The sequence below is a fragment of the Anolis sagrei genome, chromosome 1, assembly GCF_037176765.1.
Source record: "Anolis sagrei isolate rAnoSag1 chromosome 1, rAnoSag1.mat, whole genome shotgun sequence".
In the NCBI taxonomy this organism is placed as follows: Eukaryota; Metazoa; Chordata; class Lepidosauria; order Squamata; family Dactyloidae; genus Anolis; species Anolis sagrei.
The window spans coordinates 41,529,688-41,590,635 of NC_090021.1; the positions used below are offsets into that span (position 1 = coordinate 41,529,688).

The window sequence follows — 60,948 nt, forward strand, 5'->3', positions numbered from 1 at the left end:
TTGTTGGCATGGCAATACAGCATTTTAATTATCTACAGTTTAATTCTTCCTGAAGATTCACAGGAGGAGTTTCTTATTTCTTTCACTGCGGTACTTGACCTACATTCACTGTACATTACTGAGTGCAAGAAAGATGTATACCATATCCCAGCAAAGGGTTCTACAATGTCCAAATATGTTGTGTCTCACTGAATATGTATTTCTGATTTCATGAACCCTTTGATAAATGAGCATGTCCAATATTTCATAGAATTAGAATGTGTCCTTTGTACTGTGAGTTTTTATGCTGTATTTCTGCTACTCTCCAGCAAAGGTACGGTGGCAATGATGTATGTGAAAAGTAGTTCTATACGTTATAGCCAGAGCAAAATCACTTAATGTCTGAAAGGTCCTTTTGATGGCACCCAACGGTTTTAGACTAGGAAAAATGGGGTTCATATAATCAGTTAGCTATTACACATGCTGAGTGGCCTTAGATTTGTTCTGAAGATACTGTGAGGATGGGAAAACTATGTAAGCAGATTTGAAGTCCTTAGAGGAAAAATGCTATATAAATATCAGAGATTTATTTGCTACATTCATATCCCACCCTTCTCACCCCAAAGGGGACTCAGAGTGGCCTTACAGATGGGGGAGCAATTTGATGCCTTTAACAAACAGACAATAAAATAAAAAAGTACTTTAAAACCAAAACGTTAAAACAGATCAATATTAAAACAGATTAATGTTGCTGCCTATATTCATACTGGCTGAGCACTTGTACTTAATAAATGACTGAAGATACAGTGAGTGAGACCATGTTATCACACCTATCTCCTAAAAAGGGTTCTCCTAGGGTAAATCCATCTTGGCTGAGACAAGAGGATCTCAGCCTAGTTTTATTCTTACCACACAAATCTCTTTACAGGTGCTTTGAGCTTTTACTATACAGTGAGAAAAAATGTGGATAAGCCACTGGGAGAGTTGTGATGTCTATTGTGTGCTATGCTTCCTTTTTCTGTTGATTGTTATAAGATTGCTTCCCAGCTACAAAGACAAAACTGGGACTTTTTTTCTTCCAAAGACTGTCAGGTTACATCTAGACTGTAGAATTCATGCAGTTTGACACCACTTTGGCTGAATACTATGGAATCTTGGGAGTTGTAGTTTGGTGAAGCAACAACACTCTTTGGTAGAGAAGGCTTGTTAAAACACTGCTCCCAGGATTCCATAGCACTGAGCCATGGCAGTTAAAGTGGCACCAAGCTGTATGAATTCTATGGGATAGATGCAGTCTAAAACTCTGGCTAAGAAGGCTAAAAACATAGTGAAACTACAACTCAAATTTGCAGTTTTCCCCCATTTAATTTGAGTTGTAGTGAAGGCAGGCCAGATTTCATGATAAATGTAATTATCACCTTCCTGGCCTCAAACCACTTCTAGCCATGGTGATCTGATCATCTGCGTAGCGAAACTGGTTCCTCTCAAATTGGCACAATATGCATAATACTTCCAGTATAGAAAATGCTTATGGAATCTCATTAGATGGATATTGGGCTGTGTTTCCATGCGCTGCAAAAATGGAGCCCCGTGGGAGTAACACAGAGGTCATCACATGACATAAGGCAAGCCCCTAACCTGGCAGTATTTAAGAAAGACCTAAAAACTTGGCTCTTCCAATGTGCCTTTGGTGAGTGAACACATATTACATATTTTGTCTATTCCAACTACAGTTCCAACCTCATGATGCACTTTCCCCCCACTCTTAATGAAGGTCTAACCCCATTGTTCGTTCCTTTTGAGCTGCTCCCTCAGAAACACATTCTCCCACTACTTCTCTCATGCAGGGTTTTATCAGTTTTATCTTAGCACATTTGGCCTGCCCACTGTGTTTTATTTCTCTATCATGTTATTTTGAAACTGTTTATTTTATTTTGTTATTTCATTTATTTTGATGGTATTTTTGCTTCTTTGTATTTTATTTTGCTGTACAGTAATTTTGTGCTTGGCCTCATATTAGCCACCACCAAGTCCCCTTTCGGGAGATGGTGGCAGGATACAAATAAAGATTGTTGTTGTTGTTGTTGTTGTTGTTGTTGTTGTTGTTGTACTTCTGATGGGACTCTCCTTGGCTCCATTTCCACAGCACATGGAAACAGAGCCCTACACCTGACTTCAGGAGTTGGATGCTACCCGACAGGAGAAAGTGGGGGGAAAGACTGGGAAAGACATGGAATGACCACCCTTCAAGATGTAGAAAGATGAGAGGGAATGGATCCCTCCGCTCCCTCCCCCATCTGATGAGAACCAAAGTCAACTCACGTCCCACTGAACAAACCTTGTCAAGAAAACCTCATGAAAGGGTCACAATGTGAAAGAACAACACAACAAACTGTTGCTACACTATATGCAATGCTGGCCTTCTGATTAGGGTGAGCATGTTGTGTCTAAGTGGGTAGGATGTAGAGAAAGATTCTGAAGGAGAGAGCTACATGGGCTATGGGGATGTGTCATACAACAAAATATCTCCATATGTCCTTGCATCCCAACCATGCTAACAAAATGAAAGAAAATTGAGGAGTTGCATCACAAGTTATCATGGGCTATAATGAAAGAATATAAGGGAAACAGGCTCCATGTGCTATGTTATGTGGAGTTTAGTCTATTTATATTTTCACTGTGATTAAGTGCTTTCCGGTTTTGAGGGCATTGTATTATGGGCTATAGCAATATAATCATTTTCAGCTACTCTCCTATGCCTCATTGTTCAACCAGTGTCCCATTGAATAAAAATAAACTGATAAGTATTTACACTATGATCCCTGTTTCTACAGGCTGGTATTTGTGGATTCAAAAAATATCCTCTCAATGCATTTTCTAGGTCTCTCAGCATAACTCTCTGGTATTCTTAAACCAGAAGTCTTTTATTTCTATAGATTTTGCTATTTTCTGTGGTTCCATGTATACATATGAAGTCCAAGAATTTAGCTGGCATAGATACAGGTATAAAGCATGCAATAGTAGCATAACACTTTGGTCCTATGTACAATACAATGCATTTACATGTCCTCGAACAAAGTGTAGGTCTGCTTAGGTTTTAGCAAGTGATTGTTCAACAGAAATTAATTATCTGAGTGTTCTGGTGCATAAGCACTGGCATTTTCCACAGAGAGAAAAGGGTTCATATTTAGGATCGGTTTCTCAGTGTGGAACCAAAGGAACACACTAAAGAACAACAAACAAAGAACACCTGTCCTCCTGTTTATATAAGTGGACTTAAGTATGCTAGATGGAAAATCTTTTAGCAGATCACTGTGTTCCATCCCTGTTTTGCTGCAGTTGATTTATTCAGGTAGGAAATTGAACACAACAGGGCATCTCAGTAGTTTACACTTCTTTAAAACACATAAAACACAGAGAAACGTATGTAAGATGAGTAATACACATTAATAGGTCGTTTGATTACAAGGGGAAGATTTTTAGCACTGGAAACCAAAAGGCACATAATATTTGGCACTTGTAGCATGCCTGATATTTGACAGCAGTGACAAAAACAAAGATCTTGACCCCATTTTAAAACCTTGTGAAATGAGACCAGCTCAGTTTGGATTGCATAATTTGAGCTATTTGACCCTGAAATTTCTCAGTGGAACATCTTGACACATATAAGAGTCATTCTTTGAAGTATCTAACCAGGACCAACATGATATACATGACCCTTCAGAACAGATTTCCTATTGCGAAAACAAACTAGGGCTGTCAATTCTTCTTGTACCAGTCTATGCTCCTGTGTCTGTAATTGCAGCCAATTTGGCAGCAATAGTATTTATTTATTTATTTATTTATTTACTATATTTGTATACCGCCTTCTTAGCCCTTAGGTGACTCAGGGCGGTAGTAGATGATGATGCATAATAATTATAAATAAATAAATAAATAAATAAATAAATAAATTTGTATCCCACCCCCTCCGCCCAAGAGGACTTGGGACAGTTTACAACAAGGAATCATGTTCTTTTGGTCATTTTATTTGTTTTTGTAACTGAACATAAGATGCTATAGGCTATATGTCAGAAGAAGGAACTGGCAAAGCCACCTTAAGGATTCCTTGTCTAAGAAGACCTTAAGAAATTCATAGGGTCACCATAAGTCAAGAGGGGCACATCCACCCACAAACACACACACGCACATACATAATGTTCAACTGTAAACCTGGCTTTGCATTTTCTTCCTTGACTTTTTTCAATAACCATTCCAAGTCTTCGTGCTTTTTGCTAGTAGTATGGTGTCCTTTGTGAGTGCTGGACCTTAGGGAAGGCTGAGCAAAGGAAGATAGATGCTTTTGAACTGTGGTGTTGGAGGAAAGTTCTGAGAGTGCCTTGGACTGCGAGAAGATCCAACCAGCCCATCCTCCCGGAAATAAAGCCCGACTGCTCATTGGAGGGAAGGATACTAGAGACAAAGTTGAAGTACTTTGGCCACATCAGGAGGAGACAGCAAAGCCTACAGAAGACAATTATGCTGGGGAAAATGGAAGGTAAAAGGAAGAGGGGCCGACCAAGGGCAAGATGGATGGATGGCATCCTTGAAGTGACTGGACTGACCTTGAAGGAGCTGGGGGTGGTGACGGCCGACAGGGAGCTCTGGTGTGGGCTGGTCCATGAGGTCACGAAGAGTCGGAGACGACTGAACGAATGAACAACAATGGTGTCCTTTGTCGACCATAAATTGTTTGTGTTTCTCCAATATTTGCCCCTCTTTCCTCCAAGTTTTTCATGATCTAATGTATTGGTTTTATTGTGAGTCCCTTTGGGTCTCTTGGAGAGAGAAAATGGGATACTACTACTACTACTACTAATAATAATAATAATAATGCAGTCAAGAAATCAAAAGAAGACTGGGATTTGGAAAGGTGAATATAAAAGAAAAACTCAAGATCCCAAAGTGTAAAAAAAATAATTGAACGCTAAAATTAGGACTGTTCATGCTATCTATGTATAGTTGTGAAAGCTGGACAGTAAAGTCAATCAATTTATTTGAAATGTGGTGCTGGAGGAGAGTTCTACAGATACCATGGACTGCTACAAGGACAAAGACATTAAATTATGTCTGCTCTTTCTATAGAAGCAAAGGCACGGTTCGTGGAGACAAGAGACAGGGCCTACTCAGTGGTGGCCCCTCGGCTCTGGAAGTCCCTCCCTAGTGAAATTAGGTCAGCACCCTCCCTCTTGGCCTTCAGAAAGAACACAATGACATGGCTATGGATCCAGGCCTTCGGGCAGTAAAGTAACACAGTACAAGAAATGAATAGGAAATAAGTGCAATTGACAATTGGAATGGCTTTGGATTACGATTTTGGATTATGTGTTTGTTGTGGTTGTCAAGATATTTTTAATTCTATCTATTAATTGTCTAAATGTTTAATATCTTGTTGAAGGCTTTCATGGCCAGAATCACTGGGTTGCTGTGAGTTTTCTGGGCTGTACAGCCACATTCCATAAGCATTTTCTCCTGACTTTTCAGATATATGAACCTCACTTGCATTGTTTCCAACATACCTCACAACTGAGGATGCCTGCCTAAGGATGCAGGCAAAACGTCAGGAGAAAATGCTTATGGAACATGGCTGTACAGCATGGAAAACTCACAGCAATATGATTTTAATGGTTTACTGTATAGTTGTATGTTATTTTTTTGGTTTTGTATATATGTTGGCACTAAATCTTGCCACTACTTAATGTACACTGCTTTGAGATCCCCCCAGGGGTGAGAAAAACAGTATATAAATGCAGCAAATAAATAATCGAGACTCTCATACTTTGAACACATCATGGGATGATATGACTCACTAGAAAAGACAATAATGTTGGGTAGGGAAAAAGGAAGTTTGCCTTACAGATGGATAGACCCTGAAAACCCTGAGCCTGAAAGGTCTGAGCAGGTACATTGATGGCATTTTGTCACTCATTCTCTAATTCATAGAGAAGCCATAAGTCAAGGTCAACTTGACTGATGCTAAAAACAAAATGTCATGTTTGGTTTGCCAGTGGATTTTAAATATTCATGCTTCTTTTAAAAAGGCACAAAAGTGGGCTGTGTGAGTTTTCTGGTTAGTTAGCAATCCTAGCTATGTTTTCATCTGTTCTTACAATGGTGCTTCTGCTCCAGATTGGTCCCAGATTATGCAGCCAATGTAGATGACCCCTGTGAAATTCTGTCTTAAATTATAACTTCAATACCAGGTGCCCTATAGCATTTTTCCTCTATGGCCTACAACAATTCTGTAGCAATAACTATCATCAGAAAGATTCGTAGTTGTAAATATCTATGTAAAGATCCATATCTCTTCCTGGGAAATGGAGATCTTAAAACTTCTATCATGCTAAAACCCCTTGCAATCTGAAGTTGAGAGCCATTGTTTCCATTATTCAGCATGACCCCTGAAGGCACTATGGAAACTTTAGATATTTCAGACCATTACTTAGCTGGAACTGGAATGCAAAACGGGTTCAGTCAAATCTAGCAGAGCTTGGGAAAGTAACTTTTTTGAACCTTGGTTCTCAAAATATTTGAGCCATCAGAGCCTGGGGATATGCTGCAATCTTGTACCTGTGCTCTCTTGTAGAGTAGCCAATGGGAATCATTTAAGATACTGTAAAATGTTTTTCCATTTCTGAAAGACTTCATGGTTTGGAAAATGTGTGTCAGACAGTATGTCTCCACCCAAGTTTGGCTACTTGTCAAAAATATCTGGAAATGAATTGCTCAGAGTACTATGCCCAAAAGAACTGGCATGGTCAGATTGAAAATGTACTTCAGATCATATTTTGCAAAATCTAATATTGTTGTATGCCTCCATTGTGATTCTGACTTACAATAAGCCTAAAGTAAAACTATCATGGAGTTTTCTTTGCAGGATTGATTCAGAGGGGATTTCCTGCTATTGATTGCCTCAGAGGCTGAGAGAGTGTGATTTCCCCAATATTGCCAACTCAGATTCATAACTATGACCCCATTTATAGTGCCATATAATCCAATTTGAATCTGCATTATATGCTCAGTGTAGACCACTTTGAGTCCCCTCAGGGGTTATTTATTGTAAATAAATAAATAAATGAACTCATATAATGATGTTTAACTGCACTGAACTGCATTATATAAGTCTACACTGCCCATATAATGCAGTTTCAAACTGTATGATAGTATAGATAGGACTTTAGCAAGGATCAAAAGAAACAGAATGTTTCCCAGAGTCTTAGTCCAATGCAACTCAATTCTTCATACTTAATTAATAATTTTAAAGACAATGGCTTAATTCCAGAAAAGGTCTCTAAATAAAACTTTGGATTTTCTGTTTATAAATAAATTTCCTTGCCTGACTTGGTAATTTTAGAACAACTTTTCAATTAAGAAAAACAAATACAGACTTTATGTTGATGGATACCAAGCAAGTGCTTTCCGTGGGAAAGTGGGTTTTCTTATCCATTTTCTGGTTTGGACAAATCCTACTGGGAAGAATCTTTCAGTGCAACTGCAAGTCATCACTTGATGCTGCTGTCATCACACAATGCATACGCACCTTCAGACCATCCCTGAGAGACACAAGTTAAAAGATTTGGCAGTTCAGCCTGAGTGTTTGAATCACTAGAAAAAATCTTTTAAAAACAGATCCTAATTCCCACGTCTGAAAGTAATTTTCTCTTCCTGGCATTCACTTGTCACAACTTTTACATCTGCAATAGTCTGGGCACGGATCTTTCTCCAGTGCTCTGAGCTCAGTTAACACATAAATCCGTTTCTTGCTCCGCTTTATTACTGATCCCCTCTGTTGCAAAGGGACCGTCACATTCTTCACTGTTTATTTTACAGTCAGAAGGCCAAGAAAGCTTAGTTTGAACAAAGTGAGCCAGAGGTTGAATATTTTCTCAATTATCTGCAGCAAAAGCAGGCTGAGTTGCTTTGGACCACAGCTCCCTTAAGTCCTTGTCAGCATAGCCATTACAGATGCATGATGGGCTCTACAGTACAGCAACATCGGGAGAACTCACAGCAACCCAATTTACAAATACTTTACAAGTAAAACAATAACAAAAAATATTTGCCCTTGTCAAAGACATGAAATCTAAATCATACATGTTCACACTCCAACAAATATACAGAAAAGGAGTTGTGAAAATATAAAACTATACAATTGTGGAACTAATTACTCAGATATGCTACAAAAGTGATAAATATATAAACTTGTAATCAAAATGTAGCCAGCACTCCATATCCACGGATTCTCTATCCACTGATTCAACCATTCTTGTCTTCAGAATACGCATCACATCCCCCTCCCCCACCAAAATATTAAAAACAAACCCTGATGTTGCCATTTTTTCTATGGGACACAATTTTTCAGGAAAAGAGGTTCTATCTAAACATTAGGAAGAACTTCCTGGTAGTAAGAGATGTTTGGCAATAGAATATTCTGTCTCAGAGCATGATGGAGTCACCTTCTCTGGAGGTTTTTGAGCAGAGGCTGGATGACCATCTCTCAGGAGTACTTTGACTGTGTTTCCGCATAGTAGTTGGTTGGATTGGGTGGACCTTGTGGTCTTGTCCAACTCTATTGTTCTATGATTACCCCATCTTGTATTTTAAAAAGTTCAGGGCTTCCTGGATTTTAACTGTGATTTTTTTTATTGCTGTTTGTGTTTAATTTTGTTTTAATGTTTGCATATTTGTATATTTCAAATTATATACTAATGCTTTTAGGTCAAGCTGTTTTGAGTCCCCTTTGGGAGAGATAAAGCAGGGTAGTAGAAGTAGAAGTAATAGTAGTTGTAGTAACAGGATAATCTCTGTTATATGTGAAGACAGCAAACTGGCTTAGTAGTGCAAACCTGCCTATGATTCTCTCCCCAACTCTTTTCTGTGGCTTCTTAGCACTGTCACCTGCTGATGCTAACACAACATATCGGTTATGGATTTCCTGCACAAGTCCTATAGGGAGAACAGAAACTGGGAAGGAAAGGATGAGAGCAATGTCCTCACATAGAGATAAAGCAGTATGAAGAAAGTGGTAGAGCTAGGCTTTTAGAAAACACACTATTTAATGGAAGACACACTCCCCCTTCTGGTTAGAGACACATTTGCAGATTATTTTGCACAGGAGTTAACAGGTTGTGTGGTTGCTTTTGTAGCCTTCAGTCTCAGATGTCACTTTTTGTGATTTTAAAAAAGAGTGAATTGCATCAACTCTGGGAATGTTTTAATCACTTTGACACCCAAAGAGATATCTATTTGTCACATTTTAACAAGAAGATCCAGGACAAAGTCTATATATTAATTCTACAGTCAACGGGAGCAATAAACATTCATATCTGTGCATCTGTTGATCCTTGCCTAAATCTGTCTGTTTCAATGAATGCAGGCCCACTGAATCATGTATAAATGTTGACTTATCATTCAGCAATTGATTCAATGGGATCTCCTTAGATTGAAAGTGGCAGTTAAATTTAAATAGATTTAAGGTGTCATGAAATGGCAGAAATTATTAGTTATTTAATTAATTAAGAGTGTGTGTATGTATCTCTCTCTCTCTCGCTCTCTCTCTCTCTCTATCTATCTATCTATCTATATATATATATATCTCACCAGGAAAAGTGAGAAGCACTTTCAGGATTTTCTGCCACTGGTACCAAAATTGCCTAACTCTATGAAGGTCCCAATAAGCCTTGATTTAGGCCAGTGGTTCTCAAAGTGTGCTCTGTGAACCATACTGAGGGGCTCTGCACTTCTCTCCTCCTCCTTCCTCCCCCCTTCAAGCTTTCCTTCCTCTTTCCTGCTCCTCCCCTCCCCCCTTGCCACCAAAAGCCATTTTCTTTTGCTTTCCTTCCCGCCCAAATCTTTTTTCCTTACACCTTCTTTGTTTCCAAAACCCTATTTCCCGACCACCACTTAAGGGGTGCTTTGATTGTGCTTTTCTGCATGGCAAAAGGGAGTTGAACTGGATGGCCTTTGAGGTTTCTACTGTTGTTATTATTACCCCTACAAAAGCTGGATGGCCATCTGTTGGGGTTGCTTTGATTGTGCGTTTTCTGCATGGCAGAAGGGAGTTGGACTGGATGGTCCCTGAGATCTTCCACTGAAATACTGTTAAAGTTTATTGAAATTGTTCTTCATTTTAAATATTGTATTGCTATTTCTTTCTTGATTTTCCTGCACTACAGACAAGATGTGTGCAGTGTGCATAGGAATTTATTCATTTTTTTCCAATTAATTCACACAAAAACTCTCTGTCCATTTTCCACTGTCCCGGCCTATCAAATTTTAAAACACAATGTGTCAAAAAGTTTGCCCATGCCTGATATATACCTGATATATAATATAATATAATATAATATAATATAATATAATAATAATATATAAGAAAAGTCAGTGTTTGCATGTTTGCGGCAGTGTATGTATGTGGAGGCTTTCTGATTGGCTGCCACTTTCACAAGCCACTGTGACCCCCACGAATGACAGACCTGGACCAAACATGGCACACATAACCCCCATGACCCACTTTACGTCCTGGTGCTATTTGGGTGAGGATGGACCACGGATGATGGTATTTGCAGACTTTCAAACGCTTCAGTTCCCACAGACTACTGCGGCCCCCAACAATGACAGATCAAAACCAAACTTGGCACACAGAGGCCCCATGATTCACTCTACATCCTGGTGTGGTTTGAAGGAGGATGGACCATGGATGATGGGACTTGCAGAACCTTCATTCACTTCCAGAGACCACTGTGACACACATCAATGATGGACGCACCTGGAAAGACATGGGTCTTCTGAAAGATCTACCAAGGAAGGGCTTGGTATCATCAGCATATTGATGAGACCACATCCCAATACTCCAGATGTTTCATAGATATATTAAATAGAAAGAGGACCAAAATAGAACCCTGAGGGTGAACACAGGTAAGCAGCCATGGAATCAAGCAGCAGATCCCTAGCACCAGCTACTGAGAAGGACTTGAGCCACTGCATAGGAGTAGTCCCAAATTCCTTCCTGGAAAGGTGGCCCAGAATAATATCATGGACCTGGATCCCTCCAAACAGTTTCCTGTTTAGGTCATCATCCAAGGCAACCAAAGCAGTTTTGGTACCAAAACCAGACCTGAAGCCAGGTTGAAATGGCACTAGACAATTTTTCATCCAGAAATTCCTGAAGCTGAGAGGCTGCCACATTTTACAGAACATTGTCCCAAAATGGAATTTATGAGTCTGGCTGATAATTACTCAGAATTGGGGGGGGGGGGGGCTGTTCAGTAACCATTGGATAGAAATATGATAGTTGTCTCTGGCACATTAGGAGGAAAACAGCTGTGTAATAAATATGCCTGACCTATTGCGAGATGTCAGCCAACGTGTAGATGTATGTATGTGGATAGTGGAAAGAAAGAGGGAGGAAATCAGATTTCAAAGTTGTTCTCTCAAATATGAGGCTGAACAACAAGTACTGGGAATTAAGAACAAAACTGAATAAATGTTGGGTCTTAATTGTTCTTTTCGTCTTCACTCCCTTGCTTTATGCTGCTGTAGCACATCTGCAAAACAATAATGAGGAAAGGAACATATTGGTAAGTGGTCTCACAAGTTTAATTGGGATACCTTCTGAAAATTTATATTTCAAGGTATTCATACAGAGCTGTCAATTAAAAATTACCAATTGCAGTACAGAACACAATGTATTCTCTCTTTTTTCTACAGATAGCAGCCATGTATTACTGTCTCTACATATGCTAATTGGCCAGCTGTCTCACTGTTATATAATAACTAAAGGTTGTAAGGTCTAACTTTACTCGTTCCATCCCATTTATTTTTCATTTTTGGAAAACAGAGAAATGCACACCCCCTGAAGGAATATTAGTGCCTGGATGGGAATTATGTGGCTTTCCCAGTATTCACCATCTGTACTGGCTAGAGCTGCAAAGGGTTGCAGTGTTTAAAGGTCTGCATGATTCTCACCTCTGCTCTAAGGCACTTCTTTGGCACTTTTAGCTTGAAGCACTCCATCTGATCACTGACCTCATAAATGAGACCCACTGTTGGATGTCCTAGTTGCCCAAAGAAAGATGGATGACAGCCCAGGAGGGCTACCATCTAGCTTTGGGTGGTGACATCTCAAAATTGGAATGATCTCTCCAGGGAAGTCCCTCTGTTTGCTTACATTGTCCTTAGTTTGACATCAGGGCAAATGTTTTAGTTTGTGCCTCTCATTTATTTTCATTTTTGTTTGTTTTTATGTTACTTAATCTGCTGGTTATTTTGAAGTATTACAGTATATTCATTTTTGTATTGTTATAGCTAATCTCAGAGAATATGTACAGAAAAAGCATAAGGCAAATTTAATAACTAAAATAAAAATGATATACAGGCAGTCCCCAAGTCACAAAGTAGGTTCTGTAGGTTTGTCCTGAGGTTGAATTTGTGAGTCAGAACAAGTACATTTTTTTAAGTGCAACTCCAGCCGAAGATACATATATATTAACTCTGGATAGCATAGGAAATAATCAAGTGGCACTGTTCACTTGGGAATTGCTCTTTCCATTCCAGCCCCAATCGACTGTATTCTTCTTCTTCCCTCTGCAACCTGCCCCCTGCAAAATCTATTGTTAACTCTAACAGCAATAATATTCAGAGTTGTGCTATGGACTGGTGCAAATTCCCAAGCCATTGTCTCCTAGTTTCTGGTGACATTTCAGAAAAGAATGAAAAAAAAATGTCGCAATTCAACAAAAATATGGTACTAGTCCTTGGCACTTTGTGAGAGAAAGTTGTCACTCCCACATAGGAGATAGCTTAATGTACACTATCTTAGATTGCTTTCCTTCCAATTCAGAGTGATTTCAAGAGCAGTCCTGCTAGAAAATACCACCTAACTATTTTCCAAGCTGGGTACCGTTTCTTTGATTTAGTTTAAAAAGAGCTTGAAAAAGTATTTTCCCCCTAGACTGCAACTTTCCAAATCTCTCAGCTACAGACATACAGGGCCTGTCCAGCTGAAGCTTGCTGAGAGTTATAGTTCTCTAAAGTAAAATTTCCAAGCTCAACCAAGGAGTCTTGTGGTAACTTGAGAAATAACAAGATGTATTTGTTATGAACACCAGTATCCTTCACTGGAGACAAAGAGAAAAAGGAAGAACATAAGTTATTTTTTGAATCTAGTTCACATCCCATTAGGAGCTTTTCCATGAAGTGCCTAGGAGCCCATGGACCTCTGGTTATGAAATCCTGATATGAAGGATATATATTGAAATGGCCCAGATTGGAGGAAAATTTCCATTAGATCATGTGCTTTTTTTCTTCTGAGCAGCAGAGGGAGGCATTGAGCTAACTTAAAAATTGGTTTGAAACAAAATAGACCAGCTGTACATGGGGTACTACCCATTATACTTGGTTGTTGTGGTAGATGATATCAAATGACTGAATGAGCAGGAAGATTAAATTGCCTCTCAACAGTTGCTCTATTGGTTCTTCCTGTGCGGTATCATCTCCTGTGCACACACTTTATTGGCGATAATTTATTTTTGGTACTTTGATGATCCAGCAGTTTCTACGGCCAATTTCATTTTCCTCCAACTGACTATCCACAGATGACTCACAGCCTCCCTACCTAAACTTCTCCCACACTTACAGCATGATTTATTTTCCAAATACAGCAATCTGGGCCAAGGCTCTGAAAGGGAATTTATTTTATTTTTTTCTCCAAACACAAGTGTTTCAGGGGCAAAGCTCATTTAAGTTATTTTGCACAATATAATTTTTTTCATTTCCTTGTTTCTTTCTTAACCCAAGTAACTGGCTATCAGGGTGGGTAAAGTGGAAAAAGTTTCAGAGTAAAGCCAGGACCCTATTTATGACATACACAGGTATATGTTGAGTGATGTTTTTGGACAATGCAGGATGGACACATCCAGCTGATGGTGGCAGAAGTAGAGTCCTGCAAACTGAACAACTGCAGATGAATGAATGCAGAGTAGTGTGTCAATGTGCATCTGCATAGTATATTGCACACTACTCCTAGCATTGTGTACTGAGTTAGCAATGCACCATTTTATCACATGTTGTATTATGGCAGTGTCCCAGCATACTACCACTCCAGCATTGGATATTCATATTACACTGAGAAGATCCAAGATCTCAGTTGTAGTGTGAGAAGCAAAACTAAAGTCCTTTATTTCATAGTTTTAGAATTTGCAGAATCTGTGGAAGTTAGGTTGAACTTTCGGTTACAGTACAATTAATTATCACACGATGCACTGACACCATCTTGGATTTGCCAGAATTGTGTCCAATTCTGGGCACCACAATTGAAGAGAAATATTGACAAGTATGGAATGTGTCCAGAGGAGGGTGACTAAAACTATCAAGGGTCTGGAGATCAAGCCCTATGAAGAGCGGCTTAAAGAGCTGGGTATGTTTAGCCTGAAGAAGAGAAGGCTGAGAGGAGATGTGATAGCCATGTATAAATATGTGAGAGAAAGTCATAGGGAGGAGGGAGCAAGCTTGTTTTCTGCTGCCCTGCAGACTAGGATGTGGAACAATGGCTTCAAACTACAAGAGAGGAGATTCCATCTGAACATGAGGAAGAACTTCCTGACTGTGAGAGCCATTCAGCAGTGGAACTCTCTGCTCCGGAGTGTGGTGGAGGCTCCTTCTTTGGAAGCTTTTAAACAGAGGCTGGATAGCCATCTGTTGGGGGTGCTTTGAATGCAATTTTCCTGCTTCTTGGCAGGAGGTTGGACTGGATGACCTATGAGATCTCTTCCAATTCTATGATTCTATGATTTAAGGCAATGTGATAGAGAAAAAGACTAATCATGGCTATTAGTCATGAAGAATAGAAAATGCAGCCTCCAAAACTGTATTGTTCTTTTATTATCTCAATTTTTCCTGCATCTTCCCCATGTCTTATCTCCTATTATGTGCTTGATGAAGGAAAGGGTTTCAAAAGCTTCCACAAGCTCTAGAGAAGGGCAGGGAACATTTAGCCCTTTCCACTCGAATTTCAACTCCTTAAAACTTTGACCAACATAGCCAAAAGTAAGAGATCATGGGACTTGCAGTCCAAAACACATAGAGGACCAGCTCTTGTTCACTTGTATTCCAAACAGTAATATATATATGTGTGTGTGTGTGTGTGTGATCTGTTTTTGTAGTTGAACTTTTCCCCATGAACATGGGTAAGGAGAAAAAAATCCACTCAGCACCCCACAGTCCACTTGCTGGAGGGTTTCTTCCACATTTGTTCCTCACAGCATGAATTTAATCATAATTGAAGTCAAAGCAGAACTAAAAAGCAGTGGGATGCCTTCTTGGGGAGGAATCGTGACTTGCGCATGCTTCATCGTTTAAAGAAAGAGGAATATAATAGAAAACAATGAGGTGCCAAAATCACTTTCAAATAACCAGTGAGTGATACTTTGATACACATTCTTCAACATATTAAAATGTGCCTTTTAAAAGCTTTTTATTTTGTAGGCTGACAGAGGATCATGCATAATAATATGTGGGTTTAGGAGGACATAGCTTCAATCTGTATGTGTACATTTTTGCACCATACCATCTGTCCAGATACATTGTTATGGTCTTATCTTTCTGCTTATTACTGAACTCTGGTTTTCTCATAAGCCAGGTCTGAGTTTTTGATATACTATGTACATTCAGGTCATTCAGTCTCTTACATGACTGGCAAACAGCAAATAAATAAATAAATAAATCATTAGAGCTTACCCTATTTCAGCCCAGATCTTTTAGTACTGGGTTGTTGTACGTTTTTCGGGCTATATGGCCATGTTCTAGAAGCATTCTCTCCTGATGTTTTGCCTGCATCTATGGCAGGCATCCTCAGAGGTTTTGAGGACCTCACAACCTCTGAGGATGCCTGCCATAGATGCAAGCAAAATGTCAGGAGAGAATGCTTCTAGAACATAGCCATACAACTTGAAAACCTACAAAAACCCAGTGATTCCAGCCCGAAAGCCTTCAACAATTCATTCTTTCAGTACTACTTAGAAGGGACAAAATTATTTCAGTATTAAATCATCACATTAAAGTCTTGAAAATTAAATAAATGACTTGTCATTTTGGTTTCAAGACCCAATTACCTTCCTGCTTCAGTTTTTAAGAAGTGTGTCTTTAAGATTTTGTGCCAAATGGCTGGCCCTACACTGCCAAATGATGCAGTTTAAACTGCATTATATGGTCAGTGTAGATCTATATAATGCAGTTCAATGCAGTTCAAGCTGTATTATTTGATAGTGCAGATCTTGTCTAAAATCTATTACTGTCCTCAATGGTTCTTCTGAGCATTTATTATATTTGGGATTGAACTGGTATTGCTTTCTCTTGCTGCATTGCTCTTAAGTATGCCTTCAGACCCGAAAGACAGCCAATGCCCTGCCCCTTGTTTTCTGCTCATGTGCACCTATGAACAGTTGAGTCAAAATGACTCCAGATGTTGTTGGATTGCAACTCTTATCAGCCACTAACCAGCATGACCAACAATGAGGAAAATTGAGAGCTCTGATCCAACAAGATCAAGGGAGCAGTATGGTCCCAACCCCTGATGCAAATACATAGGAATCCTGATGATGATGTGGATGGGAAGAAGTAGGTTAGCAGTAACCTGGAATAGTCTGTTCCCAATATTTTACATTGTCCTGTTTTTTAGCTCTGGCTTCCTTAAAGTGGGTCAAAGAATAAGGAACAGACAACTGGTTTGAGAAGACCTAACTTTGGAAGAGCTCAAAAAACAATCAATTTTTGCTCTTTCCTGATCTCCAAAAACTTGTGAAATTCAAGAATCACTAACTTATGCTCCAAATCCCCACTTCAGACAGCCTTTTCAAAAATCTATCATACTAGATGGTTAAAAAGCACATGTCCTCAAACTCTCCTAATTTGGCAAACATGGTCCTATTTAATCCTGTCTTACTTTTCAGCTGCTTTTAAAATATTCTACCTATTTTCCCACTATCTTTCTTGGTTCTCAGCTTAGTTAATTCATCACACACTAAGCTATAAGTGTAAAAGCAATTTACATGCAATAAATTCTACAGTGGGGAGGGGACAGGAGGTGGCAAAATCTTGACCCTCTCTGAAAGCTCAGGCAAAAGCAACTGACTGCAAGATCCTCTACCTTTTCTGTTCTTCATTAATAACCATTACCATTTTGACCATATTCCAGCAATGCTTGTCCACATAGTTCCTGTTTTTCATCTGTGAAATGTTGGAGAGTTTAAAATATTGGATAATAAGATATTGAAGGCCCAGAAATACAAAGACCAGGCTACCAGGCTCCCATTCTTCCTGATCTGGCATACGTTGTCCATCAAGATGACCAACGCCATTTCCATATGGAAACCAGAGCAGAGACAGACAGATAGGTGTGCAAGTAAGTGAGCTGGCATTAAAAATATTTATTATTTTCCTTTTCAGTCAAGCAGAACACCCAGAGAAAGGGCACTAAAATAGGACTTCATCAGACAGGTGGGAGGGAAGTGGGGGGAAGTGTTGGGAAGAGTGGGGATTCATCTTATTCTGTTTTCTCCAGGCAAGGTCTGTCTTCCCACGTCTTTTCTCTGTCTTCTTCCTGCTCCCCCCCCCCCCACTTCTCTCCTCTCCCACCTCCACTTCTTGAAAAGAGTCTTCTATCCGTTTTAACATGCTGGCAAGACAGATTCCCACTGGTGGCCACTGGAAGTAGCCGTGCATTATGGCATGGCCTCCATGGGACTCCATTTTACCAGCATGCTAAAACAGAAAGAAAATGGAAGAAAACTTCCATATGATGACATCTATAAATGGGGAAAACAAATAGGACTTCATCAGACAGGTCGGGGGAGAGTGGGAAAAAGTGAGTGTACTGTCCTACACCATTCCCTCCCATCTTCCCCTGTCTTGAGAGATGGCCAACCACCCCACGTGCTTTCTATGCCTTTCTCCATCTTCTTCCCACTTTCCCCTGCATCGTACTGTTTGGAGTTGGGTAAGCTCCTGAAGATGGTCTTCAGGCTCCGTCCCTATGCTCTTAGAAAACAGACCATCACAGAGTCTCACTGGAAGTGGACTTATGTTGGGTGATGGCCTTTGTGGGACTCCTATGGGGTTCTGTTTCCTAAGAACATGGAAATGGAGCCCGAAGACCATCTGATGAAGTCACTTGAGCCAATATTTAAGGCAGTTTTAAAAATGAAAGGCAAAACAAAATATTATAGCCTGGCTAACTGTGAAAAGCTCGGGAAGGATGAGTGACATTCAATACTGTAATAGTTCCAACATCTTGAACGCAAGCCATTTGGGGCATTACAAACAAGTTGTTTATATGGTTTCTAAGTGAGGACATGATGCCATCTATTGGGAGTGCTTGTATTGCTGCATGGCAGAGAATAGGACTGGATGGTCCTTCTAATCTCTTTCAACTCTATGTTTCTAAGATTCTATAAAGTGTATGTCATACAACAGTCTATATTTGCATAAACTCCACATTTTTCATGGGAAACCCCATGAAATTATAGCCACCTCACCAGGCCCGTAGTCAGGATTTTGATTCGGGGGGGGGGGGGGGGGAGCTGAGTCAGAGTGAAAGAGGGTCTACCGTAGCAAACCTTTTGCATCGTTACCTAATACCCCCATGCATATGGGATATATTGAGCATGGTGATCAAATCATGATATGAATAAACATAACAGTTTAAATAATGTACCAGTAAGGCCTTCTCGTGGACCATCATGAGAATTTGGGGGGGGGGGGGGCTAAGCCCTTCAACCCCCCCCCCCCCCCCCAGCTACATGCCTGCACCTCACAAAAAGATTAGATAGAAAATGAATGTGTGAATGGCTAAAAGACAGCCAGTGTGGTAGAGCCAAACTATGGGAGATCGGGATTCAAATCCCTGCTCATCCATGGGAAGCCACTAGGTGACCTTGGGAAGTCACTCACTTGCAGACTTTTAAGAAAGCAATTGCAAAATAAATAAATATTGTCAAGAAATAAATATAGAGTCACCATAAGCCAGAATAAACTTGAGATAACAAATCATAATGTCACCTAAGTATTGAATACTGTAGTCAAGTCAACATTAGGAAGGGGAACAACTGATGCTCAATATGAATCTGGGAAAAACATACTTTGGACCTCATGACCTTCCAGGAACCATGGTAGACCCAACCATAATCTAGTTCTTCAAAGGGAATGCAGTCCCATCCAATCAGGTTGTAGTTCCAGTCCTATGTTAGCTACCTGGCTAACCAATGTAATTTGTGTGTTTTCCAGAGTGAATCTCAAGTTAAATCACTAGGTGATGCATCTGCAACGGAACTTGGGAACATTTCTTTTGTGGAATATCATGGCCAAAATCCTCCTCTGAACAGGTTTGTGGGACAGGAACCAATTTAAGCATATAATTTATGCCATTATATAGCTCTTAAAAGCAAAGAGCTCTGTCAGGGAAAAGTTGGTGACTTTGCTCAGTGTTTTCCTAAGAAAAGAGTATTCATAGTTTTTACTGTTATGTGAACAAAGCCATTGAGAGAAATTAATCTCAGCTCACAGTACTTTTAAAATCATTTTGATAAGTATGATTGTGGTATTTATAGGTAAGTAAGCCAAGAGAAAATTAATTACCTTTGGTGAGCTTACAATAGTTGCAACTTGCTATTATCAACAGGAAACTAACCTTAGAGTTTTGATGGCAGGAACAGAAAAATCTTGCTTATGAATAAGTGCCTAATTATCTATTGCAATTATGAGATTCCTCTCAGCGTTCTCTGTGCTATTTCAGTTTTTCCTTTCAGCAACGAACATATTGTTTTCATCAATATGTATGGAAGCCATACAAGAGGACACAGAGTCACTTCAGAGTCAGGCTTTTATAATGTATTCTGCTGATTGGGGCACAGTCTCAATATAGCACTGGCCTCCATCTGCCTACCATTCATGAAATTTGTATTTAAAGAGCAGCACAACATCCTGAGATCAGGGATATAAGTTAATTACAAGATATCTTTCAATAGTTAATATCCTTATAGAGAGTTAATGAAACATGTTTTCCAACTATCTCCCAGAAGAGATACACAAAGATAGCAAGGAGTAAATACAACAAGAAATGCGCAGCTCATCTGAAAGACTCTGCTCCCTACATGAGCTTGCCTGAGGTTTATGATCTTAGGGTGAGCTTTTTCTTTCTCACCTTGTCATAAACCCATCACAGGAAGATATGTGAGAAGGTATTTGATGTCTCTTCCCAGGCTATGGAATTCCCTTTTATCCAAGATTAGTCAAGTTTCTTCTTGACTCTCCTTCTGTTGGCAGTTTAAACAGACATTGGTGATTAACTGGTTATGTAAAATGATCTTTTAATGATGTATGCACTTTTTATATATTTAAAAACATTTTAATATTGTTTTTACCTAAGGGTGTTTTTTAAAGCTGTTTCTAATGGGGAATTTTAAGTCAAACATGTTGAAGGCATATATGTTTTTAAATTATCTGTTGACTTATGGTGACCCTATGAATTTCACAGATTTTTCTTAGGCAAGAAATACTCAAAGATAGTTTTGCCAGTTCCCTCCTCACATGGACAAACTCATTCATCACTCCTTCAGCCTCCAATATTCTGGAAATATATTGGAAAGAAGCATGCATTCAGCTCTAAAACATTTCAGGTGTAACAAAATCAAATTTATTTATTTATTTATTTACTTCACTAGTATACCGCTCTTCTCAGCTATCAGGCGACTCAGTGGTACAACTTGTAAATGCCAGTAAGGTTGTGCATTCAGGATAAACCTCAAACCATTTCATGTCCTGGCTTTTGGTGGAGGCCCCGATCCATTTTTTTTGGGAGCCTCTTGACATTGGGAGTGCAGATATCTGTTTTCACTCTGGGATGCTGAAAGATCCATTTTCTATTGGCCCATTATTGGGGGGGGGGGGCTTCCCAATCTCCCCATCCGATCATTTTAAGCATTTAAGCTGTTTTACTCTAGAGGAGACATGCTCAACTGCATGCAGGCACACACTTTACGAAGTCTTCTTACTTGTTTCTTCCTCTAGAGGAGGTGCTCAGTTGCAGGCAGGAAGGCACACTTTCTGGGCCTGCATGCCACACATGCACTCTTTTTCCAAGGCAAAGAGGCAAGTTCTCATTCTTACTGTAGATGAGGCACTTGGCTGTGGGCAGGCACACATACTTTCTGGGCCTGCACGCCACACATGCACTTTTTTCAAGGCAAGGAGGCATGGAGCAATATGTGCCCCTGAAAAGCAGGTGAGGAGCCGGTATTAGCCCCCATTTGCTTTCGTGACGAGCTGATTTTTGTACTGGGAAGGGACTTACCATTACGTGCTCCCAAAGGTAGCAAAAGTAATGAAATAATGGATGACACAAAGGAAAATGGTTCTGTGCACAACCCTAGAAGTCCCCTTAGCACCTCTCTTTTAACAGTGATGTGCCAGATATGGAGCTGTTAAATGCATAAAGGTTTTACCTGTGTTACGTATATAATGTGGTCCTGTTCACTTTTCTCTTTTCAAGATGCAGCTCCATCTTGAGCTGCAAGAAATAGCTGAAGAAAGAGATTGTTATTGTTGTTGTTGTCTACCTTGAAATAGTATCCAATCTGTGGTGGCCCTAAGTTGAATCTATCACAGAGGCAAGATTTGTTTATAAGAGGCTGTGAGGTGCCTAGGGCAAGACTACTCAAAAATGGTTTATAGGCTAGTATTGGTCCTTAAAGAGCTTCCAGGAAAGATACAATAGTGTAGCCCATGCGCAGAGTGGTGCCAGTCTCTGTTGATCTGTGTTGTTTTGGTTGTTATTATGACTATATATATTGCATTTTTGTTGTAAGCCACCCCAAGTCCATTTTGGGAGAGGGGGCAGGATACAAATTATTATTATTATTATTATTATTATTATTATTATTATTATTATTATTTACGTTGAGTCATTGAAAGGAGGGAGGAACTAAAAAGGATTCCATTGGTCATGTTGGACTTCTTCTTTTAGTTTAAACAGTGCTGCTCAATGTAGTGGTCTCTGGATTGGTAGAAGTTTGTGAGCCATTGACTACATTATGCAACAAAATTTGAAAAACATCTGTTCTTGGTGTGAAAATATTATTCCTGTTTAATTGTGTGGTACTTACTTTGAAAGCAGTTGTCATAGTCTGGAAACTTCATTTTTGTACCTGCCTCAAACTATGTTGAATCGGTTGAGACTCTATGAGATATTATTGAAAAATTACAGCAAAATGTGCTACAGGATGTCCCACAAAAACAATTTTTTGCAGTTTAATAAACCTTTTCCATTTTTCAATGATAGACTCAATTAGGAAATGACATTTATAACCCAGGAACAAAAGTTTGATTACACAGTGCTATGGCTATTGGCATAGCCATAGAATCAAAGAATCGCAAAATTGGAAAAGACCACAAGGGCCATCTAGTCCACTCCCTTCCAAGCAGGAATACAGAGTCAAAGCATCCTAACAGATGGCCATCCAGCCTCTGTTTAAAAACCTCCAGAGAGGGAGACTCCACCATGTTCCAAGGCAGCATATTCCACTGCTGAACAACTCTTACCATTAGGAAGTTCTTCCTGACATTTAGAATATTTTTCTGCAATTCGAATCCATTGCTCAATATCCTAGTCTCCAGAGCAGCAGAAAGCAAACTTGCTCCCTTTTCAATGTGACATTCATTCAAATATTTAAACATGGCCATCAAGTTCCCTCTCAGCTTTCTTTTCTCCAAGTTAAATGTACATAGTAGGCATGTGCAATCAATTAAAAAAGTCTTCAGTGAGTAAACATCAGGGTTGGATGTTTGGTCCATTTTGAAAGTGTAGAGCACTTTGCTCAGGTGTTGATGGAAATAAGGCAGAAAAAAAACATCTCATCACCAGAAACAAAGATGTGAACAGCCTACAAGTAACCATCAGCTTCCTTTCTGGATGACTATGAGATGTCGCTTTCCTCTTCCCATGTCTGCATTAATTAGGACCAATATTTTGATGTCAGATGTAATTCTATTTGCACAAGTTGCAAGCATAATGGTACCATCACTACCATTATACTTGCTACTTGTGCCAATAGAATTATGTCTGCTATCACAATATTGGTCCTAAGTTTTAAAAGATTCCCTTCTTGCTCTGTGATTTGATTTTAACACAGGAAACTACTTTACTCTGCCAGACCATAGATTCACTGAGCTCATTTATTTCTACATTGACTGGCAGAAGCTCTTCAAGGCTTTAGGCAGAGACCTTTCCCAGGCCTTCTTGAAGATAACAGAAGTGAAAACAGAAATATCCACAGAGCTACAGCAATTCCCAATTCAATTAGCAATGAAAGGAAAGCATACATTTTCCCAGAACTCTCATAATATTAAAATAGAACTCCCATCTCTTTTGCTTCTTTTTGAGCATGGATACTTTTTGTATTGCCAATAAAAAGGGGTGAACAAGGACAGGCTAAAACAGTGGAGGAAACAATGAATGGCCCATGTAAAAATGTAGCGGATAGTAAAAGACAGAACCAGTTTGGTAGTGAGGATGCTTGCCATAGATACTAGGGCTGGGCGGTTTCGTTTCGTAATTTCGTAATTCGTTAAAAATTCGTTATTTTTTTTTATAACGAAGCGATATTGAACCATTCAGGAGCAACTAAAAAACGAAACGAATTTTTCCAATTCGTTTCGTAATTGTTTCGGAACTGTTTCGTTATTGATTCGTTATTATTTCCGCATGTCTGGTGCAAGTTTTAGGGTTGCTGTTTGTTTTCTCAGTGAAAAAATATATAATTATCACACCAACAGTCAATAACAGAGGGAGAGGGAAGCTTCAGAAGTTTTTTTAGCATATTGCGTGATCGCGGCCGCCATTAACGAATCGATTCGTAATTGATTCGTAATTGTTTCGTAATTGTTTTATGATTACCGAAATTTCGTAAATATCGAAACTTTTTTTAAGGAAAATTTCGGAATTCTTTTAAATAACGAAACGCAAAAAACCCCTAAAAACGAATCGAGTTTAGAAACAAATTTCTCCATGTTTGGACAGCCCTAATAGATACCTCTAAGGTACCTCTGAGGATGCTTGCCATAGATGCAGGCGAAACATCAGGAGAAATGCCTCTAGAACATGGCCCTATAGCCCGAAAAAACCCACAAGAACCTAGTGATTCCAGCCATGAAAGCCTTCGACAATACATTGTGTTTATTATTGCTTTTAATGACAATTTGCAAGCAAAACAAGTGCATGTTCGTAAAACCCTCTGAAATGCATTACTAGCCCAGTCTTCTGCCGCATTTTTTATAGACCTGCAATAGAATAAAAATCCACTACGTTAAATTCTTATCTTTGCACTGCTTTATCTCTCTGCTTGAAAAGCCTAAAACCTTTTTACTGCCAGATTATTACAGGACACCTTGGTTCCATTCATATTCCCTCTTTGATTATATAAAAAAACAAGGCCTGGAGTATAAAAGACCCTGTATGCTTTTAGAGAAATGGGAGAGAGGGAGGGTCTGGACGATGTAGGAGTTCAAGCTGGGCAGCTTGGGTGCAATGCCAGTGATCAGCCTGAAAATGCCTCTCCTGCTTAGGACACAGCTAAGTGAGGGGCAGGAGATACTCTGAGGACTCTGAGAGCCCCTCTGGAAATGGGAAAGTAATATTGGGAGAATGGAAGGCTGTTGTGCACCGCTGTATAGAAAAGGGCTTTCTATGGTAAATGGCTGGCATTTTGGGTTGTTGTAGGTTTTTTTGGGCTATATGGCCATGTTCTAGAGGCATTCTCTCCTGAAGTTTTGCCTGCATCTATGGCAAGCATCCTCAGAGGTAGTGTAAAAATAAAATACCCCCATAGTCCTCATGTCTGCTAGCATCAACACAAGCTTATGGTCAGGGACAGCCTGGTAGAACATATAATGAACATACAATGCCTGCTTTAGGTGCCCTGCAAGGTGGCCTATTTGCTATTGGCCGTGTCTGAATGACCCAAACAAGCAAGCCCTTTGTGAAATAATTAAAAGGTTTCCCTTTCATTGGCAGGCTGGTAATCAGTTTGCAATGCCAGAGGTGATTGCTGAAGCAATCTTCAGACTATTATTGCAGCAGTTGGGATTTTTAAAGGATTTCAGTGGGGATGTAGATTTGGCAGGACTGAGCTACAGGTGACCAATGTATTTGCCACATTTGCCCCAGGGAAGAACCTTAGATAGAGTGTCTTTATTGGCTGTCATGTTCGCAAGCTCAGAAAAAAAAATGTGTATACCTCAAAGGGTTACATGAAACCCTGTGTAAGGGACCAGAGTACATATACTTCTGTCACACAGGGTGAGAACAGGGGCTACCAACAAGCTGGGAGTGGGGTGGGGTAGGTGGTGTTAAGGGTCCCCCCCCCCGCCCCTGAAATGTGTCAGGTTAAATTGGTTTACTCATGAATTTTAACTGGGTAACCAATTTATGAGTAAGTCAGGCTTTTTTTTTAACCTCACACTTTTTGGAGGGGAGAGTTGAACTCCTTTCTCCTTCAGCTACAGCCCTGGCTACCAGTGACAAACTTTCAAAAGTGACCCATTCTAGAAACATATCCCCAGGGATGGAGAGTTGAAAACATGAAGGTTCAACCTATCTCAACATGACCCAGTTAGAGAAATACATAAAATGGCTGCTCTCTGAAGATGCACACAAATGGGTCACTGGTGTGGGAGGTTAAAGGGGAGGAACCTCAGGGCCTGAGTTGGGGCCTTTGGAAGGGGAATGGGGAACAGCAGCCCTGGGCTTGAAGGTAGCACTTTCAAAGGCCAACCACGGATAGAACAATTGATACTTTGATGGAATGTATCTCCCTTATCCTTCTGTTCATAGGAAGCCAAAGAGAGGATGGTGCAGCCAGGCTAAATGCCAGCTTTATACCTGCAACTGCTAATTGAAAGATGATGTCATCCATGTAGACTTCTAAAGGATGCCCAGAAGATCTGAGGCGACGCCTTTTTTGTCCTGTAGGATGTGACAGGAAAGGAACATGTTGGCTTTTTTTGGTTTGGTCATTGAATGATTGGCAGGGGAAACCCAAACCAAAAACAGTTATGTGACTCAGGCAGAGACATAATACAGCTCACAACTTTAAAAGCTATACAATTAAAAATATTCAAAGGGTAAATATTAAAATAGCATTAAACATGCAATAGTTATTAAAACTAATTCATTAAAATACTTAATGGTCGCATAACTAGTAAGTAAGCAAAGCCTCATTTGTTATTGGTATTAACCAGAGGAATTGCTCCACCAACTAAGAACAGTCATGAGCTACTACCCACAGAATCAAGAAAGAGGTCTTGATCCATCAGTCCTTTCAGTGACCGGCCTCAATTAACTTTCTGGTGTTGTGTCAAAATTCAGCCATAGGCCACATTCCTGGTGATGCCCTTCCCATCAGTTGAAGCATTTATGCTTGCAAAACAAATTTTCAGCCTTGGGAACCACAAAAAATGCCCAATAAAAATGAGGGCCCATCCAGACAGCCCCTTTAAAAGAGGGCTGTCCAGATGACATCCTGGGCAACCCTGAATGAATACACCACAAACCAGGAAAACCCTGCTTTGTGGCAAATTAATTTGTTAGTGGTTTTGTTCCATGCCTTCTTAGAAGGCGTGGGATAAACACACTACTTCCAGTGTCTGGGCTGCTCCTTCAAAAGTTCTGGACTTTTGAGGGGGCAGTCCAGACAGTGGTCCTGTGGTTTTCTGGGCTAAATTAGCTTGGAAAACTATGAGGCCACCAAAGGCAGGGCAGGAGGAGGAAAATAGCTCCTGCCCCCCCTTTCTCCTGGCACGTCATTTCTATGGGCCAGGACAGCTCCAGAAGCTATCTAATGGAGGCCAGGTAAGTGTTTTTTAAAGGGCTTTTGGGGAGGGGGTTAGAGTGTCCAGGTGTTCTCTTGGAAAGCTTTGGGAGAACATCTGGACATCAATTCCAGAAAGCATTCACTTTCTGGGGTGTGTGGATAAGGGCTCAGGAACATTCAAGTTTTTTAAACGCGAATGCCCCTGGGATACAGGGCTGTGTGGAAGCGCCCTGAGTTACCTAATCATTGCTTTTACTGTAGATAAATATCCCCATTCAGTCCATGGCTCTGTTTTCATCTTTCCTCTATTGACATGTACTATAGAAACACCATGCCAGTCTCCCCCTCCCACCAATTCAAACAGCTGTTTTCTGATTGGCACAGGCAAGTGACAAGTTCTAGTACTCTCCCTATTGTTCTATTAATCTACCGTGAGACAATGCCTGATTGTTTCTTGGCTTGTCTAACTTTAAGAACTGATTAAAACTATGGTTAGCTATGGTTATGCAGTTTCTACAAGATTCCAAACACAAATCTTCGATATTCAGCAATTGTTTTAGTCTTCTTAGCTCTCCATTGTCTGTGGAGGAAACAATGTTTGAATAGTGGCAGGCTGCAAATTGAGAAACTGGTATAGCTTAAGCTATTTCCACTTGTGATGTTCCAGCTGAGAAATGTTTATGTGACCACAGGTATATAGATATATACAACCAGTACAAAAACCAAACATTTAATGATAACAAATAAATATTTGTAAAGCTTTCTAAACAGGCTGGTTTTCCTTTTTTGTGGAGTCCAGTTGAAGTGTTTTCTGTAGAGTTCACTGTAAGCAGTGCACATTGTTGCTAACAAATTTGTGGAAATATTTCGTTATCCCCAACACTGAGCTAAAGGGATCCTATTTGGAGTCAGGACCCACAGTTTAAGAAGCAGTAGTTTAGACACTGGTATTTGGAATCTGTAAAATAATTCCATTTGGCAAAAAAGCTTCCTTTCCAACAGAAAACAAAAAAGAGACATTTGAACTCTCAGAAATGGCAGAGAGAGTATGAGGCATGGCATAATGTCAAGCAAAAGCATTGACAGTTTTGAGTATGAAAAGGTAACCTGGTATATTTACTGTTCTTGATTATGATTTTATAACTGGTTGATGGTTATTGATCTTCTTATGTTTTTATGTTCTCTGTTGTTTGTTTTTATTGTTTTAATTATTGAAATGCAATGTATTTTAATTGAGCTATAGCTTACTTCTGTTTTGGCTGGGCTTGGTCCCCATGTAAGCTGCCTCGAGACACCCTTCAGGGAGATGGTGGCGGGATATAAGAATAAAGTTGTTGTTGTTGTTGTTGTTGTGTGCTTTATTAGTGTAAAAGAAGGGTTGTTAGGGATTATTACTCCTTTTCTGTATAAGTTGAGCATCCCTGATCTAAAACTCTGAAATACAAATTTCTTCAAAATTCAAAATTGTTCACATCCGTTTTCTGATAGTTCAATGTACACAATCCTTGTTTCAAGCACAGAATTATTAGAATATTATGTATAAAGTTTATTTCAGGATATGTGAATAAGGTCCATATAAATTAATTCCATGTTTAGACATGGATCCCATCATGAAGATATTTCATTATGTATATGCAACTACTACAGTATTGTAAGGCACACTAATGTTAGTATCAACAATAACAAAATACATAAGATACACCCATGATTTTGGAATATACTCTATTTTTAAAGATGTTTACATGGGGGAAAATGTATCTTAGAATCAAAGGAATACTGTATTGCAAAATCTTAAAAACACTTGTGGTTGAAAGCATTTTGGAGAATGAATGCTCAACATGTATCACAAATGGGTTCTTATGCATTAACAACTGCTAAAGTTAGTTTCTAGCGATGCCAATCCTTATACCTCAATTCTTATACATATTTTTTTTTAAAAAAATGAAGTCTGAGGAGGGCAAGGAAATTATATGTATTGCAAGATGATGAAGAAAGAGTCATGGAGATTCAGTGCGAGAAGATGTGACTTTAATAAAAATATGGCAAAAATCTAGCTGACACAGCTTTTCTATTTGCTGCAGGATTGTTGCATAGTGGTTGGGATTTTTGGGGTGTGGTGATAGTGGTTCATGAATCACCAGTAATGGAGAGCAGTAGGAAGATTTATTTGCTAATCATAGTATCTTTTCAATATAAAGGCATGTCCAATAAGTTGGTAACTTATAATTCACTAAAAGAGGACCTACATTCTCATAAAAGCTACAGTCATTTGAAAAGAAAGGCAATATATCATGATGGCTTTTTTGATTTGGTTTATTTTTCAAGTTCTAAACATTCATGGGTAACTTTAGGTCCCTGCTCTCTTCAGTTGCGATTCATCATTTTTAAACTGGACATGGATTCAGTGGACCCTCAAATAGAATATGCCACTGGCATCCCTTCAAATACAAGAGATTTCTTTAGACAGTAGATGTGGTCAACTGTAACGTAGGCTTCCCTTTCTTTTGATACCTCATTTTCTGATGATTTGCTCTTTTAACACTTGTAAATTGCAGACAAGTTCCGTTAGTTTGAGAAGGGGTCCACTATTTTGTCAGTCTTTTTGCCTCTAAGGCTCACTTGGGGCTGCTTACAAACATGTGCACGGTCCTAAAACTTGCCTGTGGAAAGACTGGATCCCTTCTTAAATAACTTTTGAATGCATGCAGAAGTTCTTTTAGTATTCATGTATTCAAATGTTGCATGTTTAGATGTTTCAGCAGCCAACATTTACATGCAAGTTTTAAAAAATCTGAGTTCCACTTTTCAACTGATGCTACTTACTGCCCGTGCTATGGTCCATAAGCCATCCAATAAGTGTGGCTCTTCCTATATCTAAAGCCCTCACTGGTTCTAAAGACATTCTCACCCCATACAAGAATGCCACAAGAATAACTTCATCATACCATGGATATTCTCACATTGATACATGTAGAGATCATTGACATGGCAGTTAAAGGCAGTGGGGAAATAAAGAAACTGTTTTCCAGAGCAATAATAATAATAATAATAATAATAATAATAATAATAATGCTTTATTTATAACCGGCCCCATTTCCCCAACGAGATTCAGGGTGGCTTCCAGCAAAATAAAACACAGTGACAAACATTCAATGCCAGTAACAATATGTAGCAAATCGAAAAACAAACTCAATAAAACTGAAATAACAACTTAAGTACGCAAACATGGTACATCCCAAACTTTAACAGTATAAGTTCTTAAAAACTCTTTAAAATTCAACTAAAAATAATTGAGGAAAAGATGGTATACAGCTAACAAATGAAGGTGGGTTTCCAGCAATTTGGTGGGGGTATATATTGAGATGTAATTAGTCCTCCTCCTTGCTGTATGCTAAAGTGCATAGATGAGGACTTTTCATGCAATTGATCCGGAGGAACCAGTAATCATTTTGCTCTAATGTGCCATGGACCAGTACCATATTTATGCTAATTGGCTAACATTGTCTCTTTCCTAGAAATACATCCAGAACTGGCAGCCAATGGCATGAGAATAAACACTGTGCATGAACTACAACTTGGCTAGATGGGTGTCTAAGATGGGATGGTAACAGAGAGGAAATTGGGTAGGTTTTGTATCATCTCTTGAAACATCCAGTTAGGATTGGAAGGGAGGGAGGCAATTTCATTTGTCTGACCTTGCATTTTCTTGTCACTGCAAAAAGGGATGCAAACAGAAGTTGGCAAATTCCCTCTACACTTTTGAAACTAGAGACTCGTTGAGGAGAGTGGATTCAGGAGAAACTGCTTTAAGAAGACATTATAACAATGCAGGTGTCTGTCAGCTCTTCCAAAAGAATGATTATTTGATGAAGATGACAAAGCTGAATCTTGCAGAACTATTTGCAATACTGAGTGCTGTGGCAATTTATTTCTTGCTCCCTGTTTCAACCCTCACCCCACCCCTCCAATACTTTTGTAACCGCATGGTGATCTGGGAGAACAGGGACTGCAGACAGCTTGCATCTGATATTTTAGGCAAGCAACCAAGTTGGATGTGGAATCTGATCTTTAGTTCATATGCTGCCCTTTTCATAGTCTGGACAATGTGTATCAAATAGAAATAATGAATAGCAATTATGCTACATTGAGTGCCATGGGTAAAATATAAAATTGGAAACAGTTTGTCTTGCTTTAATCTTTTACATACACAAAAGAAAACATATAAGAGGGTTTTTTTCTTTAGAAAGTGCCGTGCTATATATATGGAAATAACAAATGACATGTCACATAATGTACTAAGGTTAGGATTTTCAGTGAAACTAGATACAAACTACTCAGATTTCAAGAAGAATTCAATAGCAACTGGACAATAAACTCCCATAAGGCAGCAATCCTTCTATGATTTGTGGGAGAGTAATCCCGTTCAGCTCAAGCAAAACTAAACTGGGTTTTGGTTTGCAGCGTGAAGCACCATTGAAAATCCCACCTGAACAGTTAACATTTCAATCTGACATTTTAAAAAAGGAGGGAGAGGGAGAGAGGGAGAGGGAGAGAGAGAGAGAGAGAGAGAGAGAGAGAGAGAGAGAGAGAGAGAGAGAGAGAGAGGATCATGGAAAAACATTTACCATATTTTTTTTCAGATGCTGTTTGCTCAAACAAGGTAGGGGTTTTAATGCCTGAGGTATAGGTAGTTCCTGGATGCTTTTAGGAAAATGGGAAGGAGGAAGAGTCTGAAGGATGGTTTGCATAGATTGAAGATATAAGGAAGCAGGCGTCTTTCCCACCAGGCTGTTGAACTTGTCCTCCCCCAGCAAAAGAGTCCAAGGCTCCGGATGCTCCTGTAGAACTCTCCGCATCTTGAACTGGGGTCTGGGCATGAACAGCAAGAGGTAATCGAGGCAAAGCTTTTTGGATGCCACATTGACTTTTGAGTCCCACATCTGTTCCAGGATGACATCCAGGGGGGTAAGCCCTTTGCTGTCTTCTATCCTGGGGGAAGCCCCATTCCCTAGGAGGATGAGGACAGTCTCTGACCTCAGGAGCTCACAGGCAAGGTGCAGGGGTGTCTTCCCATCTTCCAGGTGAAAGCAGCCGGTCCTGTTAATGTAGGAGTTCAAGCTGGGCAGCTTGTGCGCAATGCTGATAATGAGCCCCAAGATGTCTCTCCTGTCGTAGGTTACAGCCATGGCTAAGTGAGGTGCAGAGGATGGGCAATAGCAGAAATGCTCTCCGGGGACTTTGAGAGCTTCCTCTGGAAAATGAGACAGCAGATATTGGGCGTAAGGCAAGTGGTTGTGCACCACTGCATAGAGCAGGGCTTCCGATGGTGAATATGTCCTTAGGCTAGCATTTTCTTCCCAGTAGAAATACTCCATAGTCCTCATGTCCTCCAGCATCCACACAGGCTTGTGGTCTCGGACAGCCTGGTAGAACATATAAGATAAAAACTTGCAGTGCCTGCTTTGGTTGTCCTGCAAACTGGCCTGGTTGCTATTGGCCATGTCTGAACAACCCAAACAAAGAAGCCCTTTTGTGCAGAAATTAGAATTTCGCCCACAATGGCAGGCTGGTGTTCGATTTGAATGCAGATGCCAGAGGCGGCTGCTGCTGCAGTCTTCAGACTGTCATAGCAGCAGCTTGGATTGCACTAGCCGGAAAGCATAGCTCTCCTCTGACAGGCTGTTCATCTCCTCCCATTCAGTGCTTTCCCTCTCTCACTGCAGTGGCTTTGTTGAGGTAAGCACAATCCTGCCAGCTCAGTTAACTATTGCCATACTAGGCAGGGAGCACTGCATACCATTTTTCTCTACACAGCACACAGGTTAGTGAAATACTAGTAGATCTGGGTGTGTATGGGAGTGTAAAACTTGCATGAGTATATCATCAAGAGAGGGGTTTTTTTTGGGGGGGGGGGATTAGCTTTGCAAGCGAAGTTGTTTTGTGTCTGCATTTTAATCCCAAAAGAAACATTTTACTGCAGTACAACATCCAAAATCCATAAAACAACACTACCTTTATTGGGCCAACCAAAAATACATCATGCAAGCTTTCAAATAATAATAATAATAATAATAATAATAATAATAATAATAATCCTATCAATGTGTGATCTAATTCCACAGCCAGCAGTGTCTGGTGTGGACTCATCTAGTTGTGTTTATAATAATAATAATAATAATAATAATAATAATAATAGTAATAATAATCATCATCATAATAATGTGGCACTTTCAAATCCAAACTGACAAAGTTTTGGAACATAATACACCAGACATCACGACTGTGGAAAAGAAAAAAGTTTGGATTATTGATGTCGCCATACCAGGTGACAGTCACATTGAGGAAAAACAACAGGAAAAACTCAGCCATTATTTATTTATTTCGAATCAAAAGCATTGCATAAATTAGTATAAAACTGAAGGCGCGCAGGCGGCTAAATATCTGACAAAAAATGGTACATGAGGCAGGGCACAGTGGACAAGCATACAGATGTGGAGTTGTCTGTTCTGCTCCACAGTCACACAAGGTTTGGGATTCTTTTAGGTAGTGCCATTTTGCCAGGTTGTCGTTTGATCTGCCCACTCCACTTCTGAGTCTATTCAGGGACTTCCAAGTTGCCCATTCTTGGTTTGCCCCTGAAGGAAGAGGTTATCAGAACTGCAAAGGCTCTGGCATAAACCAGTACAGGTGGTCCCAGTGGTCATCAGCACACTGGGTGCCATGCCAAAGATCTCAGCCGGCATTTGAAACAATAAACATTGACAAAATCACAATCTGTCAATTGCAAAATGCCACCTTACTTGGATCTGTATGCATCATTCAAAAATACATCACACAGTCCTAAATTTATTTATTTATTTATTTATTTGATGCATTTCTTAACCGCCATTCTCAGCCCTTTAGGGCGACTCTTGTGATACGACTTTTTAGGGCGACTTTTGTGATACGAAATCTATCTCGTTTGCTGTGTCATACTGTGTTTTTGTGTCTGAATAATAATAATAATAATAATAATAATAATAATAATAATAATCTTTATTTATATTGTGCCACCATTTCCCAACAGGGACTCGGGGCAGCTTACAAGACATTGCAATGTAGTATATAACATAAATTATAGATGAGTATAAAACAATATCACATAAAAATTATAAAACAACCACTATCAACACATAAAATAAAACATCACAATTTAAAACGCAAAACCATCAGTAGCTAAAACCAGCTGCCATCAATTCGAACTGCCAGTGTCAACCTCATACAGGCTCAATTCAGCCTAAAATTTGGCCAAAACTCCTCTTCAAAATCCATGTTGTTAGGCTGGCATGAAAGATTCAAGGGTGGGAGTTAATCTAATATTTTTCAGGAGGGTATTCCAGAGCCTTGGAGCCACTGGGCTCTCTCTCTTATCCCCACCAACCGCACTTGAGCTCTACTGGCTTCTTCATCTAGTAAGGGTGTTAACACAGCTGTCCCTGGGTGAGTTTTGTTGCAATAGAATCTCATGTGTGTGAAGATCAACTTGTTTGGGTAGTCGAGAGACTTGCATTGGCAGTCTCCCTACAAATTCAACTACTTTATAACACAATTTAGTATGTGGAAATTCAAGGCATCTGTTTTTGCCAAAATGATAGTTGCATCACAGTTCCACATTACAGACTTACCTGCATGAAGCTGGCATTCCCACAGGATGAATCAGCTATTAGTCCAGTTGGTATAAATATGGGGAGGCTTTAAAATAAACCACACCTCTATATAACTTGGGTAGTATAGTCCTTTTACCTAAAGAGCATTTGCCTTGCTCTTTTTGCTTGAAGTCCACTAATTTGACTCATGATATCCAAAGTTCTATAGTAGACCAGTAGAGTGTATGGAAATGGGATTTCTGAGACACAGGGCGTTTAAATATAATATCATACCAGAGGAAATGGTTTTTCTTGTTTGGATGTCCAGAATAGTTAGGCAAAGGTATGCTGTTTCGGTGGAGATAATTACCACAATTTGATATTGATTTTGGCAATATTTAATATGACTATTATTGTGATTTCTTTTTATTCTATGAAGTTACTTACTCTTATTCCCATATTACAAATCGCTGACTCAGGTTGAACGAGAGTGCCTAACTTCAAGGTTACACAGGGACTTAATGACAGAAATCGGATTTCAATTTCTCTCTCCTCTTCAAGTCACGTTCCTATTTGTTTATTGTTGTACCTTTCTTCCATGACTGGACCCAATGAGGCCTAAAGTATAAGTTAAATACCAATACATTATATAATATAGAATTGAAAAGCCATTATATAGGCAATACTATTAAAATGTGTTTAAAAAGTAATTCCAGATACATTAAAAAGTATGCTTAAAACATCTACTCGTTGCGGATTATTATCTATTCAATATAATGCTTTATATGGGGTTAGATATAAAAGAATGTTTTCGTTAATAGTGTTACATATGGACAATAGGCTTGTTTGATTAAAAAAATGGTTCAATACTCGTTTTGGATGTAGGGGGCGCTGGCGATTCGATTTTGAAATGATTTCTGAAATTTTCTTGAAAAAAAGATCGGAAATATCAGAAATTTGAATCGCTTCGTTAATGGAAGGTGCCCTCCAGAACCATTAAGTAACTTTGGCAAAGCCAGAAAGCCTAAACAAACAGTTTTAAAATCTCGCGGTTTCTTCTAATGATAGTACCATGATAAATGATGGAGTTAATGTATTATGATAGTACCCAAACAGTGCTGATAAAAAGATCAAACTACATCCTGGATCTCTTCCTCATTACCTCTAGCATGTTTCCATCTTTTAAAGTGATTAGATCCTCAGTTTCCCTTCCCTGGCGGTGAGCTGCGATGCAGAGGGACGAGGTGGGTGTGGCTAAGCACAGCTCTTCTTGAAGGCCATGCCCACCTCGTCCCTCTGCATCGCAGCTCGCCGCCAGGGAAGGGAAACCGTGAGATTTTAAAACCATTTGTTAGGCTTTGCCAAAATTGCTTAATGGTCTTAAAATGAAAATAACAGTGGGAGACATCCGAAAATAATTCCGAACAATGGGTAAGTGGTTTAAATTCGGAATTGCTCCTCCCACTATTCCTGCATGGCTCAAAAATTGGTTCAAAAGGAAATTTAATCCGAATTAATTCCGATTTTAGAAGCTTCCGAACGAACTCGAACAAGCCTAATGGACAAAGCAATAGGTGTGAATCAGTTTCCATAGGTTCACTTTGAAAACTGAATTGAGACTACTAATCAAGAAATTGGGTTTGCAGATCTTGAGCATTTTTGTTTAATAAGCTTTTAGGAATGTATAATGTATCCCTAATCAAAATGCTGGCATGAATCATGATTCTTTCTCTCTCTGAGTTTTCAAAGAGCAATTAGCTGAGAACCTATATAGCACATTTCCTTTACTCTAGCTGTGCAGAACAGAAATTACACAGCATGCCAAGCCTTAATGTAGTTGGAGTGAAGCACTTCTCTTTTATTATTGTTGTTGCTTAATTTCCTTTCTTCTCTAAGTGGAGATAATAATTCAGAAAATAACAGTGATAAAGTTCTTGTTGATTTTGCAAAAGTATGGTCAGAAGATGCTGTTTTTAGCTATTTCTCAACCATCTCTCTTATGTCAAATGCAATTATCCTTCAATGAGTATAAGCAAACCACTGTAGTTGGAGAGATCAGCCATTTACCTGGCTCTTGATAATTTCGTAGTCAGTAGTGCTTAAGTGGTCCAAGATTATTTTACAAATGCTAATGTCTGAAATCTCCAATTTTCTCTATTCTTTCTAGCTGATTCATTCCAATTAGCTGTTAAACTTGGCCTGTACAACCTGTGTTCCTCTCGGTGTTTGGTACTCCCAACTCCCACCAAAGCCATAACCAACCAGTCCAATGGTTAAGAATACAGGAGCTGACATCACAAACACCTGGAGGGCCACAGGTTGCGTAGGTCTGAGAAAAACCAGCTAGTTTCTCTCCTATGAAATAAATATTAGGGATTTGTGATCAATGAAAAAAACGTTTCAATACTCATTACAAAATTAGGGGGCAATGGCAAGTTGTTTCTAAACCGTTTCTAAAATATCATGAGTGTCCATTTCATTACTATAATGAGAGTAACAAACTTTTCGTTACTATTTTGTTAAGTAGTTGTGCATGGGTGGGGGGGGGGGACTTCTGAGGCTCATTCTCACTCATTTTTAGAGCTATTGGGGTGAAACTTGCTACAATAGTAGAACATATTTGCCACTGTTAACTACCCCCCCCCCCCCAAAAAAAAAAAACCTCCCAAGAGTCAGAACATTTCACTCACCTCTTGATTTTGGGATTTTTAAAGGTTTTCACAAAAACCTTTTTTTAAAACGAACTACAAGAGCTAATTTCTCTACAATTACATAACATAACCAGGGCATCATTTATCCCAAGTTTTAGAAAGATTTGCACATCTTATGATTTTTGAGGAATTTTAAAACTTTTTTCAAAAAAAGCTTTTTTAGTTGCCTCTTCCCCCCCCCCCCCCCCCCCGAGTAATGATTGGCTGAGAGGCATAGCAACATGTTTGGCTTTTGGCTTTGCCTTCTGGTAGTGCTTGGTTGCTCTGTGAATTAAAACTGCATTACAGAGAGTTATGAGTTTTACATAACTTACGAAAAGTTTCTATTCTTAAATTTTTGGGCGACGCCTGTACATTGGATATTACGTCATATGCATGGATCTAACAAAATAGATCTGACTTACAATGGTGAATAGAAATTTTGTACAGCCCTAATATGCATTTTTGAAAACAATACATGAAATAAATCCATGATTTCGAATTTAGCAGCTAATGATTTTAAAATGAGACCTTGTTCTGTTTCAGTAAAAGCAACATGCACAAATTCACTCTGTGAACTCTATCTGTAGCTCTAACGAGAGAAGGTGGGTGGGTTAGTGTTTCTTTGGAATTATAATTGCATTAATTTTCTTTTAAAAAGCAATTTTACCAAATTGTATCATGTATATAGAACCCATTACTGATGTGAGTATAAATTTAATGTATCCTGAGTTCTATACGGATATTAAATTGTAATCCCTGAGCCATATAAATGTGCTATGGGAACAAGACCACATGCTCAGTGGCAAAACTATGTATTTTACATGTCAGAATACAACCACATCTGCAGCATAAACAGCCAAATCGTTTGAGACCCTTGTGGACACACAACCTCTGATCCACTACAAATATCAAGTTGCTTTGTCCAGTGATTTCCAAATAGCAAGACTCGAAAAGATCTTGCTCAATTGATAGCCAACCATATGGGCATCCCTATTTGGGAGAAATAATTTCATTTTGAAATGTTTAAAACTGGCGAGAATGTAAATTAATCATCTTAAAATCATGACCATGAATTGCAGGCACTTTGTAACTGAATTGCTATGCTATCAAGATAGATTTGATTCACACATAGAAATACCACTTCTTTTCTCTGTTCCTGAATATTGTATCTTTGTTTTGTATTTTTTAAGTGTTTAATTTCCAGTTATATAAAAGAGCTGTAATTTCATCAACATATATAACTCATAATCCATTATTACACCCGTGAAGTACTGAGGTAGTACCTCAGGTTTTAACCCTTTATGCATCCACAAAGCCAACAGAAATGAGAACAGAATTGGTGGAGGACAGAAGGAAGACAAGTTTCAATAAATGGCCATGTAACAATAACTTTAAGATAACTGCAAAAAGAAGATAGATCGCTTCCATAGTTAGCAGTTTACTGTGTAATTCTTAGCTAATTTTTCATTATATGGATTGTGAGTTCAAATTTGTAGTGTCTTCCAAAAGGCTACTTTAGATTTCTCCAGTGCTTGAAGACAGCAATGTAGAATCATGGTTGAGGAGAGGGTAAGATTCCTAAGATAGTCAATTATAACAATAGTGTGAAACTATAATCACCCAAACACTGTGTGTTAAATATTGGTATCCAAGAGAAACTTTGCAATGAGATCACTGAATATGGATTGGAAAGGACTGCAAAGGTCACTCTGTCCAATGTTTTGCCATATAGGAATGACATAACTAAAGCACTCACAAGATAATACACTCCAATCTTTGTTTAAAACCTCCTAAGGATGAGTGTACACCACCAATGAAACGTGTTTTTAAAAAATAATTCCAGTAAAGAGCAACCAGATTATAAATGAAAGGCTCAATCTTAATGGCTGTACCCATGTATTTCCTCTGATGGGAGATCTGCCTCCACACTCTCTAGCAACTTTTCCCTCTCTGCAATGAAAAACTCCTCACCAAGAAAGACATTTGGACTTTGGTAGTTTGAACTGAGATGGTAGAATGTTTTTAAACTATTACATGTTGCTGAAATTGATGCTTTTTATTTTATTTTAGGTTTGTTGCTTTCTAACTTTTATCTTTAGTAACATGTTAAGCTTCTATACTTATTAGTCCCCTTGGATTTTGCAACAGAGCAACACAAAAAACATTCAAGTAAAGTAAATAAACTAATCTATTGAACAATATAGTGTTATATAGGATGAGGCAGCATAACTTCCTTTTTTAAAATGCGTGCCATTCAGCCGGTTGAAGACGTAGTGGAGGGCTAGTGGTCTCGTTTGAGAGGTGGGAGTATAAAGTTTTGTCCTGACACAGTTCAGTTGCCATCATGTGTTGGAACAGTGAGAAGCGTGCTTTTGCCGTTGAGGCCTACTTGAGCAGAATTGGAGTGGCCGTCCCGCTCTCCATATTTGGCCCCTTGTGATTTTTTTCTATGGGGTTTTTTGAAATCCCATGCTTATGTGAACCATCCAAGGACCCTACAAGATTTGAAGACCAACATCCAGGAAGAAATTGCCAACATAACACCTGCTATGCTGGCAAGAGTCATGACAAACGCCAGAAATCAGTTTACTCAGTGTATGGAGAATGGGGGAAGTCACCTACATAATTTGATCTTCAAAACTATGTAAAACAAAACTTTAGGTATGCGCCTACATTATATATAAAACATTTTTTTTTCTGATTCATACAATGGGTTTAATTAAGTATTGAAAAAAGGAAGTTATGCTGCCTCACCCTGTAAAAACACGTCTCATTACTGAGGACTCCACTTCAATAACATGTCAGAAAAGGATATGTGAAGCCTATTTCATAAAGCATATTAGTGGGAGACCATCCAAGACAAAACAGAGTTTATTGTACTGCAACATCAAAAATACATGTAGAGTACATCAAGGGCTAAGCCAATGACAATTTGCCAGGCCAGTGAAACAAACCAAGCTACTAAAATAAGAGGGATCTACCAAAGTCAATAATAAAGGTTACTCATCAGAGGCACAAGTACACTATTGTTTAAGTATCCTGATTCAACTCAACTGCAGTACACAAATCTACAGATTTTCCTTCTAAGTTGCATATTAGAGCTACTTAAAGTTCAAGCTAAGAGGGGTGCCCATACTCATGTAGCTCAGTGGCCAGGATGCTTCCTGTGGAGTGTGAAACATACATCCACAACACCCATTCAATTTGCCAGTAATATATGGGAGGTAGGGTCATGGAACAATTCCTAAAGGCACTTGCAGTGGCACCTCCCCCAACAATCCCAGCCACTGCAAGTGTGCTTAGGACTGAAGTGGATAGGACCAATATTCTTCTTGCAATAGGGATGTTCTGTTGTTTTTGCTCACTGTTTGAAGTTAACAGATGTGTAAGAATCAGTCATAATAAGGCAAATACTTAGTCTATGAAATACCTAGTACTGATAAGATAAAAAATGTCACCATCCATCTATGATGCAGCTCTTGGATTTCCAAAAACGTTAACTTGGGCAGGCCATGCTGACAGCAAAATCTGGGCACCCCTGAGTATTGGGAGTCTACACAAAGGTTTGTTCAGATGAGCAAGAGACAGTATTTCAACACAAGTATTTGCTACAGGAAGCACCAGGTAACTCAACGACTTGGGTACAGCCACATGAGCAAGTTGTGCTGGTAAAAGCAGTAAAGGCGCAGCACCACAAGATGCAACTAAGAGTAAGAGCTTTGACATCGGAAGCAGCATTCGAAGACAAGCTGTTTGCCATTTAAAATAGTTGTAGACCAGATGCCTCACTGTAATGCATAACTGTACATGCTGGCATGCCCCTCTTTCTTATAGCCAGGTTTTTAATGCAAAGCTAGACATTAAAGGGGAAGGGAGCTCTAAGATTAAGAGTTGCAACTTTCCTAGTCAGAGAGATCAGCCAAGAGGGTAAGAAATACACTTCAGCTACAGCGACTGCTCAATCTCCATTACTACCAACACAGTTTTGAAGCAAGACAAGACCAGTCAGCCATTTCTTTATATTATTGTGTAAGTTACATCTGAAAACTGGAAAGACAAGTAGATTTCCCCTACTTAAAAAAATAGTCAACATGTCACATGGTGGAAGGGGTACTTAACTAAATAAGGAATGGCAGCAACTTTGAGTTACACACAGGAAGAGAGAAAGACAAAGACAAGCACAGGCCCTGTACTATCAATGAACCCCAACAAGAATATGAACCAACGGCCAGCACAAACTGGACTAAACACTGGACCTTTAGCATTCATCAGATATTAATGATGTCTTAAACCAGCGATCAGATGGAGGATCTGGCTAAAAATGGATTAAAATCTTATGAGAGAAACTGAAATAAATTAAGATATTACTCAACTAAAATTTCCTCTTGATATAGCAGGTTTGCAAACTAGAATCCAACTGATTTCTCTAAAAAAGAAAAAAGAAAAACCTTTCTTCCTTTCCTTTCCAGTGGTTTGTAACTTCAATTACATATCTGAGATTGAAGGAGAAAAGGCAAAGCTACAGCATCCACAACATTTTCTATGTAAAACTGAAAGAAACAGGTTTTTTTTTTTAAAATGAAAGAATAAAGAACAATCCTTTTGGAATTTTCACAATCTTTGCCCCTCTGTAGTTCATAAATCCAGCACTGATGCTAAGGTGACAGTGTATATAGTAATTTTTTTGTTGATTTTCCTCTTTTTAAGTTTCAACAGAGAAAATGTGAAGACATAGAAATGTCCACTCAAGAGTTGTCAGATGGCACATGCTCCTCGAATCCTTCACTCTCTCGGACTAAAGCTCTTTCCAGAATAACACGGCCTTCCTTGTAGCGCTGGCTGTCTTCAGTAGCAAACTCATAAATCCAGCCTAGCTTGCTGTTGCAGTTCTTGCAGCTCACATCGCGAACCATGTGACGACCAGTGAGCATGACTCGATCTTGGACTTCACTGTACTGCAGATTGACTACCTGTAATAGATAAAAGACATAACGGTAATTTGAAAAATATTATGTCAATTGTGAGGGATTGAAATCTTTTATAAAAGCATCATAGATAAATAAATGTATCTCAAACAACAAAGCAGTCATTGATATTTCATACAATAACAATATGTAACAAAGAAAATATACACTGAAAATAGTAGTGATCACAGATACCAAGATCCACATTATGATCCTTCTTGCACTTCTTGAAAAAATTATAACCACTAGACAACTTTGGGATGGTTTAGAGAAGGAGTGAAGAAAGTGCATCTGTGGATTATGCATGGCTCCCTGTCCCCCTTTTTGTAATTCTCCAACCCCTTCCCCCTACACTGGAAGAACAAAAAACCTGTAATCAACAGAGCAGAACCTCATTCTGTAAACATGTTTTTTATTACTGATTAACTTGCTGAATTTGTGTTATGACTAAAGTGTATAAACCAGAAAGGAAATTATTTAATAATTAAAAAATAAAGCTGTGCTACCAGTATACGGACACAGTAGAACTCCACAGAAAAGATGCAGAGGAACCTGGAAGTGTTCAGGCATTTTTAAAAGACAAGGTAGAAGAGCACTACTATTCCACAATAAACACCACTCACCCTACAAAATGCACCCCTTCATGTCCTCTACTTATACATGGAAAAGAGCTCTTCAAATCAACCAAACTATGATGGGGATGATTCAGTACAGCCCTTCAGAAACATTCAGCAAAGGATAATGATCTACCATTACCTACCTTATAATTGCAGTCATTATATGAACATGGCTACACTTGTACAAACAACAGTTTATAATCTCACTGATATTTCAAAAACTTCCAAACTAGCCTCTTAAAACTGAAACCAAAGAATTATTTTTATTTATTTACTACATTTATATCCTGCCCTTCTCAACCTTGGAGGGGACGCAGGGTGGCCTTACAAAGCCATCAATTCAATGCCATATATTAATACATCGGTAAAAAAACAAAACATTAAAATCAAACCCATTAAAACATAGCATTAAAAAATCAATTAAAATCACATGATCCAAATCGTATTCTAGGCCTGATCCGAGTATTAATTCTTAGTCATGTTGGAATGACTTTTGTTTCTTTACTTTAGTATGTCTTAGTTTTATATTTGAAAACTTTTTTTTGTAACTGAACACTGAATATTTTCAAAAGTGAATTGTGCCTTTAACAATAAGTAGTGACCCAGCTAAAGGCAGGGGATTTAGTGTCATTTTAGGGTCATCACACAAAATATTCATGTTAACTGCCACTGTCCTAGCAATGGAGAAAGAAAACGAGTTGGCACAGTTTCTTCATGCCCAGGCCCAGAAGGAGATGAAAGGCCCTTCTCTATCACAATTGTCACTGTCCTGGGAGGGAGAGAAGAGGCAGTATCTGCTGGACTTAATTCCTTTCCACATGGCCAACTTCTTTTCCATTTGTGTCTTAATTAGATTGTAAGCCTCAGGACAGGAGACTTTTGTTGTTCTTTTACTTGTAAAGTGCCATGTACAGTGACGGCACTACATAAAGAAACAACAGTAATAAAAACACTGGACATTACTTTCCCAAATATACTTTCTAGGTGTAATTGCAAACATATTTCCTACACAGAAACAATTCCTCTGCAGGGAGTTTGATATAAGCAGCAGTTCTTAACCACTGTTACCAAAAAACACAATCTGTATAACTCTCGAAATGCTACTGTCATTCCACCCATCACCACACCACAGAAAGAATGTAATGAGTCTCAAGGAATCTCTTTCACAAACCTTGTTAAATAGAAAGGCTCGTCCTGTAGCTCCTGTGAATCGGGTCGAAATAAGCTCTGATCGGTTTGTCAAGATTGTGTCACAGTTTGCACAGGAGAATAGGCGAGTACCACCAATGTGATCCAGGAAAATTCGACCCATTTTTCAAGTATACTGGTGTCCTGAAAAAAGCAAGAGCACGATATTGCGTCAAAGTTTGCAATTCCTTTCACAAAATCTCTGAAAATGAAGGGGCAGAACACCAAGGAATTTTTCCTTACTGTTTCAATGAGAAGGTTAATTTTTTCTCTCTCTCCATGGCCACTGAGGGTACTTAAGAATACATATTTGTAAAACGTCTTTCAGCATTGATAGAAAAGCAACAAGAAGATTGAATTTGTGCAGAAAGACAAGTGCTCATGCATAAATCCCTCTTATAGAAACCTGATCTCCCCTAATGACATTTTTCTACAGGAGAACAGTATGTTGTCACATATATTTGAAATTTGATCTCTGATTTGCTGTATTGCAGTTGTTTGTCTCCAGTCCCTGATCCCTGATCCAAATATTTTTAAAATGCATATTATGAAAAAGGGAATACTGCTGCAAGGCTCTCAGATACATATAACGTTGTTCTAACGTAACAACAGCAATAAATAGTAAGAAGATAAAAAGAAACCATGACTCATAAATTTCAGTAAAAGCAGACCAATTATCTGAATACAAATCTGTTGTAAACTGTATCAATATATTAATATTCAAATGCTGTAAAGACTGTTATATCTTCCATTTATTGGATCAGAGATATGTTGGCCAAATTTCCCTCACAGAACCCCATGACCAACAGAAAATACTGTGTTTTCTTATGGTCTTTGATGACCTCTCTGACACCCCCTGGTGACCCCTCCAGGGGTCCCAACCCCCAAGTTGAGAAACACTGGTCTATAGAATTAGTGCCAACTACAACCATTTACCTTGAAAGTTACAAAGCTTAATGGTCGGTGCATCGAGTTTGAAAGAAAAAAGTCCCAGCTTCATACTCTGGTATTTCCAGATGTATGGCTTCAAGTTGTCTGTTGATATATGGTGACCTCATGAATTCCATATGGTTTTCTTAGGCAAGGGAGTACTCATAAGAGGTTCCTGATTCTGAAATATAGCTTCAGCTTCTGGTGACTTTAGGGTAATTCTCCAGATAGGAAGAAAGCTCTACTACTCTCATGGAAAGCTCAACTACAATCAGTGAAAAGATATTAAAGATGAGCAATCCCCAAGGTGTTTTTGCACCCCCTCAAAGCACGGTCCCTGTACTTCTCTGAATATTTAGGGGCTCTGAAACTGTGGAATATTTCCTCCAAAGCCAAATATCTATTCCAAGTTTCTAGAGGGGCAATCTCACCAGGGTGAAATTGTTTTTAGCCCTGTAGGCCCCCAAAGGTCCTAGAAATTGAGGCATTTAGGGACAAACATTTCAGACTCCCCAAATTTTGGATGTGGCATGAAAGAGAAGCAATGACTTCTTCTTAGTTGGACAATGCTGTTGCAGACAAGACACTGAGAGAGATGATCAATGATTGATTCTGTAAAAGGCTGCTTCATCTGTTCCAAAAGGATTAAGTACAGACTTGCCAGGAATAGTAACAATTACCTGAACTATCTGTGCTATATTTTCCTGTCTGAGGATGTGCATGAATGACACCGATAGCAGGTACAAGCTATTTTTCTTGTTGGAAGAGAAACAGCTATGGGGCTGGATTCCAAAACTGTTTATAATGAGCAGGGTAGACCTCAAGACCGGCAGATTAATAATTATCCACAGATAAAATTTTAAAAAGCACTGAACATTCCCTATAATCTTCAAGGGTACATTCCATCCTCTCGTTATGTTCCACATAGCATTCATGAGCCAACATTTCTTGGCCTACAGGAAATGCTTCCTTTTCCCAAGCCTTTTCCTTACTTACAGTATCAAAATGGAGGATGTGTGCGCATGCAAATTTATTCACATTTTGGCAAATTCCTCACAACAACTTGTTGCTCAACTTAATCCCGACCCATCAAAAATCTTCATATGCCTATGGTTTGAGAGAATGGCTCCCCAATAGCATCTGAGTTAAAAAGAATTCCTAAGGGAGCTCAGCTAGACATAAATCTCGGTTCCCTTTTGGCCTATCCTGAGATGCTCAGTCCTTCTTAGCCTCGACTTGGGAACCTTGGTCCCTACCCATTTTCTGGTATCTGTGGATGATTACATAGTTGAACAATGACAGACACTGGCACCAAGTGACATGAGCCAGAATCCTGCATATATGAGATACATACATTCCTGCTTATTTGACATGTTTAGGATCAGAGCACAATCAAGAAGTGTAGATAGCTGAAATATGAATCCAAGACGGAAAGCTAAAAGTCTTCAGAGTGCAGTGAAAAGTTGTTTATAAGCACAAGTACATACTGTCATAAGACAAGAGCTACACCACAAATGACTTCTATATCGTATTGTACACAAGATGCCAACACGTCAATTGAAAGGAAAAAAAGCAGTGCATGTATGAAAGAGCAGATTTTGCACTCAATGTATGAGCTGAAAGAGTGGGTCATTGAAAACACTTGTACCACCCAAAGATTATAGTCTTCCCTCTTGATAAATTATAATGATTTTCCCCTCAAAACACATATTATTACATGTAAACACCATAAAAAGATGATTCTACACCAAATATGTTCCCATATACACATTCAGTGTTGAAGCAGTCATAAGGTCTTCCATACATTGAGCAATACAGAGTGGGCATCTGAGTTCTCAGTAGTACTCAGAATGGAACTGTATGGAGTACATTTCTTTTGATCAGAACTCGATTTCTTATGTATCAGCAAATAGGTCGAGAGCATGTCTAAGTTTGCAAAATTCCAAGAGTGTTATAGAATGAAATTAATTCTAGTAATTAACATTACCCTAAAGCGATCTATGACTTGGCAAAATCAAAATCACGACTTTAAGAAATGCATGAGGAGAATCACAACACCACACTTAGCACTGAAAAATATTAAATAAATATAGGGGAACCCTGTAGTTTAAAATCTAGTTTTAGAATGCATTATGCAAGACCATTTAATTGACTAGTTGGGAAAACTATGGCTAGCTGGTCATTCATAGAAACACAGAGTTGGAATGTGCCTTCTGGGCCAGCAGGTCCAACCTTTCAATTCATTCCTAAAATTCAGAGGACATTTATTGACAGACAAGTACTTATATCCAAATACTACAGGTTTCTTCTTCTGCATAGACCCAGGAAGCCTATCTAAAAGTAGAATATGCTTTGAAGCACTCAATCTGCAGCGCCATATCTATAAATTAAAATATGTTGTCAGTGACAACAGTACCGTTCTCCAGAAACTGGCAGATGATGTCTCAGTTTTAATCCAGTGTATGGGAGAAATTCATCAGAAGAGCAAATATAGTTGACCTTCTATATTTAGGGATTCAAGTATCACTGGTTTGAAAATATTTCTGTCTCATATAGACACATTTTTTTCCACACAGAAGTCTACTTGGGTCCATTAAGTGCATTTATTATTAGATTTAAAATACACTTTTCTTTCAAACTGGAAATCGCAGTAGTTTACAACAAAACTGATAAAATTTACAAATAACACAAAAAGCATGTGGAATAAAATGTAATTAAGTAAACACTGTTCGATTACAATTTCAATTCACACTAATATAAAAGTACAGTAGCACTCGCGTTAGAAGCTTTTTATTCACCTGTCAATTAATTGCTAAAAGCCTACATGAACAAGGTCTTCGTAAAATTATCCTCCCATTTTTGGTCCTTTAACTGCTAATCTCTAAATACGATTCTAAGACAAATCCACTCTGCATTTTTAAAGGTCTGAACACATGATAGCTATCAAGAACCAAACAAAAAGCATGGTGATACAATTATCAGCAGCTCATGCAATCATATCCCATGCAATTAAGGGAGACATAATTAAAACACTCCTGAAGATTCCCAACCAACTTCAGTTTAAAGACTTTCAAGAATGGAAAATCCACCATGTTTTAAGGTAGTACCATTCCACTGTTGAATATTCTTACAATAATTAAGTTTCTCCTAATGTTTGAGTGGAATCTTTTTCTTGTAATCTGAATCCAACTGATAATGTTTCAGTCTCTGGAGCAGCAGAAAACAAGCTGGCGTCGTCTTCTACATGACATCCATTCAGTTATTAAAAGATGACTATCATGCCAGTGTTCAGTGTTCTCTTTTCCAAGCTAAACCTATCTAAGTCTCTAAGTTATTCTTAAGCAGTCTTGGTTTTCAGACCTTTAACAATGTAGATCACTCTTCTCTGGACATGTTCTAGTTTAGTGATATTCTTCTTGACCTATGGAACTCAGAATTGAAAACAATATTCCTGGTGAGATCTGAACAAATCAGAACACAATGGCAAACTACTTGCCTTTCTCTGGATATTATACTTCCATTGATTAGTCATGGGCCCGGTATTTCTATCATCTGTTTATTTTGCGTTTCCGTTTCATACCGTCCATTTAGATGGCATGAAATGGTACACCCCTTCTGGTATGGAAATATCAGTGAAACTAAAGGAAAGTTGCCATTTGCTCACCTGATTTTAGTCTCATTGGCAGCAATGGGTGAGCTTCCCACGCTCCCCTTCCCCTCCGTTTTAGGGCTAGAGGGGCTCACCATTTCACTGATCCTCAGGCTCTCTCCAGCATTAATTTGAGTTGTTAGGCTTGGTGAAATAAACCTGTCTCTGAATCCGGATAGGCAAAATGCAGTCTGTGGCTCATTGATGCTGCTTTTGCAGGCCTTGGGTCTTCTTCATGCTCTATCATCTTTTTAAATGGGTAGCAACCCCCCCTTCCTAAAGGCCCAAAATGCCTGCGACTGCCTGGGCTTGCAAACAAGCACTGAGTACCTAGTAAAAGGTGCTCTGTGCTCTGCTTGGCTGCAAACCCTGGCAGTCATGGGCACTTTGGGCCTGCAGGCCACATACACTCTCATAGAATCATAGAATCAAAGAGTTGGAAGAGACCTCATGGGCCATCCAGTCCAACCCCCTGCCAAGAAGCAGGAATATTGCATTCAAATCACCCCTGACAAATGGCCATCCAGCCTCTGCTTAAAAGCTTCCAAAGAAGGAGCCTCCACCACACTCCGGGACAGAGAGTTCCACTGCTGAACGGCTCTCACAGTCAGGAAGTTCTTCCTAATGTTCAGATGGAGTGTTAAGACTTCAGATGGAGTCTTAAAGAGTGTTTCTTTCCAAGTTACTGTGTGTTGAAAAGTACAGGGGGGCCTTGCTACCCATTTAAAAAGCAGTTTAAAGGGGCTGCAAAAACAGCATCAATGAGCCACAGACTTCATTTTGCCTATCCGGAATCAGAGACAGGGGTTTATCCTGTCAAATGAATGCAGGAGAGAGCCTGAGGATCAGTGAAATAATGGGACCCTCTAGTCCTAAAACTGACGGGAAGGGGAGCGTGGGAAGCTCTCCCATGTTGGCCAATGGGATGAAATTTTTTGTTCATTCAGACAAAAGAACAAAACAGCTCATTCGGAAAGGCCCAGTTTTCGGAAGCAGCACTCAAAAACAAAAACAGGGCCATACGAATGAAACAAGCAGAAATGGGTAGTGATTCTATATAAAAGCACAAGACTACTGTTGATGAAGTCTAGGGCCTCTTCTACACTGTCATATAATCCAGATCATCATATCAGATAATCCCAATTATCTGATTTGAGCTGTATTATATGAGTCCACACTGTCATATAATCAAGTTCAAAGCAGATAATCTGGATTTTATATGGCAGTGTAGAAAAGGCCTAGAATTGCATTGACTTCTTTGGTCACGACATCAACTATTGACTTATGCTCAGTTTCTGGTCTACTAAGATCTCGCTTTCAAAAATGGATATACATTCAATAAATAAAAAGATGAAATCCCAAAGTCCTTTTCAGATATACTGCTTTTGTGAACTTCAGTTTCCCTGCTTTGCTGCAGTACATTATACTTATCCCTGTTGAAATTCATTTTGTCATTTTTTATCCGTTAAGGTCATTTTGAATACCATTCCTGTCCTCTGAGGTATTAACTGCCCTTCTGCATCTGTGTCATCTGCAAATCTGATTAGTATGCTTTCTATTCCAACATCTAAGTCATTTATAAAGACATTAAGAACTAGGCCCAGGACAGAACCCTGGACACTCCAAAATAATTTCTTCATAGGATGCTGAAGCTCTATCTCAGATTAGACATCAATTTGTAAGACATTTTTCTTTCACACAAGTTTAGAACAAAAAAAACTGATTTACTCTGAATTACCCTGATCATGCTGCTCAGTACTGTCAAAAAAGAAATAACAAATCCTCTGCTCTACAATAGAAACATAAATGGTAACATGACTTGACAAAATTTTTAGTTTATACTGGAACCATTAATTGTAATAAGCTGATTTGTGAAATAAAAATAGTATTAGTGTTATTTCTGAAATTCTTACTCAAGTTGTCCCTTGGAATTCCTTTATTCAAGAATGGCCACCATCTTGGGAAACTGAAATGTCCCCATAATTCATTGATGAAAACTGCTATTTCTGGCTCGAAACATATGTCTATTTATTATTTTGGACAGACTATTCCTTTTGTGCTGCGGAGAATGCAGAATAGGACTTTTGGGGGATGATCAAGTATAGTACATATTGGTACGTCAATGAATTTTTGACAATGTGGCTGTCATTGCTAGTCCTAGGAACAGAGCTTATATGTAAGATGGCCATTATTGTTGGATCTGCTTCATGTGTTTGTTGTGTCTTATTACATGGATGGTAGTTGCTGTTGCAGGTTTGCATGCCATCAATAAGCAAGAAAACACCTACTACCAAGGGCTGTGACAGGAAAGCATCATTGTTCAGAATTTGTTGTACAGATCAAATACACATGACAAAGGTTTCGTAGAGAAATTACTGCAGGGTACCAACCTGGCCTTGCTGATTTGCTTTTTCATTTCATAGGAAGGAAAGTGACCTCTTAACAAATGCTTGAGGTACATCCTTAAGTTTTTTGTATTACAGGATAGGTCTGTAAATAACAGATGCTGGTATGTGCTCTGGGTTGTTGTGCTTCTTCGAGTTGTTCTGACTTATGGCAACACTAACGTGAATTTACCATGGGATATTCTTGGCACAATTTGTTAATAGGGAATTTGTCTTTGGCTTGATTTGAAATAATGTGACTTCTCAAGGTCACTCACTGGATTTACATGCCTGAGTGAGAATCTGAACCTTGGTCTTTTGAGTCATAGTCCAACACTCAAACCACTACACTATGGTAGCTCTCCATGTTCCACATAGTTTCAAACAAATATGCATAGCACTGAGTAGGTATGTGAGATACAGCACTACTCATGTCTATTAGGCAGGTGCACAGAAAGGGTGTCTGCTGTTTTCACTTGTCTTGAGTCAGCCCTACAATATAAAAAATGGGTGAAGTCTGGGTAGAACTTCTAAATCATTTCTTGCCCATGATTTCAGATGATAAAAATATCAGTGTATTTCAGGAAGGGGACAGGTTTTTATGGACAGGAACTAGGAGATTGCTACATAAATTATTCAGCATGGGAAAAAATCCAAATTGTACCATGACTTTCCTTTTGTCTTGTAATGTCACTTTGTTCTTATGCAGGCTATATCTAGAAATTAGATAAACAACCTATTATTAAAATAGTGCTATTTAAGCTCTAAGAATCAAGTATTCATATTAGTACTACATTTAAATGCTCAGTTTAAATAAGTTCTCAAAGCAACTAAAGAGCAGACTTTTCACATATGCTGTTTGCACCAAACAGAGGCAGAAGAACTGCAAACATGCCATTTTGAAAAGTGGAATTATCACTTCCTCTAATATACATTTTTCTTTAATGCAGCAAAATAATTTCTAACTTTAAACAGGAAGTTGGGTAAGGGCTTCATGTACCAACAGTGATCACTAGCAAGTGTAATTTTTCCATATATTGATATTCATATGTTGACTTTCTGATAAGCTGTAGAAAATGCAAAAAAAAAAAAAAAAAGCTTTTAGGTTTTCAAACTGTAAAGGACAGAATGTGTTAGATGACAAATCCAGAAGCATTTCTATGCTAAAAAAGAAATCTGAAGCATTCTAGTGTAGGTGTATTTAAGAGTTCACTCAAGGTAGCATAGTGTGTCTATCAGACAGAAATTATTTTAAGCTTTATTACCATAAATTCAAAATCTGAATTATTTCCTCGAGTACCTGTCCTGTAGATTAAGGCACTCTGTACAGATCTATCTCCAAAGTGTTGAGAAGTTTCTGTCTGTTCCAGGATCCACTATTCTGTACAATGGGAACATTTCACAAATATTACTTGTACTGAATTTAAATGAGGATACCAACAAAAAGCACTTAAGTCTAACTACTTGCTTAAAAGGCAGGGCCAGTCATCAAAAAAGCTATATAGGGATTCCTCACAAAGTAACTCCAGATGAAAAGTCTCTGGGTAGCAAAGCTCAGAAAATTGCTCTCCTGACTCAAAACATGGAGGCTGAATTCCAGTTAGACACAAGATGCTGAGAAACTACTTTTCACTAGTATAGTCATTGAGTGCTAGGGAAAGCAGAGCTGTGTAGACCTGGAATATACAGGCCAAGTCAAAGTAGCCTATTGATGACACCGCTGTCTTCCCAAACAGAATTATTCTAAATGGTTATCTATCCTTCTATGGCCATTTTGAAGCATCCACACAGGGATATTAACAGTTAATATGCTACTCACCTACTGCCCAGAAAAATCCACGATAATAACGTGGCTTCTGTTGTTCTGCTACTGCACCCACTGTTACTGAAACTCCCCAAGTGCAGAAGTACATGAAGAACATTCAAAATAATTCTTTAACATCATTTTTCAGGCATCAAGATTTCTGCTTTTCTGGTTTCAGAGGAAAAAACAAAAGACAACAGTAATATTACAGACAGTATCCAAGTTACTGAGATCTGTCACTGCAACCAGAATGTTACCTTCATTATAAACTTGCAAGGAAAATATTTCAGAAAATAACATAAAACACAGATTTCTAAAAAATCTTGGATATGAAGTTTCTCAACTTTTTTAAACTGGTGACTACAAAGTTCCCCCCCCCCTTTCAAATTTCTCGTTAAGTATCATAAATTTATGGATTGTTTTGTAGAACAAATAAATGATTTTTTTACATTCTATTACTTATTCACACAATGCTCTTCATACAAAACACACGTCCAGTTGAAGAAACAAAACCAAACAGAATTATGTTCAGACCAACCTACATATGCAGTTAACAACTAACCTAATTACAAAACTAGTTACATGTTTAGTCACTTGGCTTGGATACTTCTACATTTCAAGTCCAATGAATTTCTCACTGGGTGCGAATGAACATTAATTTCATTTTTTTTGTTTTAATGTTACTGCTAAGAAAATAACCTAGTATTTAGATATGTCTGTGGTTAATGTGAAAATGATAGGAATAAACAATGAACTAAAGAAGCGCTATCTGGATGAAGTGAGTTTGGGTAATTTAGTTGGCACATTTTCAAAGCCCAGATTGATTAAATGCTCAAAGCTGAAGTTTAAGGTGATTTCAAAGAGACCTCTTAGAGGCAAAAGGCACACAGCCACTCCAGAGATTTTCACCCTTTGTCTTCATACAAGCTGTTTTATAAGTACCATCTTTCAGGTTAACACATTGGCTTCCACATGTAACGATGTACAGTAGTTAGATGTTAAATCAGAGAGCAAGAGAAACAATGTGCTTCAAAGATATTTGCCTGTTGGAAATATTACATTATAACAATTAAGTTAAAACAATCAATGCCACAATGCTGAAGAAGTCAAATATCTCCATGGTTATCATGTATGAGTATTAATATAATACATTTAACAAATGGGAAGAAAAAGACTTAAAAGTTGGTTGAAGAAAGATGAACCTTTTAGACTAAGATTGGAATTGTGCTTTTCACCAGATAATGTTAGATTGCAACTTCTCACAATGAGGAATGCTGGACCCTGAAGCAACCAAATCCAGATTGCTTCACAATTCTTATCCCTTGCATTAGACAATGTCCCAGCCATATATGGCAATATGCCACTGGAAATTTATTTTTTCTTTCTTATATTTTTACGTCAAGAGGAAGGTGTGTTAAGCCAACCCTGACTGCTTTCCATCTGGAAACCAATGTCCTCACTGCAAAAGAACATGCAGACCAAAAATAGTCACCCACAGACCACCACCAAGACCCTACACTTGGAAGGCAATCATACTGGGACACAAGGCATCGCCGATGACGATATTATGTTTTAAAACATTGTTTCATGACTTGTTTCCATGCTGTAGATGGATGTTAAAAAATACTGCTTTCATCAAGCCTTACCACTGGCCAGGAACTTGGTTTGATGAAAATGAGCTAAGCAACATATCTTCCAGAAGCATTTTAAGCCAGAAGCATTTTAAGCCAATGTCAATTCTGGCATAGAGTAGCAACAAGGATACCAAATTGTGAACAGGCTCATATTTCACTCCTGCTACTACCTTATTGGTTACATTTTAGCAAAGGAATCTATCAGCTTCAGCTGCCAATTATTCATAGACCAGTTTTGCAAGGTTGTTGTTAAGGAAAATTAAAACTGTTTTGAACAACATAAAGCATGGACTTAATTGTACAGAGGAACAGTGTACCTTCTGAAAATATATGTATAACTGACTCAGCAACAACTTTTGACAAAAAAAAAAAAAGAGATCATTTTCACAAAGCTCAGATTTTCCTTTGCACCCTTTTCTCCTTGTTACTGTCTAGGTTAACTGTTTTAGTAACATTAGCATTGTTATTAATGAAGGAAGACTGGATAAGTACAGATGTTTTAGTTGAAAGAGAGTAGGATTCTATTGAAGCCAACCCCAACAGTATTTGTCTTCCCCTGCCTAGAACAAGCAAGGTAAACAGGCAGCTTTTGCAAAATCTCTCTCTATGGCTGGAGTTACACTTAAAAATGTGCCTGTTCCAACTTACAAAACAATTCAACTTAAGAACAAACCTACAGAACCTTTTTTGTACTTGGGGGCTGCCTGTATATAGCAGTTTCAATTTGGAAGAAACACACCTCCAGGTTAAAATGCTGTAAAGTAATGCTTTTGGGTTAGAACCACCCCTCCTCTAAATGTTCCTCCAGCAATAGGAAGAATATCCCTGTGGGCAGTAAAGTTGGGCAATTCCAAATACATGGCCCCCCATCCAGGGGCAAACCAAGAATGGGCAAAATGGAAGTCTCTGAACAGACTCAGAAACGGAGTTGGCAGATCAAAAGACAATCTGGCAAAATAGCACTAGCTAGAAGAATCCTCCACCTGTGGGACCGTGGAGCTGAACAAATGTATGCTTACTCAAAATGCCCTGCCTCACGCACACAGGAAGAACTGTTTAAAGCTACCCACAATGCAGTCGCCATTATTTTATCAGTTTTATACCTTTTTATTTATGAAATGCTTTTGACACAAAATAAACACATTTTGGAAGAAGTCATTAAGTGGCCTATGCAAGGCTTCCCTGATCTGGTATTTCATATCTTATGTACATGGAATACTGTGTCCAATTCTGGGCAACCCCAATTGAAGGGAGATATTGACAAGCTGGAATGTGTCCAGAGGAGGGCAACTAAAATGATCAAGGGTGGAGAACAAGCCCTATGAGGAGCAGCTTAAAGAGCTGGGCATGTTTTGCCTAAAGAAGAGAAGGCTGAGAGGAGACATGATAGACATGTATAAATATGTGAGAGGAGTCATAGGGAGGAGGGAGCAAGCTTGTTTTTTGCTGCCCTGGAGACTAGGACGTGGAACAAAGAAGATTCTATATGAACATTAAGAAGAACTTCCTGACTGTGTGAGTTGTTCAGCAGTGGAACTCTCTGCCTCGGAGTGCGGTGGAGGCTCCTTCTTTGGAGGTTTTTAAACAGAGACTGGATGGCAATCTGTTGGGATGCTTTTAATGCAATTTTCTTGCTTCTTGGCAGAATGGGGTTGGACTGGATGGCCAATGAGGTCTCTTCCAACTCTATGATTCTATGTTAATTTGAAATTAAATGTTTACTGAAATATGTTCACTTGCTCCTCTTTTTTGCAGTCTAGGAACCTATCCCTCTTCTATTCACATCATTTCTACCAATGGTTCCAGATTTTATGTACATTTGTTTCATGAATAGAGCCATACATATAGGTTTAGCTAAACCAAGAAAATGCTGACAATTTAATGGCTTTAATTCTGAATCTGATACAAATTATTGTGTTTAAGGCAAAACAGGTAACACTCCCAAAACTCCTGAAAAGCTAAACAGTAAATATATATAATGATCTTCTGTTTTATCTGTACGTTTTCACTATGTGTCCCACCTCAATCAGCAAGAAAAGGATGAGTAACAAATCAGACTGATTATTATTTATATGTCATCCACTAAAATGAACTTTGGAACATAGAGTATGTTTGCTATAATGTATAATAAGGCTCCTGGAATTTAAAACAAATGTGAGAGGGAGTGATGCTGCGAAGAAAAATGCAGACTCTGCTCTCTTCTGATAAGGTTATTATCATTTGTATAGCTTCTACATTTCATACACTATGGCGTCAAGGTATGAGCATAAGCTGCACCATTCTCTCTAGCATAGAAAAACTGCAGAGGCCCAGAAGAGAAGGGCTTTTGCCAACTCCCTGAAAAGATCCAGAACACTCAGCCCTTTCCCAATTATCCAAAAAGCATACACAAAGAAAGCAGCAGAGGGGGGAAAGCAGCACACCCTTATCCGCATCATGTGGCACACGGCACCCAATCAGCAAAGGCTCAACCCACGTCTGGTTGGAGAGGGAGGCTTTCCCAGAAGCACAGGCAATTTGACAACAAATAAGAGGAAACAGCTGATAAGAGAGACCTGTGGGCCGGAATCAGGGTCAGAGAAGAAAGCAACAGGCTTTCTTCACCTCTTATTTTCATTCATACTGTGCTTCTTTTCAGGCAAAGGCAGCTGCAAATGACAGCTGCTTGAAGAACCTAAAAACAATAAGGAACTGTAATAAACCCAAAACCAAGGAACTAAGAATGGCAATTGGGTCGAAGCTGACTCAAAGGCAGTTAACAAGAATAGCAGGAGGCCTTAATTAAGTATGAATTAGCCAGGAACTGGTGAGCAAGAAGCGGAGGCTGGCAGAACAAACCAGCCTTGGCGAATCATGCTCACAGGTTGTGAATCAGAACAATGACGCCTGGGCCAGAAACAGAAACAAACAGTAAGCCTGGAGCAGGAGAATTGGGGTAGATATCTCCAGGTGCACAAAAACTGTAGAGTTAACTCAGTTTGACACTTGTTTCACTGGGTTAATGCTATAGAACCATGAGTGGTGTAGTTTCACAAGGTCTTTAACCCTTCTCTGCCAAAGAGTGCTAAGGCCTCATGAAATGGCAGCTCCCAGGATTGCATAGCATTGAGCCATGGCAGTTGGAAGTGAGGTCAAACTGCACCCATTCCACAACATCGGCCTCTTCCACGAAACTGTATAAAATCCACACTGAACTGGATTATATGGCAGTGTGGACTCAATAATCCAGTTCAAAGTATTGTGGATTATCTGCCTTGGTATTCTGGGTGATGTGGTTGTGTGGAAGGGCCCATAGATGCATCCCTTTCTCTCTCTCTCTCTCTCTCTACACACACACACACACTTATATACAAGATAGATAGATATAGATAGATATAGAGATATATATGCCAGTAGGCTGTTAGGAATTTTGGGAATTGGAGTCCAAAACACCTGGAAAAGCCAAGGTTTGCTCATGCCCAATAGACAGATTGAGAACAGACTGAGAACCACTGATCTACATATCCATAAGCAAATCCATACATACACACACACACACACACACACACACAGTCTGAAGGAGACACACACACACACACACACACATACTATAAACATAAAGAGTAGGCCAAAAGTCACAATGGCATCTGATGTTTCAATCCCTTTTTGAAAATTACACAGAATGTAACATCATATCCTATACATACTCTTCATAAGGTTATGGCATTGTAAACTGAAAACAACAACAACAACAACTAATAATAATAATAATAATAATAATAATGATAACAATAATAATAATACTCCTGACCTCACGGTCGTGTTAAAAAACAAAGTATGGATCGTCCATGTTGCAATCCCAGGTGACATCAGGATTGAAGAGAAACAACTGGAAAAGCTGACAAGATATGAGGATTTAAAGAACGAACTGCAAAGACTTTGGCACAAGCCAGTCAAGGTGGTCCCAGTGGTGATCAGCATACTGGGTACAGTGCCTAAAGACCTTGGCCTGCACTTAAAACACAATCGGCACTGACAAAATTACCATCTGCCAGCTGCAAAAGGCCACCTTACTGGGATCTGCACGCATTATTCGCCGATACATCACTTACTCCTAGACACTTGGGAAGTGTCCAATGTGTGATCCAATTCAACAGCCAGCAGAGTGATCTTGTCTGCTGTGTACTCATCGTGTTGTGTTTCTAATGATAATAATAATAATAATAATAATAATAATAATATCACACAGTCCTAGACACTTGGGAAGTGTCCGACATGTAATCCAATACAACAGCCAGCAAAGTGATCTTGTCTGCTGTGGACTCATCTTGTTGAGTTTCAAATAATAATAATAATAATAATAATAATAATACATCACACAGTCCTAGACACTTGGGAAGTGCCCGATGTGTAATCCAATACAATAGCCAGCAGAGTGATCTTGTCTGCTGTGGACTCATCTTGTTGTGTTTCAAATAATAACAATAACAATAACAACAACAACAACTCTGGCACACACCAGTAAAGGTGGTCCCAGTGGTGATTGGCACACTGGGTGCAGTGCCTAAAGACCTTGGCCTGAACTTAAACACAATCGGCGCTGACAAAATTACCAGCTGCAAAAGGCCAGCTTACTGAGATCTGCACGCCTTATTCGCCGATACATCACACAGTCCTAGACGCTTGGGAAGTGTCCGACGTGTGATCCAATTCAACAGCCAGCAGAGTGTCTGCTCTGGACTCATCTTGTGTTTCAAATAATAAAACATCACATAGTCCTAGACACTTGGGAAGTGTTCGACTTGTGATTTTGTGATATGAAATCCAGCATATAGATCTCGTTTGTTGTGACATACTGAGTTTTTGTGTCATTAATAATAATTAATAATAATAATTGAGTTAATAAATACTGAACCCCCTTTGTGACCCAAATACAACCCATCTGCATAGAGACACACAGATAGGACTTCCTGCCAAACCTTCTAGGATAGACACACAGCCATCTCTTGAGGAAGTAAACAACTTTGGAGAAGGGAAGGCCTTACAATGAATGGAGGGAGCTAGAGAAACAAGAGAGGTCTAAGAAACAGGCAGGGCCCCTTTCACCCTTGTCGCATTGTATTAGGTACATTGAGAATCGAGAGAGAAATTGCCCCTGGTGCCTCAGGCTGAGAAAACCCATCACCTTTGTGTCGTCGCCGTCTTCAGGAAGGGAAGGAAGGAAGGAAGGCAGGGCGGCGCTGCTCTCTTGTTATTGTGCTTAGGATGACGAGGAAAAAGAAGAGGGGGAGCACAAAACCCCGGAAGACACAGAGAACTACGGTTCCCCTTCGCCTTCAGGCAGAGTTGGAGCCCCTGCCAGCTCCCCCGCCCAACCACCCCTCTCCCCTTTCTAGGCCGCCGTTATTACCTGCGAAGGGAACGAGCACAGAAACCTCCGCCTCGGAGCTTTCAGGCGCTTCGGCCTCTGCCTGTGTCTCTCTCAACTCAGCTGAGCGAGAGACTCACTCTCCGGCCCACTCTTGTCTCTTCCTCCCTTTGGCCCCGCCCCCGAAGCCCCGAAGCCCCGCCCCTGAGGTGTCAGTCACCGCCGTGTTGCGTCGTGGCCACGCCCCTCGGCTCTTGCTTTGTTTCCGCCAGCTGCTCAAGAGCGCGACAACAGTGAGGCCACGTGGTGAAAGGAGGCGGGCGGATGGGCGGGGCGGGGGTTCTTAAAGAGACAACGCATGGAAATTTAGGGTGGAATAAACAAACACATTTTTTTATAAATAAATAAATAGTGGCGGATGCAACCCAAATGTGATTTATTTATTTATTTATCGTGTCACCAGCAACCATTGTATTACAATTCTAACAGAGCAAAACAAACACACAGATTAAAAAGAAAAAGAAAAACCACACAGATTTTGCAAGCTTGGTAGTTGGTTAAATGTCCTTTGACCAGTATCTGGCCACTTGGAGTGCCTCTGGTGTTGCCACAAGAAGGTCCTCCATTGTGCAAGTGGCAGGGCTCAGGGTGCATTGCAGCAGGTGGTCAGTGGTGTGCTCTTCTCCACACTCGCATTGTTGCATCCCAGTTCAAGAAACAAGACCATATGATTAAATCCACCACTCTGGACTGTAGGAAAAGCAATCCTTGTTTATTGATGAAAAATTGGTTACAAAAGAAAGGTAAATGCAGAGTAAAAAAGCCACAGAAAAACACAGTAGTCAGTAGGATCTCTGAACTTGAGCAAAACTTCAAAAGCCACAAAACAATAACCAGGAGTCTGTTAGCCTTTTACTAACCATGAACTTGGAAACTACAAGCCTCTGGGATTACTGGCCATGGAACGCAGGAATTCTGCCAAGACCAGCCACAGTCCCGAACGTTGCTTGACCTAAAGAAGCACCCGGCAGGGATGCTCTTAAACCAAAGAAGCTATTCTTAGAAACACCCCTTGACTTTTCTGTTTGGGCCTCCTTCTGCTGAAGGTGCTGTGACCTTCGTACAGACTGGGAAACAGATCTATCTCTCACTATCTGTTCTCTTCGGAACTCATTATCAAGCCCAGGTGGGGAGATATCACGGTTAACTTCCAAAACATCCTCTTCTAACTGTTGGG

The 60,948-nt window shown here is 39.2% G+C and overlaps 2 protein-coding genes across 6 annotated transcripts; both read right to left on the bottom strand.

The window, feature by feature from the left end:
• Positions 1–29,124: 29,124 nt before the first annotated feature.
• On the bottom strand, positions 29,125–32,642 carry LOC132761349 (ankyrin repeat domain-containing protein 9-like). Its single transcript, XM_060754138.2, has one exon. The coding sequence runs from the start codon at positions 32,375–32,377 to the stop codon at positions 31,484–31,486; it is 894 nt and encodes a 297-aa protein (XP_060610121.1). The 5' UTR covers positions 32,378–32,642; the 3' UTR covers positions 29,125–31,483.
• A 7,407-nt stretch (positions 32,643–40,049) lies between these two features.
• YPEL5 (yippee like 5) lies at positions 40,050–59,898 on the bottom strand. 5 transcript variants are annotated; one of them, XM_067464037.1, is made up of 5 exons: positions 59,754–59,898; positions 52,746–52,898; positions 52,227–52,307; positions 43,947–44,107; positions 40,050–42,164 (listed from the first exon to the last, which is right to left on the bottom strand). In XM_067464037.1, exons 4-5 carry the CDS (start codon positions 44,085–44,087, stop codon positions 41,940–41,942), a joined length of 366 nt encoding a protein of 121 aa, XP_067320138.1. In that variant the 5' UTR covers positions 44,088–44,107; positions 52,227–52,307; positions 52,746–52,898; positions 59,754–59,898; the 3' UTR covers positions 40,050–41,939. The 5 variants fall into 5 exon arrangements, with proteins under 5 accessions (XP_067320138.1, XP_067320130.1, XP_067320142.1 ...); XM_067464029.1 differs by lacking the exon at positions 52,227–52,307; XM_067464041.1 differs by lacking the exons at positions 52,227–52,307; positions 59,754–59,898 and adding an exon at positions 59,529–59,620.
• Between the last annotated feature and the right edge of the window lie 1,050 nt (positions 59,899–60,948).

Excerpts from the sequence above, each read along its gene's own strand:
- LOC132761349 (XM_060754138.2), bottom strand. The coding sequence starts at position 32,377 with ATGGCCAATAGCAACCAGGCCAGTTTGCAGGACAACCAAAGCAGGCAC.
- YPEL5 (XM_067464029.1), bottom strand. The coding sequence starts at position 44,087 with ATGGGTCGAATTTTCCTGGATCACATTGGTGGTACTCGCCTATTCTCC. Across the intron at positions 42,165-43,946 it reads GAGCCTTTCTATTTAACAAG|GTAGTCAATCTGCAGTACAG; the intron begins GTTTGTGAAAGA and ends TATCTATTACAG.